The sequence below is a fragment of the Mesoplodon mirus genome (genome assembly GCF_964341445.2).
Source record: "Mesoplodon mirus genome assembly, contig: HAP1_SCAFFOLD_1425, whole genome shotgun sequence".
NCBI lineage: Eukaryota > Metazoa > Chordata > Mammalia > Artiodactyla > Ziphiidae > Mesoplodon > Mesoplodon mirus.
In genome coordinates, this window is record NW_028294705.1 from 582 (window position 1) to 72,670 (window position 72,089).

At 39.9% G+C, this 72,089-nt stretch overlaps 1 protein-coding gene across 1 annotated transcript; it reads right to left on the reverse strand.

Moving 5' to 3' along the window:
* Window positions 1–12,195: 12,195 nt before the first annotated feature.
* Window positions 12,196–29,992, reverse strand: LOC309798026 (leucine-rich repeat-containing protein 37B-like; the record flags this gene model as incomplete). Its single annotated transcript, XM_088845591.1, has 5 exons — window positions 12,196–12,318; window positions 16,135–16,200; window positions 23,271–23,325; window positions 23,871–23,942; window positions 29,912–29,992. Coding segments are annotated over 5 exons (397 nt in total), but the record flags the coding sequence as incomplete, so codon positions are not given.
* Between the last annotated feature and the right edge of the window lie 42,097 nt (window positions 29,993–72,089).

Sequence of the window (72,089 nt, forward strand, 5' to 3'; positions counted from 1 at the left end):
GTTGCTTGAACTTGCCCTCGACCTTTGGTCTCCATGCCAGTGGTAGCCTTGAAAAACAGCCCACATCCCTGGTACCAGAACGAGCAGCATGGACTGGGAGGTCCTTCAAAGCCTCATCCCCAAAGAACTGTCATTGTTGTACATGTCTGGTGGTCCCCTGGAAGACCTCACTTGAAAGGCTTGCCTTTGACCTGACTGAGGGCTGTCTAGTGAGAAAAGCCTCTGCTCAGGTGGCATTTCTGGAAAACATTTTCAAGCAAATATTTTAACATGGCGGTGGCATGAGGCAATGGATAACAGTTTGGGGCAAAAAACAACCCAACCGCAAAGCTTTAAAAGAAAAGCTGAGGAATGAGATGTCCACAGACACTTTGCAATATTCCAATGTATTCCTGGGAAACTGGAAGACCACAAGACATATTCCTGGGCATCTAGGAGAATAACTGTTAGCATTAATAAATGACTTCAGCAAGGTTGTAGGATATAAGATCAACATTATTTCTCCACACCAGCAATGAGTAATCGAAAAATGGAATTTAGAAAACAATTCCATGTGGAACAGCATCAAAACAAATATAATACTTAGGGGAAAATTTTACCAAGTAAGTGCAAGATTCACACTGAAAAGTACAAAACTGTTGAAAGAAATTGAAGAAGATCTAAATAAGTATAAAGACATGCTGGATTCATGGACTGGAAGATAATCTTATTAAAGTTTCACTACTTCCCAAATCGACCTATGGTTCCATTGCAATTCCTATCAAAATCCCAGCTGACTTCTTTCCAGAAATTGCCAAGCTGTTTCTAAAATTCCTATGGCAATTCAAGGAAACAGAATAACCAAAACAATGTCGGTAAAGAACGAAGTGGGAGGACTCACACATCCTGGTTTCAAAACTCAGTTCAAAGCTACTGCAATCACAGTGTGGTACTGGAATAAGAACAGACATGTAAATCAATGGAACAGAATTGACAATATAGAAATAAACCCTCATATTTATGGTCTATTGATTTTCAACAAGGGTGCCAAAACAATTCAATGTGGAAAGAACAGTCTTTTCAAATGATGCTGGGACAACTGTACATCCACACACAAAATAATGAAGCTTCACACCATATATGAAAATTAACTCCAAATGGATCAAATATCCAAATGTCAGCACTAAGGCTATAAAACTCTTAGAAGAAAACACAGGAGTAAATCTTTATGACCTTGCTTTAGACAACAGTTTCTTAGATATGATACCAGAAGCACAAACAACCAAAGGAAAAATAGATGAATTGGATTTTATAAAAACTAAAAAGTTTGTGCTTCAAAGGACACTTTCAAGAAAGTGAATAAACCTATGGAATGGGAGAAAATACTACAGGTGGGAAGAATAAGATGCAGTGGGGAGAAGAAAAGTATAGTAGTTGCTAGGTGTGACAATCTCAAAATTTTGAACTATTACAAATAAAACAGCCACCCTGAATCACCCCAAAGGGCAGACCCAAGTTATTTTTGCTTTTAGTGTTTATGCCTTTCTAAATCTGAGAAGCTGCCAGGATTCTAGTACATAGCAAAAAGTGAGGACAACACCCTCAAGTGTGTAAGCTTTTGTGTGTACATAGCTATGTAAAGGAAACCAATGCTAGCTGACTGGGGGAGCATTAGGGCGGCTCTGTGACCGCAGCTCAATTTGCCTTCATAGTGTGGCCACACCTCCCGCACTGATATTCTCAACAATGGGGTAAATAATTCAATAGGGATAAGGCTTTGATTTTCCTCTTATTCTCTCTTCGTGCTTATGTTCTTGGTACAATATTGATGTACCACGGACAAGCCAGCATGTGAATGTGCTCTGTCTGGTTAAGTTATATAGCCTTTCTACATTGTAGAGTCCTTCAGTTTCTAAAATCATGGAGCTTGTATTGTTAGATCCAATGAAGTGACTAAAAGAATTTTTAAAAATAAGCCATCAGTCTGGACGTGCATAGGTGAATGAAGGAGAAACACTTTACAGTCAGAGAAAAAAGCATACTTAACATTTAGGATTATCAACCACTGCCGGTTTTCCATAGTATATTTCATTCCTGATTTTATCTGAAAGAGATATGATTACTACCACCATTCAAAAAGTGGTACTTTATAATTTAATAAGCTCTTGGCTCATCTTTGAGGTAGATTTCGGATTTAAAATAGACTACCACGCTGCTAACTACTTCACCTGATATTTCTCAATAACATAGAGGCTTCATTCAAGAAACCTCTTGACTTATAATTACCTGACACCCGGTGATGAATCAAGGTTTTGTGGGGCCTGAACCTCATCTACTTTGGGAAATCCTATCTAATAAAAATATGCAAAGTTATAAATAGAAACATCGCTAGGACCCCTCTCAAGACTTTGGAAGGGACCTATGCAAGTGAGGAGCCCTGAAGCCTAAGGTTCATTGAATTCATGATAAGTCCACCTCAGCTGAGGCCCTTTTCCAAACTTATTTAATGCAGGCAACTTATAAACACCCCAGTAATATGTCATTATAGGTAGTAAAATGATTTAACTCGAGGGTGGCATCTTCCCTTGGTGGCTTGCCTTTGGTAAGAGATGCAATAAAGTTTGTATCTCACCATGGCAAATGTATCCTGAAGCAAATTAGCTTTGTCTATTAGAAAGACTTAGTCCGAAACAAAGACTTACTATACTGTGACAATCTTTTGAAAGTAACTGTGAATGAGTTTTCGGAGTACAGTACTAATTTATTTACAACACCAGATAGCTCTGATTCTTTCACTACCTTTTTCTGTCATTTAAGAGGAGCACAAATTCCAAAGGAACAAGTTGGTGCCTCTTCCATTACAAATCTTTTCTAACCTACCACCCATTTGCTACTTCATCACCCCCCTCCCTCACCTTGTTACCCTGCTGCATAGATGCTAGAATGGCTCTCATATATGTTTTCCAATCAACATCCATATTTCTCCTTCCAGTATGAAAGCTTCTTGAGGACAAAGTCCCTGCCCTATGCGTCTTTGTATCCCCAGCACTTAGTACAGTGTTCACAGACAGTGGGCAAGGCACTCAGTGAATGTTTTGGAATGAATTCATTAATTTTTAAACTGTGATTTATTTATTTATTTCCACAATGTATTGTCCTGTGTTGCCTACATAACTCTAGTGAAACTCTGATTCTTATAAGGAACTCTTGGTGTTCTAGGATGTTTAGGAAAGGTGGTGAGTTTAAGACGTTGTACTGACGCTACTAAAACCTCCTGGTGAAGGGACCTCACGAGCCTGCTCTCCGGTGTGCTAACAAAAGAAAAACCGACCCTTGGTGCTCTCTCCCCAAGGTAGGCGTCAGCAAACTAACAAGGGAAAGGAAGGAGGCCGCTAAAGATAGGCATCTGCAGGAATTGTTAATCCAGCTCCAGACACAGCCTCAACACCTTCATTAACCCAAAATGTGGGAACTGTGTGAAACTGGATTTCTGAACCATAAGACAGGTAAGAGAGTCTTTTCCAAAGCCAGGTGTAGAAGAGCTCTTTACCTTGAGTCTAAAATCGCCTTCGGGCCATTGAACGTACCCACTATCATTTCCTTGTGTCATGAGAAATCAGAGAAGTTTTGAGCTGAAGGGGTGTAAAACCCACACTTCTTATTGAAGAGTAGTCAGCAAAGAAAATATATTGAATTAGGCCGCAGCAAAGTCTTTTCTTTATATTTTTCACACTACAGCTGAACACAAACGACGTCTTTTTCCATACCTCAAAGGTTCCTATTGGCCACAGATAATTCACTTCAGCAATATATGCTTTTTTGAAAAATAATGTTCTGGGTGGCTGGGGAGAGCCCTGTGGTGGGTGTTCAGGAATTCTTTCTGCTTTACCATTTAAAAGAGCTAATGATGGTTGGGGAAGCACCCACACCCACTGAACCACACCCTGCTAAACTTAGTTCTCTGCAGCTCTGTGTTGCATACATTTTAAGCAGTTAGGAACTTTGCACATGAAAAGGAATCAAAGTGAAATTCAAAAGTGGAAGTGCCTGGACCATTCGCATATTGGAGAGGCATCCATGGAGTGGGATTCCATGACAATGCTAATCTGAGTGTTTTGGTTCGGGGCCTTTAATTGACCATGCCAAAGATCAGTACTATGGAAAGTAGAGCCTTTCATATATATGAGTTAAACAAGTCTCTTGGCCTCTTTGTACCTTAGTTTCCTCATTTGAAAAAAAAAAAATAAATGGCTCTCAAGACATACTTTCCAGAATTCATACTGGGCTTACTTACACCCAGCTAACCAATAACTGCATGATTGTTTTTACACACAGTTGTTTACATGTATTCATCTTCTATTTCACTTACAACTTGTGTAAAAACTGCATTCCATGCCAGGCCTGAAACGTTCCAAAGCTCAGTTCTGGGAGTAAATTGCAACCAAGATTTCTACAAAAAAAGACACAAGCAAAAGAATTAGAAAAACAGATATTCTTTCAGAACATTTATCCTTTGGCAATAATTCTAATTTATATATGATGAAACATAACATCACTACTCCCTCCATACACTAAAGAAATCTCACTGTGGGAGATATTATGATTTATACTTTCATGATTATATATGTGGTGCATTAGATACAAAATACTAAATGCTCATTAAATACTTGTGTTAAGTCATCTTTATTTCCCTAGCTAGGCAGCACTATTGACACTTTGGGCTGGATAATTCTTTGCTGTGGGAGGCTCTCCTGTACACTGTTGGATGTTTAGTAGCATCTCTGGTCTCTGTCCACTAGATGCCAGCAGCATATACAGTTCTGACAAGCAAAACTGTCGCCAGACACTACCAAATGTCACCTGTGTGCAAAATCACCCTGGTTGAGAACCACTGCTCTTGATACTGGGTGATGTTGGATGCTCAGCATGATCCTGCTCTGTGCTGGAACTGTCACCTCGGGATACAATGGAGACTGAGCTACAACTTCCCTAATGAGCTCTGGAGGCTGCGATGGGGTCTTCTGCTGGACTGGAGAAGGTTCAGCCTCTTTAGTGACCTGTGGATTTATGGGAAGTGCCAGAGCCAGAGATTTAACAGTGACATTGTACAAGTGTGACTGCTGAGCTTCATTTACCCCATGATGTGCTTCTAGTCGAACTACAACCTCCTTAAGTGTCTCCAAAGGCCGGGCAAGGGCCTCTTGAGGACTTGAAGTTTCTAGTTCCTCAGGGGCCTCTGAAGGCTGAGATGGAGCCTCCTGCAGAAGTGGAGGTGGTTCTACCTCTTCAGCGGGCTCTGCATGCTGAGCCTGGGCCTCTGCCTGGGGTGAAAAAGATTCAACGTCCTCAGGGGTCTGTGGATGCTGAGCAGGGGCCTCTTGATGAGGTAAAGATTCAGCCTCCTCAGTGAGCTCTGGATGACGAGTTTGGGCCTCCTGCTGGGATGCAGAAATATCTCATCCTCATCAGAAGACTCCCTGTCGTGTAGCTTTTGTTTTCCTTGCGTGTGGCGCTGAGAGGCCTATACATATCCCTAAGCCAAAGTGGCCGCCTTCTCCCGAAAAAGCCCTCCTAGAACACAGAAAGGGAAATATTAATTCTGCATCCCCCCTGCTTTCTCTGGCCACAGTACTTTATCCTCCTCACATCTACCTGACTCTCACTTTCCCCTGAGCTTCTCTTACGCAGCAGAAATCAAAAAAAAGCCCCTTGGAGGAAAACACACACAGTTAGTGTTACATGTCACTTTTCATCTCTCTCACAATGTGCTATCTCTGCTTTCATTAGGACTAAATGGGGACCTCAGTCCATAATCACAATGAGCAAAACCACCACAGACCCGGGATCATGAAAATCATTGCATGCATGCTGGCCTTCCAGAAGTTCTCTGTGTCTGTCCAAAATGGACCCCAAGTGTCTCTGGAGAGACATTTCTATGTGGCTTAGCATGGAGCATAGGCAGGATTTTCAGCCCCGTTCACCTTTCTTTGCCCTTGGCCAACTGCCCTCGTGCAGTGAAAACACTGCACAACGGCACTGGGCAGAAACTTGTTACTCCCTTAGACGCGCTTCACACCAGTCCGCTTCGGACTTAGTCGCACATGCAGCATTTGCTGGGGGTGTGGGTGTGGGGAGAAGGCGATTTTATTTTCCTGGCTGCTCTATCCTATAAGTTGAATCACACCAAGTAAACACCTGAACCCAACGAGCAAAGTCATCTATAGCTCTCTGACTTTCACTCTGCAGGCTGTCACTCAGGTGTCAGTGAATTGTGGAATCCGTTTAAAGGCCACGACCAGCAGGGAAGCACAAAATACTCTTTTCGAATACAAATAGAAGAGAAAAAAATCACAGTGCACAATAAGTTTGTTTCAGAAACTACTTATGTCCATATAGTATGTGTCTACTCGACTGTGACATAAAACGTAGCTCACAGCCCAAGCACAGTGTGTGATCAGTGGAGAAGTCCTCAGTGGAAAGGGACCATCTTCTTCTTGGTAATCACTAGCAGTATGACCATGGGGCAAGATAGTTTCCCTTTCTCTTTCTCCAGTTCCTTATTACAAAAGGAAGAGACAAACTAGTGTCTAAAGTTTCTCCCGGTTAAAATTCTATGAGGTTTGGATAAAGGGAAGAGAGAGTAGGGGCCTGAAAAACAGTAGGATGAGAAGGGAAGTTTTCTTGCCACTTTCCAGGAGGGACTCATATGTTCTACCTTTCGTCAGCTTTGAGTGAGGCCAGCCCCTAAATCCCCAACCATGTGGCCCTCCCTACCCCAGAGCCTCCTAGAAGGCCTCTGGCCTGGCCTGATGCCTGGGAGCCAGGCATCAGCCCAGCAGGAACAGGTACAACCAAAACCTCTCCCCGTCCACCCTCTTTCCTTAAAGGACTAGTGAGAGCAGATGAATGTGTGCCAGTCCTGTTCTAACTCAGCTTGGGCTGGGGAGCTAATTCTGCTGATAAATAAACTAGGGTAAACCATTAGGGTAATTAAACGTTCTTCCTGCCTTTGGTGAGGAAACTGAAATAGATGAGCTCTAAGTTCTCCTCTAGTTATAAAATTCTGCTTTCAAAGACCAATATTTACCTTCTGCATCTTTTTCTATCTTCCTCTTTTGCAATTCTATGAGAAGAAATCTGTTTTGAAAGAAAACAGGATCATGATTATCCATTACAACTATTTCCAAATCCTTATTCATTCCTTTTTACTTTAAATCTGATCTATCCAGTAAGATGTTAACTCTTTCAAGGAAAGGAATTCTACCCTGTTTAAGAATCCTTTGACTCTTCCACAGTACCTAACTTAGGGTCTTGCATGCAGCTGGCGATATATTTTATTGACTGTTTTAGATAACGTTCAACAGATAATTCCTAATAAAAACTCTTAGAAGTAGGAAAAGAAAATAAAAGTATCTGGCAGAAACCTAAGCATTGTTTTAAAGTCAAGAACAAGAGTAGGATGCCCAATCATTACTGCTACTATTGAGCATTGTGGAGGAGGTCTTAATCAGTACGATAAGAAAAACGAAGTATTGGAAAGAAGAGACAAACATATCTGCATATGAAACAAGGGACCCAAAAAGACCAAAAGAATCAACTGAAATTTTACTGGAAGTAACATGAGTAAGATGGCTCCATACAAAATCAAGAGATCAACATATTAGCCTCAATAGCTTTCCCATATAACACAACTAACTAACTAAAAAACAGAAGAAACATCCCATTTACTATATCAATAAAAATGCATAAAGCACCTAGGAATAAATTTAGCCACAAATTTGTAAGACCTATGTGATGAAAATATTAAACCTTTTTTGAAGCACATTAAGAAGTACTTACATGGCATGAGATACCATCCTCCTAGAATGTTGTAAAGAGGTCAATTCTCTTCAAATGAAACTAAAAATTCAATGCAATCCATTTTATAACCAAAATAATTTTTAAATAAACCTGGCCAGCTGACATTTGGTAGAGAATATATGTGAGAATAGTTATGAGATGTATGCCAAAGAAGGTCAAAGAGTAGGACCTTGCCCTACCAGAAATAAAATATGTTATAGAGCAACTGGAATTAAGCAGTGTGATATCAGTACTGGTACAGGACAAGATAACTGGATCACAGAACAGCATCCAGATGAAGATAGCATAGTAGACCAGGGAAGAAAGAATAAACCATTCAGTGAAAGATTTGAAAAGAATCAGATCTTCATGTAGGGGGAAAAAGTTAGATCCCCTACCTCAACCACACGAACAAACAAATACAACAAATTCTGGACAGATTATAAAAGTACTTGAAGAAAATCTTAGAGGTGATTTTTACGTCACGAGGTGACAAAGGCCTGGCTAACAAAACCCACCCCACATGAGCCATGAGGAGACGACAGGCAGATATGGTGGCAGACTGTCAACACACCTCCTACTCTTCACAGCCCTCGCCCCCTTTTCCCCTGGACTGTTTGTCTTCTTCTTGTTGACTTACAAAACTCTTGGGAGTTCCCTGGTGGTCCACTGGTTAGGGCGTGGCTCTTTCACTGCTGTGGCCCGAGGTTCAATCCCTTGTCAAGGGACTAAGATCCTGCAAGCTGCACAGCATGGCCAAACCCCACCACTTCGAAACAAACAAACAAAAACTCTTTATGGTAAAGAAATACTGGCTTTCATTGAATTTCAGTGTTTCGAATATTTCCAGTGTTTTTGTCTCTAAGGAGACAAGACAAAAGAGTGGAGGAGGGAGCACCAGCTTTGCAGTCGGGTGAAACTGCCTTCTGCTTTCGGTTTGGCCGCTGGGGCCTTACACTGATCTCCTTCATCTATGAGGGAGGGATAGTAATATCATCCTCACAGGACTGTGGGCTTTAAATCAGACAATATATGGAAAACTCTTCATCTTACGCTCGGCATGAATCAGTGCTAAGCTGGTGTCACAGACAAGATGGTGGAATATATCAAAGGCTCTGCTTGTGGCATCAGGCTCTGAAGGCTCTTTCCCACCAGAAGATTATAGAAATATTGCTTTTATTTTCTTCTAATACCTTTATGTGGTCTTTTTTCACATTTATGGATATATGTTTATTTAACATGAAACATGGGGATCTGCTATTTACCCCCCAAATAGTTAGGCAGCTATTCTATCACCATTTATTCATTTTCTTCCCCTGATTGCAATATTAAAATATGACATTTCAAAAGTCTTAAGAACACAGGGGTCTATTGCTGGACTCTATCCTACTTCAAATAAATATTCGGTTGCATTATTCCTCACTGTGGAATTGACATAACGCCTCACCTCTCTTCCGTTGAACACCATTATTGTCTACCATAGGAAGAACACTGCATGGCCCCTGTCCTCCAAAAGCTTATCGTATAAGTGGGGAGAGGAAATAAAGGTTAGGACTCCTCGCTTTCACTGCCGAGGGTACAGGTCCAATCCCTGCTTGGGGAACTAAGATCACACAGGCCCAAACAAAACAAAACAAAACAAATGCAAGAAGTTAAAAACAATAAAAAGGGGACTTTACAGAAATTCTAAAAATGCCAAAGGCCATATGCCACCTGAGATGTAGAGGGTACAGTCTGGGCAACGGCCAATGACTAGCAAGCTAGTCCCCAGCCTCCTAGGCTCAGAAATCATACTCTTCCTCACCAAGCGAGAACTCACGTCTTCCTGTTGTAGCAGTCTCACTTTATCAATATCACAGGATTGATCAAACATCAGAATGCCAAATTATTACTTGACAATGAGAAATACATCTGTTCTACACACGGGGCATCTGTGTCTACACAGTCAGAGAATTACCTTCTGTGGGGACAGGCCTCCGTGGCACACTGAAGCACAATCACAGAATCGAAGGCTACTTGGTGAGATCAGAATTAGAAAAGGAATCAGCTGAATCCAGAACTTAATGGGAAGGCCTGAGGTAACTGGATCCATCCATCTCCTCAACAGGCAGCCTGGCTAGTGGGCCTGACTCCTCAGTTATGCTGCCTAAGGTGCCATCTCTACTCTTGGGCAATGTGAGGATGGGCACTGCCCATGTTGGTCTCTCCTCACCTTTTCTATGCTTTCACTAGTGACCAACCCTCCTGCAGATAGACACATTTCTCTTTAGAAGTTAGTACATCATGTCAGGTTTGATTCAAGTGTGATAGGCCAGGAAGCCATTGGTCCTTACACATCTCTGCTCAGCTCCATGATGTGCTAACCTTGGTGGTTCTCTCTTGGGGGGCTGCCTTTCAAAAAACTGCTTACCACTTTTGTGAGTTCTGAGGGGAGGGGGGACTACTTTGCTATGGCCCCTAAGAAATGGTGACAAACCTCACAGGACTAGGATCAGGAGGGCTGGAGTATTCAGGGAAGGCTTTACAGAGAAAGATATCTGAACTTGAGTTGGCTTTTCAGAGATTCATAGGAGTTCCACAGGCAAAGCAAAATAAAGGAATTTTCGATGGACAAAGGCACAGACAAAAGTAGGAATGGCTATGGTGTAACTAGCGTATAGTGAGGAGCTGCTTTGGCTGGAATGGAGGGCTGCCATCACAGGAGAAAAGATAACTAAAGTAATGTGGAGTGGTAGGGTAGAATCAAGACTGTCAGCCTATTAAATCAATCTTTTAATGTTAGCAACTGCCTGCTGGGAAAAGTAATCAACCACTATGTAACTGAACAAAAGGTAAACAGGCTAGCTCCAGGAATAGGCTACTATAAATATTTGAGGGTAGCCTGCTGCAAGAGTTTACTTGCAGTGTTTTAATGGAACCTATCTACACAATTCCTAATACACCGGAGAAGAAAGCTGCTAAGTAAACCTGAGGAATTGACGAGATCACACTTTTGTCTTTTAGGCATGCCCTTTTAGCCCTCCCAGGGTGACTGATAGCTCCTTGAGTATGGAGATCCTATATCTCTCATCACTTCAGCCAAGAAGGAAAGAAATCAACAGTAGAATGAGAGTGACTGGTGAGTACATCAAATCAGCATACTTTGTTGGGTTGAAGAAAATTTACTATCATGTCAACTCTGGCCTTCTTATAAACTTCACGTGTCAAAACAGTCCAATAGCTTGTTATCAGGGATCCAATTCCATAGGGATCTCCTGGGAGTGAAGTTCCTTTTAAAAACCCTGTGGGGACTTCCCTGGTGGTGCAATGGTTAAGGATCCGCCTGCCAGCACAGGGCACACAGGTTCGATCCCTGGTCTGGGGAGGTCCCACATGCTGCGGAGCAACTAAGTCATTGTGCCACAACTCCTGAGCCCGTGCATCTACAGCCCGTACTCCACAACGAGAGACGCCACCTCAGTAAGAAGCCCACGCACCGCAATGAAGACCCAACGCAGCCAAAAAAAAAAAAAAAAAAAAAAAAACCACAAAAAAAAACATCCTGGGAATATACTTTTCATTAAAAGAACAAAGTGTATGTCAGTCCTCATGGCTAAAGGGAAGAATCAAGTAGTAGCAGGAGGAAAGGTGGATTTGATTCTCAGTTTCTGGGTTCTGAATCTGAATTAATTATTGTCCTTACCTCAATGAGACAGAGAATTCTAACACAAATCGTCACTACTACAGGTACAGATACTGCCAAGATGAGTTTGTTGTTATAGTCATAACCTGGAACTTGTTTTGTGAGCTAAAAAAATATATAACAATTTTTAAAAACAAGGAGATAGAAGGGATGAAAACTTACGATTCTTAATCCTATTCTAAACGATAGCTAACTCTTCTTAAACTACTATGAAACCCAATCCTTCCAGGCGAGTAGCTTCTATAAGAACAAGTCAAATTGAATGTTATTAGTCTTATCATTAGCATTTTCTTCTACAATTTATCTACAATTTATTTATCTTGTGTTATGTCCTTTTCGCGTCTACCCTAGGAATAGTGACACACTCTCTCAATGAGCAAAGTTGGAGATCACTGTCTTAGCCCGTTTCATGGCTGAAGATAAGATACTGACTAGGAGCCCGTGGTATTCCCGCTTGGGCACGTTAATGGCATGTCCTAAACTGAGTAAAAGTCCAAGTCCCATGTGTCAGGGGTTATCCTCACCTCACTTGACTCCTGCTCTTTCTGCTCACTCTGGGCTTCTGTGCTCTCACTGATATAGTTGTCAGCTTTCCACTGGTCCATATCCCATTCCGCTTTGGACACATTTACTTCTTGCTGCTTGCTGAGGAGCTTCATCAGGAGGCCTGTTCTAGAGATGGGGTTGGCACAGGCCAGCTGCATGTGGGTGTCCGAGCAGTCTATTTTCAAAGTCTGGATAACATGAGAAATGAGCCTTTGCACGTCAGTGTTGGGGATGAGGGACCAGAGCTGCTGGTTTAGCTGAGTTTCAACTTGATCACCCGGGGATGCGAGCCCTGGGAAAGTGAAGCCTGTGGGCTTAGAGGATAATTCAGTGACCATGTTGTGGTGCTCCCATTGTGTTTTGTTGCTGTGTTGAACAGCTGGCATACTGTTGTCTGCAGCAACAGTAGAATGTGCAGTGGAGACGTTCCTATGGCTAGTGTTTCCAGGGCCGGTTCCTCCTGGCAGAGTAGCGTTTCCTGTAGAAATAATTGCTTCAGAAACATTTTGTGCAGTATTGTTTTCTGAAGTAGTGTTTTCTGCAGAAGGGTCTGAAAGAGAAAATAATTCTGGAAAAGGATTTTCCTGAGAAGTCACTTCTCCTGAAGACGAAACAGCCTCTCGTGGAGGGGAATTTATGAGACTCCTCACGACAGAGAACGGAGGGCTTGCAAGCATCATTCTATCAAGTGAACTTTTCTTTCTGAACTTTCGACTACCTTTTTTTTTTTTTTTTTTTTTTTTTTTTTTTGCGGTACACAGGCCTCTCACCGTTGTGGCCTCTCCCGTTGCGGAGCACAGGCTCCAGACGCGCAGGCTCAGCGGCCATGGCTCATGGGCCCAGCCGCTCCACGGCATGTGGGATCTTCCCGGACCAGGACACGAACCCGTGTCTCCTGCATCGGCAGGCAGACTCCCAACCACTGTGCCACCAGGGAAGCCCCTCGACTCCTTTTAACTTTGGGTTTTCTGTGGACCCGATGAGACCTAATTTTATGGAAGATGTATTTTTTTTCCAGAATGTGAGATTAATTCGAAGTCCTTAATATTTCTAACTCTTGCCTTTGCATCTTCGAAAACATGAATAGCGTTGGATAAGTCTTTTGATTGGCTTTTAACCTCAGATGGGGATTTTGGCGGGATGGAGGCACAAGGCCTGCCCTTGAAGTACGGTTTCAGGGAAGAGGAGCCTGCGGCCTTGTGTTCCTTTAGGAATGAAGACTCTGCATTGGAGGACTTTCCCACCAGCTTCCTGGGCCTCTGCACCACGAGAAGCTGTTTCAGCTTTCTTGGGGATGGCCTCCTGAGCTTTCATTCTTTGGCAGTGCTCGCCACAGATGGCTGGGCATTCTGTTCCCTCCTGACGCTCTCATCTCCCACTGCTTTGAGGTGCATTTTCTGTATGCCCCTTGAGGACCTTGTTCACTCTCAGCAGCTTTTCCTCTGTACTCTCAATCTTTGCTAGGCTGTCTTTCTGTGGTTGGGCAGTTTCTAATTTCTTTTGAAAGATGTAGCGTGTAAACATGGCACTTAAAAGGTTGGAACGCGTATGCGTGGCAGGTTTTTCTTCCTTTTTAACCTCATCAATTTTTTCTTGAGTTTCTGCATCTAACAAATTTTCCACAAAATGGAGTTCCCTCAATTTGTTTTTATTAGTTGAATTGTTGGGTACAGGTTTAACAGAAAGGCTCCTTGTATTGTTTTTCAAAAGGCCCAGCGGCATATGTCCATCTTGTTTATTTGAAAAAAGAAGTTGAATGAATGGTAATAATGTTGATTCCACATCTCCTAGATTTCCCTCTGAGATATAAGGCAGTATGTAATTTAGTGTACTGATAATATCACTTTTATTATGAAAGTCCAGCTGCTCATTCATGAAGCCTGACAAGCTGACAGCACTGTTATGTGAGGACATCCTCTCTGACTCAATAGTCAGCTCGGTGCTGTTGTTCTTCTGCTGGGCTAGTAACAACTTCATCAACGATCCTCCTGCATTCTCTATAGATGTTTCTTCATCTGTCAAAAGAGAAGGGACTGTTTTTCATCACTGAAGACTGATGGGACAGCCTTTTGTCAGTCCACAGCCAAAGAAATGAGGAATCAGTCAAAGTTTGAGTGCTACTTAGGAGAAAAAGAAACCCACACTTAAGCCTATGACTGGCAACAACAAAATGTGAAAAAGGTCTCTCTTGAAAAAGGGGCTATCTACTCAGAAAATTCTGTAGCGTGAAACATAGGAACTATATTCAGGATTACTCCACTGGTGCCCAGGGGCCAGTACTCAAGAAAAGCCAAGGCTGGAAGACAAATATTCCCCTAATCAGCTGGACTCTCTGCAGACCTACTGTGACTCCTCACATTCATATACCCCATCCTGTCCTGCCTCAAAGGCACAGGAGTGTGAGGCTTCCTCTCTCCACCTCTTCAGTGTGCTTGTGTTCTTGCTGCTATCACAGATCTCCACGACAACAACCGCCGCTAACAGGTCGTCATCTGGACATGTCCTACTCCAACTACCCACTGAGTCCTTTGTTTAGTCCCTGCTTCTATATATCCCAGTCCCCATAACAGAAGGCTCTATACAGAAAAAAACACTATGTCCGCCCTGGCTCTTTGCTAAAATTTGGGCAGGGATCTCGGGTATAAGTTAAGAGATTTGCCAGATTGTATGCCCATGTGGAATGTTCAACAAATCAATGGAATAATACTTGAGGCCCTAAAATGTAGACGGGAAAAAGCAACTTCTGTCAGATGGCTACTTTGCTTTCAATTCATTTTACTTCTAATATTTCCAGCTCTACTTGGGGAACCATCCAAATCTTCTGACTGTGTGAAGGTAATGTGTACCATTGTGTAGCTGGGCTTGTCTTCCAAAAGGATTGAAAGTATTTTTGGTGAGGGTCAAAGGAGGAGGGAAGGGTCATGAGAAAGGAGGAGCAGAGGCTAGCTGAGAGCCCCAAACTGGGGACAGGAGATCGGGGCACTAGGTTCATAGCACTTAACACCTCTGATCTTGTTTTTCCTCACCGGTAAAAGGAGAGTAAAAATGCCTTTTCTGCCCACTTCTGGGGGAGAAGGGAGTAATATAATTAGTAAAAAAAAATGTTTGGGGGAGTTCCCAGGTGGTCTAGTGGTTAGGACCCGGCACTTTCCCTGCTGTGGCCCGGGTTCAATCCCTCGTGGGAGAACTACGATCCCACCAGCTTTGTGGCCAAAGGAAAAAAAAAAAAAAAAACTGTGTTGAAAAATCAGCCATTTTGTCTTTATATAAGTGGCAAAGTGTTATTATTTATGATGTGCTCTAGATCACTGAAAGAGACCTGTATTCAAGCTACCTGGGCATGAAAGCACATTTTGGAAGTCATCAAGTTAGTGCCCATAAATCTAATATATAGAAAAATAGTTGAAAGCCCCTGAGTGTTTTGTGGATAGAAAAACTTGCGATTCAGAGCAAGTTCAGAGCTGGACAGTCAAAGAAATAACTAGCTCTCCCATGCATTAGAAGGGCTTGGTAGCAGCTTCTGCTTATGGAACCAGAAACTCTCAGGCTCCAGATAGGACCTAAAACAGCATCACTTGTACTCTTCATAAAATTGCAGAAACAAACAAAATAAACAAAACTATATTTACACCTGTCTTATAAGACAAAGGGTACTTGAGACCTAATGTATATAAAATCAGTTTACAAACTGTGATGTACTATGTGAATAAGTTCTCATTTGCACAGAGGGCAGCATAGGATATGTGGCCATTAATGTGAATTCCCTTCCCCCTTCCATTCCTTTCTCTGGTTCCTTTACATATGCAGATCAGTTACATTATGAAGCTAATAATGTAACTGAGCTATTCTTAGCTTAATAATGTAACCAAGAATCTGATTTTTAGCAAGGGGGTAATTCTTAGAAATTTAGGGAGCTGGAACTCTGAATGAATGTATTAAAATAATGTAATTACATCATTAGTTTTAAAATGTATCATCCTTGATTAAAAATAAAAAATTAAGTTAAAAATTAAAAATGTATTATCCCGCAATTGAGACTCACCACAACGTGTGACGTCCCTCAGGCGTTCACTGTCACAACGCAGCTTGACTGTCTCACAGACAACCTCAATAGTATTTTTAAATTGGCAGAGGCAGCAGGCCCTCCGGCTGGGTAAGATCCTATAAATGGAAACACAGGTCATTAAATTCGTGGTAAAAGAGTTACCTGAGTAGGTAGAAGAGGTAGGCCAAGGCCACCACAGACCAGTGCAAAAAGGAGTTCTTGGGGCATATGGACTATAGAACTGGATAGGGGCCGGTTGGCCAATTGCTGCCCTTGACTGTTGGAAATAAATATCGAGGAGGAGAGAGGTGCCCAACAGAAGGATTAGGATGGCAGTAGGTATGATATGCCTAGAAAAAAGGGAATAGGGATTAGAATTGGGTGACATTGAACTGCAGTTTAATTCAGAAGTATCTCCTTCCAACCCGAAAGCCTCACTTTGGGTTGAGAGTACACCCGAAGAAGGCAGACTTCTAAGAAGAGTATGAATAAGACCGCACATTCTGGAGTCACTTTCTCAGTTCCTATTTGTGAGGAGTAATATATTAGAAATTATTCTAGTAATAAAAAAGCATCATGTGGCTAAACAATAACAGAGATCGCATTGACCAAATCTGGACAAAAGGAACATTCCAAAGAATAACATTATCATTATAATAAGGTATAACACAGTTAATTGAAAAAAAAGCACATGAGTTCATAATGATACTCCAAATGAAAAGTGGGGGAGCTCTTCTTTATAGAATAATGTCAGCTAATAAATGCAAAAGGAAGGATAGAATTAGGAAAGTGTTATTTTGCAACTATCAATGTAATAACCGATTCAGACAAGGATTATCATTGATGCACAGTTGGGTGAAGAGTTGTTTGAAAGTAGGATCTTCACTGATCCCAAGGATCACCCCACATATTATTTATCAATTACCAAGGGGAAAAATAACTTTACAATGGAGAGATATGGAATAGACCACCTTAATCAAGTGATCAAACTTAGCACTGGGCCACCTCAAGGGATGAAGTATGAAGAATACATCACCTATATAGTATTCTTCCCCAAAATGTTTACTTTGAATCTAATGAGGAAACAGACAAATACAGATTGTGGGGCAATTTACAAGACAACTGGCTTAGACTCTTCAAAAAAGCCAATGTCATAAAAGACCAAAAAAAGATAGTAGGGAAAAATTCTAGGTTAACCGAAACACAGACATGACATGCAATGCCTCATCTTTAATTGGATCCTGTATCAAAACAAAACAGACTTAAAGAATGTTATTGGCTTCTGGCCAAGATGAAGTACAAGGGCCAACTTAACCTCCCAGCTGAAACAAGGAAAAAATCAGATGGAACCTATGAAACAACAGTCTTCAAGAAACGGAACCTCAGGCAATACATTTCAGTGATTCCCGAGGAGATGGGAAATAAATGAAGTGATCCCTATAATTGCCCTTACTTCTCTGAGAGAGTATCCACGTCATGGTACAGGGAAGAGAAGTCCAGACAGAGACTAGTGGGCTCCCTGACAGACGAAATGGAGAGAAGAGTCTGGGAAAACCAAGGTAACTAGAGTTCACAAAGCAGAGTATCAGAGAGAAAAGAAGTGCACAGACAAAGAACTCTGGAGATATGCAGAGGGAGCTCTTGAGAATTCAACAAAGTATGGGTCAGTACATTTGTGTGAGGAATAACTTGATGCCAGGAAAAGAACCACATGAAAGGATTAATAAGAAGAACAACTGGATATCACACAGGGTTGTAGGAATAGTACCTGTTCCTACAAGTCAGACTGGAAAACCTCATGATACGCAGAAAGGACTTGTCTCAGTAGTTGCAAATGATGAGCTCCAGACTAAAGGCTACTTGGACTCCTACCCAACGAACCTTAAAAGCTAGACCTAAAAGAATAAAAGTGTTTTGAGTAACCTAATTTCACCCAAAACAAAGCCCAGGCATTTTACAGGAATAAAAATATACATAACACACAATAAACTAAAACTCACAATATCTGGGATCATATGAAAAATTGCATGCAAGCATGCAAAGAAGTAGGAAAATATGACCCATACTGAGGAGAAAAGGCAATCAATCAACAATAACCCATAATCGATACAGATGTTAGAATGGGCAGGAAAGAACTTTTAAAAAGTTATTATACATGAAGAAAAGTTATTATAACTGTATTTCATATGTTAAAACACCCAGACTAAACCCTGAAAATGTTAAGTACAGGCATGCAAAATGTAAAACAGACCTAAATTGAGCTTCTAGAGATTAAAAACAATGTCTAAATGAAAAAGATATTGCAGGAGGTTAAAGGCTAATTAGACACGGCAGAAGGTCAGTGAACATTAAGGCATAGCAACAGAAACTATCCAAAATGAAACAAAAGGAGTAACAAAACAACAACAAAATGAATAGAGCCTCAGTGACTTGTGCAACAACTTCAAGTGGCCTAATACATGTGTACTTAGAGTCCATGAAGGAGAGGAGAAATATAAAAATTTGAAGAAATCATAGCCAAAATTTTTCCAACTTGGTAAACACTATAAACCCACAAAGTCAAGAAGATCAATGAACTTTAAGCAGAAGAAACATGGACAGAACTACACCAAGGCACAGAAAATAATCGAATTGCTCTAAACCAGCAATAAAGAGAAGAATTTAAAAGGAGCCAGAGGAAAAAATTATACACTACGTACAGAGGAACAAAGATAACAATGACAGCAGAATTCTTGCTTGAAAAATCATAAACGAGAACTCAGTGGAATAACATCTTTAAAGTAGTGAATTGAATTCTATCAAGCTAGAATTTTATACCCACATCTGTCAAAACAAAAGCAAAATAAAGACTATCTCAGACATACAGAAGCTGAAAGAATTCATTGCTAGTAGACTTTCACAATAAGAAATGTTAAAAGAAGTATTTTTAAGCAGAAGGAAAATGACACCAGATTGGAATATGGATCTACATAAAAGATTAAGAATACTGGATACATACAACAATGAAAACCCAATTCAACCAAAAATAAATAAACAAATTAAGAAAAGAAGGGAAAAATCATATAATCACTGCAATGGATGCAGGAAAAGAATGAAAACATCTAACATACATTCCTGATTAAAGAAAAAAAAAACAGCCCTCAGTAGACTAGGAATGGAAGGAGACTTCCTCAACTTGATAAATGACTTCTACAAAAAACCTAACATCATACTTAATGGTGAAGGACAAAGTACTTTCTCACCAGGATCAGGAACAAGGCAAGGATATCTGCTCTCATTGCTTCTATTTGACCTTGCACTGAAGGTTCTAGCCAGTGCAATAGGGCAACAAAAAGAAAAGAGATATTCAGAATGCAAAGGAAGAAGTAAAACTATCTTTATTTGCAGATAACATGATTATGTAGAAAACCTGATAGAAGCTACGAAAATGCTACTGGAACTAATAAATGAGTTTATCAAGTTTGCAGGGTACAAGATCCACATACAAAAAGATGAATTTGTCTCAACAAACAATCAGAGATCAAAGTTTTAAAATGCTACTTATAAAAGAATCAAACATATAAAATACTTAGAATAAGTCTGACAAAAGACTTGCACCCTGAAAACTGTAAAATATTGCCGGGGGAAATTAAGAAAGACCTAACTAAATGGAGAGATATAAAGTATCCATGGATCAGAAGATTCAATATTGTTGAGACATCAATTCTCCCCAAATCGATTTATACATCAAAACCCCAGTAGGCTTTTCTATAGACATTGACAAGCTAATTCTAAAATTCATATGGAAATAAAATTTAGAATCACTAAAACAACTTTGAGAAAGAACAAAGTTGAAGAACTAACAGTAACTGATTTCAAGGATTATGAAGCTACACCTTCAAGACATTGTGATAGTAGTGTAAAGAGAGACAAAAAGACCAAAGGAACAGAATACAAAGTTCTGAAGTAGAGAGAGGTGGAGAACTGACTGTCAGGTTCAAAGGCATTTCAGTGGAGAAATGATAGTCTTTTCAACAAATGATGCTGGAACAACTGAATATCCAGGTGCAAAAAGGAAAAAAAAAGGAACTTCCATCTAAACCATATACAGAAATGAACTCAAATTGGTTCAAAGATCTAAATGTAAAACATAAAACTATAAAACATCTAGAACAAAACAGGTGAAAAATTTTATGACCTTGAGTTCGGCAAGATTTCTTAGATACAACACCAAAAGCATAATGCATAAAAGAAAAAAAACAGATAAATTAGACACCATCGAAATTAAGAATTTCTGCCCTGCAAAAGACACTCCTGAGAGAACGAAAAGATGAGTCACAGAATGGGAGAAAATACCTAGCAACTTACCTATTGGATAAAGGACTAATTTCCAGAATATATAAAGAACTCTCAGAACTCCAGAAAAATATAAATAAAAGATTCAAAGATATACAGATGGAAAATAAGCATATGAAAAGATGTTTGACATGATTAATCATTAGGGATGCTACAGTGAGATACAACTACACACCTATTAAACTATCTAAAATTAAAAATACTGAGCATAGCAAATGTTGGCCACAACGTGAAGAAAATGCAGCTCGCATACACTGCTGGTAGAGATGTAAAATGATCAAACCACTATGGAAAATAGGTATTTTTAAAAAACTTAAACATACACTTACCAATGATGCAGCCATTCTACAGGCAGGCATTTACCCAGGAGAAATGGAAGTAAACATCCATACAAGACTTGTACACAAATAGTCATAGCAACTTTATCTGTAATAGACAAAGACTCAAACAACTCAAATGTCCATCAATGGTCAATACATAAATGGTGGTACATCCATATAAAGGAATGCTATTCAGCAATAAACAGAAATGAATTACTGATATATACAACAATATGGATGAAGATTAAAATAATTATGCTGAGTTAGAAGCCAGTTAGAAAAAAGTATACACTGTATGATTCCATTTATATAAAATTCTAGAAAATGCAAACAGAAAGCAGATCAATGGTTGCATGGCGATTGGGAAGTGCAAGGAACGATGGGAAGGATTACAAAGAGACATTAAGAAACTTTCTGAGGTGATGGACATTTTGATTTTCGTGATGTCTTCATGGTGTGTATGTATGTGAGTGTGTGAACACAGATTACTGCATGTCAATTGTACCTCAAAAAGCTGTTAAAAGAAATGATATTATATAAGAGAGACAATGGGGGAAATTTGAATAGCAACACTTTATTAGGTAATATTATTGTGTAAGAATTTAATGTCTTCAATATTGTGTATTAACAGTATTGTCGTTAAACAGGGAAATAATTTTTAATATCCAGAGAGGAGGGCATGTAGCTGACAAGAGAGGGATCGCAATTGTGGCTGATGCTGTGGGACGCTGAGGAAGATGAGGCTAGAGCAGTGACCAATGCGTGACGGCACGGTGAAGACAGTCATTTGTCAGGTGACCTGACAAAGACGGTTGGAACAGACTGCTAAATGCAGGGCCGTTTCCGCATACTAATCTCACGCAATCCCCTCAACTAGCCTTGTGGTAACAGAATGTTTCTATTAGCTTGCCATATGGGAGGGGGGATGGCACAGTTTAAGGTGCAGTACGTTGTGTAATAAACTGTCACAATAGGGTCCTACAGAAATAGTTTTTTAAACTGCAAAAAAATAAAACTTGACCCTTCCCTCACAACGTATATGAAAATTAACTCAAAATGAATCATAGACCTAAATGGAGCTATACAACGTCTGGAAGAATACGTAGGAGAAAATCTTTGTGATTTGGGGTTAGACAGTGGGGTCTCAGAGAAAGATTTCTTAGATTAAGACACAAAAAAGCAAAAACCATCTAAGAAAAATTGCTAAGGGACTTCCGTGGTGGTTAAGACTCCAAGTTCCCAATGCTGGGGGCCCGGGTTCGATCCCTGGTCAGGGAACTAGGTCCCACATGCATGCCTCAACTATGAGTTCGCATGCCAGATCTAAGAAGCCCATGAGCCGCAACTAAGGGGCCCATCTGCCGCAACTAAGACCCAGCACAACCAAATAAATAAATTAAATAAATATGAAAAATTAAGAAAAATTGCTAAATTAGAGTTCATCAAAAATTTAACACTTCTAGTTTTCAGAGACACTTTAATATAATGAAGATAAGTCACAATCTGGGAGAAGATATTTACTAAACACATACCTGAGAGCAAGGACTATTTCCATTGCTTTTTATATAAAGCACTGTTAAATCTCAATGCAAATATCCAATTAAAAAATGGATTTGAACAGACACTTCATTTAAAAGGATATTTGCACATGAATAGACACTCAACATCATCAGCTATTACAGAAATGCAAAATGTGGCAAAAACCACGAGATTCAACTACACACCTACTAGAAAGGCTAAATTTTTTTAAAAACAAATATAAGGATCAGGTGAAGAGGTAGAGCATCTGCAACTCTCATAGACTGCTTGTGGGAAAGCAACATGGCACAGGCACTTTAGAAAACAGTTCAGCAGTTTCTTAAAAAGTTCAATAGGCACTTAGCATATGATGAAGCAATCCCACCCTGAGGTATTTTACCCCAAAGAAATGAAAACATATGCTCACACAAGACATATGTTCACACACACATGTGAGTGTTTTCAGAGGCTTTGTTCATAATAGCCAAAAAACAAGAAGAAACTCAAATGTGCATCAAACGATGACTGCGTATCCACACAACTAGAATACTGCTCAGCGCTCAAAAGGAATGAGCTACTGACAGGTGCAACAAAACAGATGAATCTCCAAAGAGACTGGCTAAGTGAAAGAAGCCAAAAACAAAAAGCTACATACCACATGATTTCATTTATCAAATATTCTGGAAAAGGCAACATTATACGGACAAAAATCAGATTGGTGGTTGCCAGGGGCTGGTAGTGACAGGAGGATGGATTGACTACAGAGGGACATGGGGGGTCTCTTGGGAGTGCAGAAGTTTTCTTGACCTCAAATGTGGTGGTGGCTACAGAACTATACGTTTGTCAAAACACATCACACTGTATATTTAAAAAGAGTGAAGTTTGTTAAATGAAAATTATACATAAATAAACCTGACTTAAGAAGATAATCAAACAAACCTAAAAATACAATTGAGTGAAAATCAATGTAAGAAAAATCAACTTACAGTGTTTCCAATTCAAGGGTCATCATGAGGATGCTTTCAATTGCTGTAAGTGACACTTGTGCTGTTCCCATGTCTCTGAAGGAGAAGCCCAAACATGCATGATATAAAACCCAAAGACAAAATTTCTAAACTGAAAAAGATACGTAACATGGGATTACTTCCACTTTGGCTTCTTACTTGCCATAGATGATAATTCCAAAGAGCTCTTTTGGAAGAAATTTAAATTTGCATCATCAAATTAATGACCTTGGTGCTGAACAGTACAATCATTTTCTATTAGCCTCACTTCTCATTTTCAATTGCGTCTACCTCTTTTGATCACTCTTTTTTAAAAAAATAATGTACCCCTTATTCCTTTTTGCTTTCTTGGATAAATACTATTCCTATATGCATCTTCATGTTCCATACCTATATGTGTTCTTCAACACTGTTCTCATCCTCTGCTGGCTCTCTTACCCATATATATTCTTTCTTAATCCTTTTCTTTGCCAATAACTCTTATTTTCAATAACCCAGTTAAAATCTAAATTATGACTGTTTAGCCAAAGTACTCAATTTTTGACGAAAGTCAAAAGGAGCAGAAATTATCTCATGAGCCATGAAACTGTTACAATACTTACAAAGAGTTTAATGCTGGCACTTTAAAAAGACAAGAATCTTCCACTGTTGGCAAAGGATTACGATTGAGAATTCTGAAAAATGGAATGGAATTAAAATTATCTGCATTTTCAATTACTTCCATGAAAGTTTATAGTCATTTTTTTTGCGTATGGAACTTGAAGGTTAAAAAAAATCATTTTCTGTCTTTACCTATAAATCTCCCTTAGAATCTGTAAAACACTCTTTCACTGGGAACTACCCAGGTCTCTAGATGATAAAGTGGAGAAGAGAAACAAACAAACAAACAATAAAATAGAAAAAAAGTGGCTAGCAAAGAAAAAATATGCCAAAGTACTTTTCACGTTAAAAACCCTCGAAGTGACTATGCTGGTAGGAAGCCCTTGCTCTGTAAAAAAGTACTGTTTCTAGTGTCCTCCATAATTCAAGGTGTTTTTCTTTCATCTCTACAAAGTTTGAAAAATTTCATGATTTAAACTACCCAGCTAAAGACAAAAATAAGGCTAATTCCTTGGTTCTGGAGCCAAAGAAGAGAGAAATCCAAGAGGAACTGGTGAAAGCCATACTCCCATCACATAGTCCCGTGTGTATCCTGGTGCCATAGCCTTTGTTACTGTGTATGTAATCAACTGTTTACTTGTCACTCTCCTAGATTGTCAGCAACTTGAGAGCAGGGACCACACTTTATTGTCATTATTATTCCTGTGCCTGACATAGTGCCTAATAGTTACTAGGCATTTAATAAATGTTTGCTGAATAAATAAATAACATTTTGTTTATATATCAATAAAATAAACAAATTAATTTTGGGGAACAAAATTTTATTCCAAAATGTTGGAATAGATTTTCTTCATAGTTCTTTCTTTCTTTCTTTTTTTCCCCCTTAGTTCTTTAAAACAAATAAGGGGGAAAAAAAAACAGAAAAGAAGCAGGAAGAAAGAAGAGAATATCTGACTTTAGGTTAACTCTACTCAAGAATTATTAGTGTACTTTTACAGAATATTATAAAGATAATTATCAAAACTAATATCTTTTGGGTTGCCATGCATATGTGATCAGCATTTAACATTTCATCCTCACAGTAACCTTATGTGATATATATATTACACAATTGTACAAATGAGGAAACTGAGGCACAGAGAAGTTACATAACTTGTCTTAAGTCATCAAGCTCGTAAGAAGCAGAGCTGGAGTTGGTACTCAGTTCTGACTCTAAAGCCTGTGTTTAACCTGAATGAAAAAAAAGGGTTTTTTTCTTTTTGAAACATCTGTTACTTTAACCTTAATTTTGACAGCACTAAATATAGAAATACCTTTTCAAACTTCATCTACCCATCTGGGAAAGCCTCTATGAGAACTATATTTTCTCTTTTTATTTATTTATTTATTTCTCTTTTTATTTATTTTTTCCTTAATCATCTCTCGTGATAAATATTTAATTAGCCTATGGCCATTGAGACTTTATAGATTTTTTTTTAAAAAATTGCAGGAAAATCAGTAAAAATGATGGAGGAAGGACATCTGAAAATTCATCCCCGCATGGAAGCAACAATAACAACAACAACAAAACTGGCAAAAATGGTCAGAATCAACGTCTTCTGAACTCTGGGAATTTAACCAACACGCTGGCAGCAAATGGGGGAGCAAGTTATTCAAGGAAAACAAATTAATTTCTGTAAGAACAACGAGATCTGTGTTGCTTGAACTTGCCCTCGACCTTTGGTCTCCATGCCAGTGGTAGCCTTGAAAAACAGCCCACATCCCTGGTACCAGAACGAGCAGCATGGACTGGGAGGTCCTTCAAAGCCTCATCCCCAAAGAACTGTCATTGTTGTACATGTCTGGTGGTCCCCTGGAAGACCTCACTTGAAAGGCTTGCCTTTGACCTGACTGAGGGCTGTCTAGTGAGAAAAGCCTCTGCTCAGGTGGCATTTCTGGAAAACATTTTCAAGCAAATATTTTAACATGGCGGTGGCATGAGGCAATGGATAACAGTTTGGGGCAAAAAACAACCCAACCGCAAAGCTTTAAAAGAAAAGCTGAGGAATGAGATGTCCACAGACACTTTGCAATATTCCAATGTATTCCTGGGAAACTGGAAGACCACAAGACATATTCCTGGGCATCTAGGAGAATAACTGTTAGCATTAATAAATGACTTCAGCAAGGTTGTAGGATATAAGATCAACATTATTTCTCCACACCAGCAATGAGTAATCGAAAAATGGAATTTAGAAAACAATTCCATGTGGAACAGCATCAAAACAAATATAATACTTAGGGGAAAATTTTACCAAGTAAGTGCAAGATTCACACTGAAAAGTACAAAACTGTTGAAAGAAATTGAAGAAGATCTAAATAAGTATAAAGACATGCTGGATTCATGGACTGGAAGATAATCTTATTAAAGTTTCACTACTTCCCAAATCGACCTATGGTTCCATTGCAATTCCTATCAAAATCCCAGCTGACTTCTTTCCAGAAATTGCCAAGCTGTTTCTAAAATTCCTATGGCAATTCAAGGAAACAGAATAACCAAAACAATGTCGGTAAAGAACGAAGTGGGAGGACTCACACATCCTGGTTTCAAAACTCAGTTCAAAGCTACTGCAATCACAGTGTGGTACTGGAATAAGAACAGACATGTAAATCAATGGAACAGAATTGACAATATAGAAATAAACCCTCATATTTATGGTCTATTGATTTTCAACAAGGGTGCCAAAACAATTCAATGTGGAAAGAACAGTCTTTTCAAATGATGCTGGGACAACTGTACATCCACACACAAAATAATGAAGCTTCACACCATATATGAAAATTAACTCCAAATGGATCAAATATCCAAATGTCAGCACTAAGGCTATAAAACTCTTAGAAGAAAACACAGGAGTAAATCTTTATGACCTTGCTTTAGACAACAGTTTCTTAGATATGATACCAGAAGCACAAACAACCAAAGGAAAAATAGATGAATTGGATTTTATAAAAACTAAAAAGTTTGTGCTTCAAAGGACACTTTCAAGAAAGTGAATAAACCTATGGAATGGGAGAAAATACTACAGGTGGGAAGAATAAGATGCAGTGGGGAGAAGAAAAGTATAGTAGTTGCTAGGTGTGACAATCTCAAAATTTTGAACTATTACAAATAAAACAGCCACCCTGAATCACCCCAAAGGGCAGACCCAAGTTATTTTTGCTTTTAGTGTTTATGCCTTTCTAAATCTGAGAAGCTGCCAGGATTCTAGTACATAGCAAAAAGTGAGGACAACACCCTCAAGTGTGTAAGCTTTTGTGTGTACATAGCTATGTAAAGGAAACCAATGCTAGCTGACTGGGGGAGCATTAGGGCGGCTCTGTGACCGCAGCTCAATTTGCCTTCATAGTGTGGCCACACCTCCCGCACTGATATTCTCAACAATGGGGTAAATAATTCAATAGGGATAAGGCTTTGATTTTCCTCTTATTCTCTCTTCGTGCTTATGTTCTTGGTACAATATTGATGTACCACGGACAAGCCAGCATGTGAATGTGCTCTGTCTGGTTAAGTTATATAGCCTTTCTACATTGTAGAGTCCTTCAGTTTCTAAAATCATGGAGCTTGTATTGTTAGATCCAATGAAGTGACTAAAAGAATTTTTAAAAATAAGCCATCAGTCTGGACGTGCATAGGTGAATGAAGGAGAAACACTTTACAGTCAGAGAAAAAAGCATACTTAACATTTAGGATTATCAACCACTGCCGGTTTTCCATAGTATATTTCATTCCTGATTTTATCTGAAAGAGATATGATTACTACCACCATTCAAAAAGTGGTACTTTATAATTTAATAAGCTCTTGGCTCATCTTTGAGGTAGATTTCGGATTTAAAATAGACTACCACGCTGCTAACTACTTCACCTGATATTTCTCAATAACATAGAGGCTTCATTCAAGAAACCTCTTGACTTATAATTACCTGACACCCGGTGATGAATCAAGGTTTTGTGGGGCCTGAACCTCATCTACTTTGGGAAATCCTATCTAATAAAAATATGCAAAGTTATAAATAGAAACATCGCTAGGACCCCTCTCAAGACTTTGGAAGGGACCTATGCAAGTGAGGAGCCCTGAAGCCTAAGGTTCATTGAATTCATGATAAGTCCACCTCAGCTGAGGCCCTTTTCCAAACTTATTTAATGCAGGCAACTTATAAACACCCCAGTAATATGTCATTATAGGTAGTAAAATGATTTAACTCGAGGGTGGCATCTTCCCTTGGTGGCTTGCCTTTGGTAAGAGATGCAATAAAGTTTGTATCTCACCATGGCAAATGTATCCTGAAGCAAATTAGCTTTGTCTATTAGAAAGACTTAGTCCGAAACAAAGACTTACTATACTGTGACAATCTTTTGAAAGTAACTGTGAATGAGTTTTCGGAGTACAGTACTAATTTATTTACAACACCAGATAGCTCTGATTCTTTCACTACCTTTTTCTGTCATTTAAGAGGAGCACAAATTCCAAAGGAACAAGTTGGTGCCTCTTCCATTACAAATCTTTTCTAACCTACCACCCATTTGCTACTTCATCACCCCCCTCCCTCACCTTGTTACCCTGCTGCATAGATGCTAGAATGGCTCTCATATATGTTTTCCAATCAACATCCATATTTCTCCTTCCAGTATGAAAGCTTCTTGAGGACAAAGTCCCTGCCCTATGCGTCTTTGTATCCCCAGCACTTAGTACAGTGTTCACAGACAGTGGGCAAGGCACTCAGTGAATGTTTTGGAATGAATTCATTAATTTTTAAACTGTGATTTATTTATTTATTTCCACAATGTATTGTCCTGTGTTGCCTACATAACTCTAGTGAAACTCTGATTCTTATAAGGAACTCTTGGTGTTCTAGGATGTTTAGGAAAGGTGGTGAGTTTAAGACGTTGTACTGACGCTACTAAAACCTCCTGGTGAAGGGACCTCACGAGCCTGCTCTCCGGTGTGCTAACAAAAGAAAAACCGACCCTTGGTGCTCTCTCCCCAAGGTAGGCGTCAGCAAACTAACAAGGGAAAGGAAGGAGGCCGCTAAAGATAGGCATCTGCAGGAATTGTTAATCCAGCTCCAGACACAGCCTCAACACCTTCATTAACCCAAAATGTGGGAACTGTGTGAAACTGGATTTCTGAACCATAAGACAGGTAAGAGAGTCTTTTCCAAAGCCAGGTGTAGAAGAGCTCTTTACCTTGAGTCTAAAATCGCCTTCGGGCCATTGAACGTACCCACTATCATTTCCTTGTGTCATGAGAAATCAGAGAAGTTTTGAGCTGAAGGGGTGTAAAACCCACACTTCTTATTGAAGAGTAGTCAGCAAAGAAAATATATTGAATTAGGCCGCAGCAAAGTCTTTTCTTTATATTTTTCACACTACAGCTGAACACAAACGACGTCTTTTTCCATACCTCAAAGGTTCCTATTGGCCACAGATAATTCACTTCAGCAATATATGCTTTTTTGAAAAATAATGTTCTGGGTGGCTGGGGAGAGCCCTGTGGTGGGTGTTCAGGAATTCTTTCTGCTTTACCATTTAAAAGAGCTAATGATGGTTGGGGAAGCACCCACACCCACTGAACCACACCCTGCTAAACTTAGTTCTCTGCAGCTCTGTGTTGCATACATTTTAAGCAGTTAGGAACTTTGCACATGAAAAGGAATCAAAGTGAAATTCAAAAGTGGAAGTGCCTGGACCATTCGCATATTGGAGAGGCATCCATGGAGTGGGATTCCATGACAATGCTAATCTGAGTGTTTTGGTTCGGGGCCTTTAATTGACCATGCCAAAGATCAGTACTATGGAAAGTAGAGCCTTTCATATATATGAGTTAAACAAGTCTCTTGGCCTCTTTGTACCTTAGTTTCCTCATTTGAAAAAAAAAAAATAAATGGCTCTCAAGACATACTTTCCAGAATTCATACTGGGCTTACTTACACCCAGCTAACCAATAACTGCATGATTGTTTTTACACACAGTTGTTTACATGTATTCATCTTCTATTTCACTTACAACTTGTGTAAAAACTGCATTCCATGCCAGGCCTGAAACGTTCCAAAGCTCAGTTCTGGGAGTAAATTGCAACCAAGATTTCTACAAAAAAAGACACAAGCAAAAGAATTAGAAAAACAGATATTCTTTCAGAACATTTATCCTTTGGCAATAATTCTAATTTATATATGATGAAACATAACATCACTACTCCTTCCATACACTAAAGAAATCTCACTGTGGGAGATATTATGATTTATACTTTCATGATTATATATGTGGTGCATTAGATACAAAATACTAAATGCTCATTAAATACTTGTGTTAAGTCATCTTTATTTCCCTAGCTAGGCAGCACTATTGACACTTTGGGCTGGATAATTCTTTGCTGTGGGAGGCTCTCCTGTACACTGTTGGATGTTTAGTAGCATCTCTGGTCTCTGTCCACTAGATGCCAGCAGCATATACAGTTCTGACAAGCAAAACTGTCGCCAGACACTACCAAATGTCACCTGTGTGCAAAATCACCCTGGTTGAGAACCACTGCTCTTGATACTGGGTGATGTTGGATGCTCAGCATGATCCTGCTCTGTGCTGGAACTGTCACCTCGGGATACAATGGAGACTGAGCTACAACTTCCCTAATGAGCTCTGGAGGCTGCGATGGGGTCTTCTGCTGGACTGGAGAAGGTTCAGCCTCTTTAGTGACCTGTGGATTTATGGGAAGTGCCAGAGCCAGAGATTTAACAGTGACATTGTACAAGTGTGACTGCTGAGCTTCATTTACCCCATGATGTGCTTCTAGTCGAACTACAACCTCCTTAAGTGTCTCCAAAGGCCGGGCAAGGGCCTCTTGAGGACTTGAAGTTTCTAGTTCCTCAGGGGCCTCTGAAGGCTGAGATGGAGCCTCCTGCAGAAGTGGAGGTGGTTCTACCTCTTCAGCGGGCTCTGCATGCTGAGCCTGGGCCTCTGCCTGGGGTGAAAAAGATTCAACGTCCTCAGGGGTCTGTGGATGCTGAGCAGGGGCCTCTTGATGAGGTAAAGATTCAGCCTCCTCAGTGAGCTCTGGATGACGAGTTTGGGCCTCCTGCTGGGATGCAGAAATATCTCATCCTCATCAGAAGACTCCCTGTCGTGTAGCTTTTGTTTTCCTTGCGTGTGGCGCTGAGAGGCCTATACATATCCCTAAGCCAAAGTGGCCGCCTTCTCCCGAAAAAGCCCTCCTAGAACACAGAAAGGGAAATATTAATTCTGCATCTCCCCTGCTTTCTCTGGCCACAGTACTTTATCCTCCTCACATCTACCTGACTCTCACTTTCCCCTGAGCTTCTCTTACGCAGCAGAAATCAAAAAAAAGCCCCTTGGAGGAAAACACACACAGTTAGTGTTACATGTCACTTTTCATCTCTCTCACAATGTGCTATCTCTGCTTTCATTAGGACTAAATGGGGACCTCAGTCCATAATCACAATGAGCAAAACCACCACAGACCCGGGATCATGAAAATCATTGCATGCATGCTGGCCTTCCAGAAGTTCTCTGTGTCTGTCCAAAATGGACCCCAAGTGTCTCTGGAGAGACATTTCTATGTGGCTTAGCATGGAGCATAGGCAGGATTTTCAGCCCCGTTCACCTTTCTTTGCCCTTGGCCAACTGCCCTCGTGCAGTGAAAACACTGCACAACGGCACTGGGCAGAAACTTGTTACTCCCTTAGACGCGCTTCACACCAGTCCGCTTCGGACTTAGTCGCACATGCAGCATTTGCTGGGGGTGTGGGTGTGGGGAGAAGGCGATTTTATTTTCCTGGCTGCTCTATCCTATAAGTTGAATCACACCAAGTAAACACCTGAACCCAACGAGCAAAGTCATCTATAGCTCTCTGACTTTCACTCTGCAGGCTGTCACTCAGGTGTCAGTGAATTGTGGAATCCGTTTAAAGGCCACGACCAGCAGGGAAGCACAAAATACTCTTTTCGAATACAAATAGAAGAGAAAAAAATCACAGTGCACAATAAGTTTGTTTCAGAAACTACTTATGTCCATATAGTATGTGTCTACTCGACTGTGACATAAAACGTAGCTCACAGCCCAAGCACAGTGTGTGATCAGTGGAGAAGTCCTCAGTGGAAAGGGACCATCTTCTTCTTGGTAATCACTAGCAGTATGACCATGGGGCAAGATAGTTTCCCTTTCTCTTTCTCCAGTTCCTTATTACAAAAGGAAGAGACAAACTAGTGTCTAAAGTTTCTCCCGGTTAAAATTCTATGAGGTTTGGATAAAGGGAAGAGAGAGTAGGGGCCTGAAAAACAGTAGGATGAGAAGGGAAGTTTTCTTGCCACTTTCCAGGAGGGACTCATATGTTCTACCTTTCGTCAGCTTTGAGTGAGGCCAGCCCCTAAATCCCCAACCATGTGGCCCTCCCTACCCCAGAGCCTCCTAGAAGGCCTCTGGCCTGGCCTGATGCCTGGGAGCCAGGCATCAGCCCAGCAGGAACAGGTACAACCAAAACCTCTCCCCGTCCACCCTCTTTCCTTAAAGGACTAGTGAGAGCAGATGAATGTGTGCCAGTCCTGTTCTAACTCAGCTTGGGCTGGGGAGCTAATTCTGCTGATAAATAAACTAGGGTAAACCATTAGGGTAATTAAACGTTCTTCCTGCCTTTGGTGAGGAAACTGAAATAGATGAGCTCTAAGTTCTCCTCTAGTTATAAAATTCTGCTTTCAAAGACCAATATTTACCTTCTGCATCTTTTTCTATCTTCCTCTTTTGCAATTCTATGAGAAGAAATCTGTTTTGAAAGAAAACAGGATCATGATTATCCATTACAACTATTTCCAAATCCTTATTCATTCCTTTTTACTTTAAATCTGATCTATCCAGTAAGATGTTAACTCTTTCAAGGAAAGGAATTCTACCCTGTTTAAGAATCCTTTGACTCTTCCACAGTACCTAACTTAGGGTCTTGCATGCAGCTGGCGATATATTTTATTGACTGTTTTAGATAACGTTCAACAGATAATTCCTAATAAAAACTCTTAGAAGTAGGAAAAGAAAATAAAAGTATCTGGCAGAAACCTAAGCATTGTTTTAAAGTCAAGAACAAGAGTAGGATGCCCAATCATTACTGCTACTATTGAGCATTGTGGAGGAGGTCTTAATCAGTACGATAAGAAAAACGAAGTATTGGAAAGAAGAGACAAACATATCTGCATATGAAACAAGGGACCCAAAAAGACCAAAAGAATCAACTGAAATTTTACTGGAAGTAACATGAGTAAGATGGCTCCATACAAAATCAAGAGATCAACATATTAGCCTCAATAGCTTTCCCATATAACACAACTAACTAACTAAAAAACAGAAGAAACATCCCATTTACTATATCAATAAAAATGCATAAAGCACCTAGGAATAAATTTAGCCACAAATTTGTAAGACCTATGTGATGAAAATATTAAACCTTTTTTGAAGCACATTAAGAAGTACTTACATGGCATGAGATACCATCCTCCTAGAATGTTGTAAAGAGGTCAATTCTCTTCAAATGAAACTAAAAATTCAATGCAATCCATTTTATAACCAAAATAATTTTTAAATAAACCTGGCCAGCTGACATTTGGTAGAGAATATATGTGAGAATAGTTATGAGATGTATGCCAAAGAAGGTCAAAGAGTAGGACCTTGCCCTACCAGAAATAAAATATGTTATAGAGCAACTGGAATTAAGCAGTGTGATATCAGTACTGGTACAGGACAAGATAACTGGATCACAGAACAGCATCCAGATGAAGATAGCATAGTAGACCAGGGAAGAAAGAATAAACCATTCAGTGAAAGATTTGAAAAGAATCAGATCTTCATGTAGGGGGAAAAAGTTAGATCCCCTACCTCAACCACACGAACAAACAAATACAACAAATTCTGGACAGATTATAAAAGTACTTGAAGAAAATCTTAGAGGTGATTTTTACGTCACGAGGTGACAAAGGCCTGGCTAACAAAACCCACCCCACATGAGCCATGAGGAGACGACAGGCAGATATGGTGGCAGACTGTCAACACACCTCCTACTCTTCACAGCCCTCGCCCCCTTTTCCCCTGGACTGTTTGTCTTCTTCTTGTTGACTTACAAAACTCTTGGGAGTTCCCTGGTGGTCCACTGGTTAGGGCGTGGCTCTTTCACTGCTGTGGCCCGAGGTTCAATCCCTTGTCAAGGGACTAAGATCCTGCAAGCTGCACAGCATGGCCAAACCCCACCACTTCGAAACAAACAAACAAAAACTCTTTATGGTAAAGAAATACTGGCTTTCATTGAATTTCAGTGTTTCGAATATTTCCAGTGTTTTTGTCTCTAAGGAGACAAGACAAAAGAGTGGAGGAGGGAGCACCAGCTTTGCAGTCGGGTGAAACTGCCTTCTGCTTTCGGTTTGGCCGCTGGGGCCTTACACTGATCTCCTTCATCTATGAGGGAGGGATAGTAATATCATCCTCACAGGACTGTGGGCTTTAAATCAGACAATATATGGAAAACTCTTCATCTTACGCTCGGCATGAATCAGTGCTAAGCTGGTGTCACAGACAAGATGGTGGAATATATCAAAGGCTCTGCTTGTGGCATCAGGCTCTGAAGGCTCTTTCCCACCAGAAGATTATAGAAATATTGCTTTTATTTTCTTCTAATACCTTTATGTGGTCTTTTTTCACATTTATGGATATATGTTTATTTAACATGAAACATGGGGATCTGCTATTTACCCCCCAAATAGTTAGGCAGCTATTCTATCACCATTTATTCATTTTCTTCCCCTGATTGCAATATTAAAATATGACATTTCAAAAGTCTTAAGAACACAGGGGTCTATTGCTGGACTCTATCCTACTTCAAATAAATATTCGGTTGCATTATTCCTCACTGTGGAATTGACATAACGCCTCACCTCTCTTCCGTTGAACACCATTATTGTCTACCATAGGAAGAACACTGCATGGCCCCTGTCCTCCAAAAGCTTATCGTATAAGTGGGGAGAGGAAATAAAGGTTAGGACTCCTCGCTTTCACTGCCGAGGGTACAGGTCCAATCCCTGCTTGGGGAACTAAGATCACACAGGCCCAAACAAAACAAAACAAAACAAATGCAAGAAGTTAAAAACAATAAAAAGGGGACTTTACAGAAATTCTAAAAATGCCAAAGGCCATATGCCACCTGAGATGTAGAGGGTACAGTCTGGGCAACGGCCAATGACTAGCAAGCTAGTCCCCAGCCTCCTAGGCTCAGAAATCATACTCTTCCTCACCAAGCGAGAACTCACGTCTTCCTGTTGTAGCAGTCTCACTTTATCAATATCACAGGATTGATCAAACATCAGAATGCCAAATTATTACTTGACAATGAGAAATACATCTGTTCTACACACGGGGCATCTGTGTCTACACAGTCAGAGAATTACCTTCTGTGGGGACAGGCCTCCGTGGCACACTGAAGCACAATCACAGAATCGAAGGCTACTTGGTGAGATCAGAATTAGAAAAGGAATCAGCTGAATCCAGAACTTAATGGGAAGGCCTGAGGTAACTGGATCCATCCATCTCCTCAACAGGCAGCCTGGCTAGTGGGCCTGACTCCTCAGTTATGCTGCCTAAGGTGCCATCTCTACTCTTGGGCAATGTGAGGATGGGCACTGCCCATGTTGGTCTCTCCTCACCTTTTCTATGCTTTCACTAGTGACCAACCCTCCTGCAGATAGACACATTTCTCTTTAGAAGTTAGTACATCATGTCAGGTTTGATTCAAGTGTGATAGGCCAGGAAGCCATTGGTCCTTACACATCTCTGCTCAGCTCCATGATGTGCTAACCTTGGTGGTTCTCTCTTGGGGGGCTGCCTTTCAAAAAACTGCTTACCACTTTTGTGAGTTCTGAGGGGAGGGGGGACTACTTTGCTATGGCCCCTAAGAAATGGTGACAAACCTCACAGGACTAGGATCAGGAGGGCTGGAGTATTCAGGGAAGGCTTTACAGAGAAAGATATCTGAACTTGAGTTGGCTTTTCAGAGATTCATAGGAGTTCCACAGGCAAAGCAAAATAAAGGAATTTTCGATGGACAAAGGCACAGACAAAAGTAGGAATGGCTATGGTGTAACTAGCGTATAGTGAGGAGCTGCTTTGGCTGGAATGGAGGGCTGCCATCACAGGAGAAAAGATAACTAAAGTAATGTGGAGTGGTAGGGTAGAATCAAGACTGTCAGCCTATTAAATCAATCTTTTAATGTTAGCAACTGCCTGCTGGGAAAAGTAATCAACCACTATGTAACTGAACAAAAGGTAAACAGGCTAGCTCCAGGAATAGGCTACTATAAATATTTGAGGGTAGCCTGCTGCAAGAGTTTACTTGCAGTGTTTTAATGGAACCTATCTACACAATTCCTAATACACCGGAGAAGAAAGCTGCTAAGTAAACCTGAGGAATTGACGAGATCACACTTTTGTCTTTTAGGCATGCCCTTTTAGCCCTCCCAGGGTGACTGATAGCTCCTTGAGTATGGAGATCCTATATCTCTCATCACTTCAGCCAAGAAGGAAAGAAATCAACAGTAGAATGAGAGTGACTGGTGAGTACATCAAATCAGCATACTTTGTTGGGTTGAAGAAAATTTACTATCATGTCAACTCTGGCCTTCTTATAAACTTCACGTGTCAAAACAGTCCAATAGCTTGTTATCAGGGATCCAATTCCATAGGGATCTCCTGGGAGTGAAGTTCCTTTTAAAAACCCTGTGGGGACTTCCCTGGTGGTGCAATGGTTAAGGATCCGCCTGCCAGCACAGGGCACACAGGTTCGATCCCTGGTCTGGGGAGGTCCCACATGCTGCGGAGCAACTAAGTCATTGTGCCACAACTCCTGAGCCCGTGCATCTACAGCCCGTACTCCACAACGAGAGACGCCACCTCAGTAAGAAGCCCACGCACCGCAATGAAGACCCAACGCAGCCAAAAAAAAAAAAAAAAAAAAAAAAACCACAAAAAAAAACATCCTGGGAATATACTTTTCATTAAAAGAACAAAGTGTATGTCAGTCCTCATGGCTAAAGGGAAGAATCAAGTAGTAGCAGGAGGAAAGGTGGATTTGATTCTCAGTTTCTGGGTTCTGAATCTGAATTAATTATTGTCCTTACCTCAATGAGACAGAGAATTCTAACACAAATCGTCACTACTACAGGTACAGATACTGCCAAGATGAGTTTGTTGTTATAGTCATAACCTGGAACTTGTTTTGTGAGCTAAAAAAATATATAACAATTTTTAAAAACAAGGAGATAGAAGGGATGAAAACTTACGATTCTTAATCCTATTCTAAACGATAGCTAACTCTTCTTAAACTACTATGAAACCCAATCCTTCCAGGCGAGTAGCTTCTATAAGAACAAGTCAAATTGAATGTTATTAGTCTTATCATTAGCATTTTCTTCTACAATTTATCTACAATTTATTTATCTTGTGTTATGTCCTTTTCGCGTCTACCCTAGGAATAGTGACACACTCTCTCAATGAGCAAAGTTGGAGATCACTGTCTTAGCCCGTTTCATGGCTGAAGATAAGATACTGACTAGGAGCCCGTGGTATTCCCGCTTGGGCACGTTAATGGCATGTCCTAAACTGAGTAAAAGTCCAAGTCCCATGTGTCAGGGGTTATCCTCACCTCACTTGACTCCTGCTCTTTCTGCTCACTCTGGGCTTCTGTGCTCTCACTGATATAGTTGTCAGCTTTCCACTGGTCCATATCCCATTCCGCTTTGGACACATTTACTTCTTGCTGCTTGCTGAGGAGCTTCATCAGGAGGCCTGTTCTAGAGATGGGGTTGGCACAGGCCAGCTGCACGTGGGTGTCCGAGCAGTCTATTTTCAAAGTCTGGATAACATGAGAAATGAGCCTTTGCACGTCAGTGTTGGGGATGAGGGACCAGAGCTGCTGGTTTAGCTGAGTTTCAACTTGATCACCCGGGGATGCGAGCCCTGGGAAAGTGAAGCCTGTGGGCTTAGAGGATAATTCAGTGACCATGTTGTGGTGCTCCCATTGTGTTTTGTTGCTGTGTTGAACAGCTGGCATACTGTTGTCTGCAGCAACAGTAGAATGTGCAGTGGAGACGTTCCTATGGCTAGTGTTTCCAGGGCCGGTTCCTCCTGGCAGAGTAGCGTTTCCTGTAGAAATAATTGCTTCAGAAACATTTTGTGCAGTATTGTTTTCTGAAGTAGTGTTTTCTGCAGAAGGGTCTGAAAGAGAAAATAATTCTGGAAAAGGATTTTCCTGAGAAGTCACTTCTCCTGAAGACGAAACAGCCTCTCGTGGAGGGGAATTTATGAGACTCCTCACGACAGAGAACGGAGGGCTTGCAAGCATCATTCTATCAAGTGAACTTTTCTTTCTGAACTTTCGACTACTTTTTTTTTTTTTTTTTTTTTTTTTTTTTTTGCGGTACACAGGCCTCTCACCGTTGTGGCCTCTCCCGTTGCGGAGCACAGGCTCCAGACGCGCAGGCTCAGCGGCCATGGCTCATGGGCCCAGCCGCTCCACGGCATGTGGGATCTTCCCGGACCAGGACACGAACCCGTGTCTCCTGCATCGGCAGGCAGACTCCCAACCACTGTGCCACCAGGGAAGCCCCTCGACTCCTTTTAACTTTGGGTTTTCTGTGGACCCGATGAGACCTAATTTTATGGAAGATGTATTTTTTTTCCAGAATGTGAGATTAATTCGAAGTCCTTAATATTTCTAACTCTTGCCTTTGCATCTTCGAAAACATGAATAGCGTTGGATAAGTCTTTTGATTGGCTTTTAACCTCAGATGGGGATTTTGGCGGGATGGAGGCACAAGGCCTGCCCTTGAAGTACGGTTTCAGGGAAGAGGAGCCTGCGGCCTTGTGTTCCTTTAGGAATGAAGACTCTGCATTGGAGGACTTTCCCACCAGCTTCCTGGGCCTCTGCACCACGAGAAGCTGTTTCAGCTTTCTTGGGGATGGCCTCCTGAGCTTTCATTCTTTGGCAGTGCTCGCCACAGATGGCTGGGCATTCTGTTCCCTCCTGACGCTCTCATCTCCCACTGCTTTGAGGTGCATTTTCTGTATGCCCCTTGAGGACCTTGTTCACTCTCAGCAGCTTTTCCTCTGTACTCTCAATCTTTGCTAGGCTGTCTTTCTGTGGTTGGGCAGTTTCTAATTTCTTTTGAAAGATGTAGCGTGTAAACATGGCACTTAAAAGGTTGGAACGCGTATGCGTGGCAGGTTTTTCTTCCTTTTTAACCTCATCAATTTTTTCTTGAGTTTCTGCATCTAACAAATTTTCCACAAAATGGAGTTCCCTCAATTTGTTTTTATTAGTTGAATTGTTGGGTACAGGTTTAACAGAAAGGCTCCTTGTATTGTTTTTCAAAAGGCCCAGCGGCATATGTCCATCTTGTTTATTTGAAAAAAGAAGTTGAATGAATGGTAATAATGTTGATTCCACATCTCCTAGATTTCCCTCTGAGATATAAGGCAGTATGTAATTTAGTGTACTGATAATATCACTTTTATTATGAAAGTTCAGCTGCTCATTCATGAAGCCTGACAAGCTGACAGCACTGTTATGTGAGGACATCCTCTCTGACTCAATAGTCAGCTCGGTGCTGTTGTTCTTCTGCTGGGCTTGTAACAACTTCATCAACGATCCTCCTGCATTCTCTATAGATGTTTCTTCATCTGTCAAAAGAGAAGGGACTGTTTTTCATCACTGAAGACTGATGGGACAGCCTTTTGTCAGTCCACAGCCAAAGAAATGAGGAATCAGTCAAAGTTTGAGTGCTACTTAGGAGAAAAAGAAACCCACACTTAAGCCTATGACTGGCAACAACAAAATGTGAAAAAGGTCTCTCTTGAAAAAGGGGCTATCTACTCAGAAAATTCTGTAGCGTGAAACATAGGAACTATATTCAGGATTACTCCACTGGTGCCCAGGGGCCAGTACTCAAGAAAAGCCAAGGCTGGAAGACAAATATTCCCCTAATCAGCTGGACTCTCTGCAGACCTACTGTGACTCCTCACATTCATATACCCCATCCTGTCCTGCCTCAAAGGCACAGGAGTGTGAGGCTTCCTCTCTCCACCTCTTCAGTGTGCTTGTGTTCTTGCTGCTATCACAGATCTCCACGACAACAACCGCCGCTAACAGGTCGTCATCTGGACATGTCCTACTCCAACTACCCACTGAGTCCTTTGTTTAGTCCCTGCTTCTATATATCCCAGTCCCCATAACAGAAGGCTCTATACAGAAAAAAACACTATGTCCGCCCTGGCTCTTTGCTAAAATTTGGGCAGGGATCTCGGGTATAAGTTAAGAGATTTGCCAGATTGTATGCCCATGTGGAATGTTCAACAAATCAATGGAATAATACTTGAGGCCCTAAAATGTAGACGGGAAAAAGCAACTTCTGTCAGATGGCTACTTTGCTTTCAATTCATTTTACTTCTAATATTTCCAGCTCTACTTGGGGAACCATCCAAATCTTCTGACTGTGTGAAGGTAATGTGTACCATTGTGTAGCTGGGCTTGTCTTCCAAAAGGATTGAAAGTATTTTTGGTGAGGGTCAAAGGAGGAGGGAAGGGTCATGAGAAAGGAGGAGCAGAGGCTAGCTGAGAGCCCCAAACTGGGGACAGGAGATCGGGGCACTAGGTTCATAGCACTTAACACCTCTGATCTTGTTTTTCCTCACCGGTAAAAGGAGAGTAAAAATGCCTTTTCTGCCCACTTCTGGGGGAGAAGGGAGTAATATAATTAGTAAAAAAAAATGTTTGGGGGAGTTCCCAGGTGGTCTAGTGGTTAGGACCCGGCACTTTCCCTGCTGTGGCCCGGGTTCAATCCCTCGTGGGAGAACTACGATCCCACCAGCTTTGTGGCCAAAGGAAAAAAAAAAAAAAAAACTGTGTTGAAAAATCAGCCATTTTGTCTTTATATAAGTGGCAAAGTGTTATTATTTATGATGTGCTCTAGATCACTGAAAGAGACCTGTATTCAAGCTACCTGGGCATGAAAGCACATTTTGGAAGTCATCAAGTTAGTGCCCATAAATCTAATATATAGAAAAATAGTTGAAAGCCCCTGAGTGTTTTGTGGATAGAAAAACTTGCGATTCAGAGCAAGTTCAGAGCTGGACAGTCAAAGAAATAACTAGCTCTCCCATGCATTAGAAGGGCTTGGTAGCAGCTTCTGCTTATGGAACCAGAAACTCTCAGGCTCCAGATAGGACCTAAAACAGCATCACTTGTACTCTTCATAAAATTGCAGAAACAAACAAAATAAACAAAACTATATTTACACCTGTCTTATAAGACAAAGGGTACTTGAGACCTAATGTATATAAAATCAGTTTACAAACTGTGATGTACTATGTGAATAAGTTCTCATTTGCACAGAGGGCAGCATAGGATATGTGGCCATTAATGTGAATTCCCTTCCCCCTTCCATTCCTTTCTCTGGTTCCTTTACATATGCAGATCAGTTACATTATGAAGCTAATAATGTAACTGAGCTATTCTTAGCTTAATAATGTAACCAAGAATCTGATTTTTAGCAAGGGGGTAATTCTTAGAAATTTAGGGAGCTGGAACTCTGAATGAATGTATTAAAATAATGTAATTACATCATTAGTTTTAAAATGTATCATCCTTGATTAAAAATAAAAAATTAAGTTAAAAATTAAAAATGTATTATCCCGCAATTGAGACTCACCACAACGTGTGACGTCCCTCAGGCGTTCACTGTCACAACGCAGCTTGACTGTCTCACAGACAACCTCAATAGTATTTTTAAATTGGCAGAGGCAGCAGGCCCTCCGGCTGGGTAAGATCCTATAAATGGAAACACAGGTCATTAAATTCGTGGTAAAAGAGTTACCTGAGTAGGTAGAAGAGGTAGGCCAAGGCCACCACAGACCAGTGCAAAAAGGAGTTCTTGGGGCATATGGACTATAGAACTGGATAGGGGCCGGTTGGCCAATTGCTGCCCTTGACTGTTGGAAATAAATATCGAGGAGGAGAGAGGTGCCCAACAGAAGGATTAGGATGGCAGTAGGTATGATATGCCTAGAAAAAAGGGAATAGGGATTAGAATTGGGTGACATTGAACTGCAGTTTAATTCAGAAGTATCTCCTTCCAACCCGAAAGCCTCACTTTGGGTTGAGAGTACACCCGAAGAAGGCAGACTTCTAAGAAGAGTATGAATAAGACCGCACATTCTGGAGTCACTTTCTCAGTTCCTATTTGTGAGGAGTAATATATTAGAAATTATTCTAGTAATAAAAAAGCATCATGTGGCTAAACAATAACAGAGATCGCATTGACCAAATCTGGACAAAAGGAACATTCCAAAGAATAACATTATCATTATAATAAGGTATAACACAGTTAATTGAAAAAAAAGCACATGAGTTCATAATGATACTCCAAATGAAAAGTGGGGGAGCTCTTCTTTATAGAATAATGTCAGCTAATAAATGCAAAAGGAAGGATAGAATTAGGAAAGTGTTATTTTGCAACTATCAATGTAATAACCGATTCAGACAAGGATTATCATTGATGCACAGTTGGGTGAAGAGTTGTTTGAAAGTAGGATCTTCACTGATCCCAAGGATCACCCCACATATTATTTATCAATTACCAAGGGGAAAAATAACTTTACAATGGAGAGATATGGAATAGACCACCTTAATCAAGTGATCAAACTTAGCACTGGGCCACCTCAAGGGATGAAGTATGAAGAATACATCACCTATATAGTATTCTTCCCCAAAATGTTTACTTTGAATCTAATGAGGAAACAGACAAATACAGATTGTGGGGCAATTTACAAGACAACTGGCTTAGACTCTTCAAAAAAGCCAATGTCATAAAAGACCAAAAAAAGATAGTAGGGAAAAATTCTAGGTTAACCGAAACACAGACATGACATGCAATGCCTCATCTTTAATTGGATCCTGTATCAAAACAAAACAGACTTAAAGAATGTTATTGGCTTCTGGCCAAGATGAAGTACAAGGGCCAACTTAACCTCCCAGCTGAAACAAGGAAAAAATCAGATGGAACCTATGAAACAACAGTCTTCAAGAAACGGAACCTCAGGCAATACATTTCAGTGATTCCCGAGGAGATGGGAAATAAATGAAGTGATCCCTATAATTGCCCTTACTTCTCTGAGAGAGTATCCACGTCATGGTACAGGGAAGAGAAGTCCAGACAGAGACTAGTGGGCTCCCTGACAGACGAAATGGAGAGAAGAGTCTGGGAAAACCAAGGTAACTAGAGTTCACAAAGCAGAGTATCAGAGAGAAAAGAAGTGCACAGACAAAGAACTCTGGAGATATGCAGAGGGAGCTCTTGAGAATTCAACAAAGTATGGGTCAGTACATTTGTGTGAGGAATAACTTGATGCCAGGAAAAGAACCACATGAAAGGATTAATAAGAAGAACAACTGGATATCACACAGGGTTGTAGGAATAGTACCTGTTCCTACAAGTCAGACTGGAAAACCTCATGATACGCAGAAAGGACTTGTCTCAGTAGTTGCAAATGATGAGCTCCAGACTAAAGGCTACTTGGACTCCTACCCAACGAACCTTAAAAGCTAGACCTAAAAGAATAAAAGTGTTTTGAGTAACCTAATTTCACCCAAAACAAAGCCCAGGCATTTTACAGGAATAAAAATATACATAACACACAATAAACTAAAACTCACAATATCTGGGATCATATGAAAAATTGCATGCAAGCATGCAAAGAAGTAGGAAAATATGACCCATACTGAGGAGAAAAGGCAATCAATCAACAATAACCCATAATCGATACAGATGTTAGAATGGGCAGGAAAGAACTTTTAAAAAGTTATTATACATGAAGAAAAGTTATTATAACTGTATTTCATATGTTAAAACACCCAGACTAAACCCTGAAAATGTTAAGTACAGGCATGCAAAATGTAAAACAGACCTAAATTGAGCTTCTAGAGATTAAAAACAATGTCTAAATGAAAAAGATATTGCAGGAGGTTAAAGGCTAATTAGACACGGCAGAAGGTCAGTGAACATTAAGGCATAGCAACAGAAACTATCCAAAATGAAACAAAAGGAGTAACAAAACAACAACAAAATGAATAGAGCCTCAGTGACTTGTGCAACAACTTCAAGTGGCCTAATACATGTGTACTTAGAGTCCATGAAGGAGAGGAGAAATATAAAAATTTGAAGAAATCATAGCCAAAATTTTTCCAACTTGGTAAACACTATAAACCCACAAAGTCAAGAAGATCAATGAACTTTAAGCAGAAGAAACATGGACAGAACTACACCAAGGCACAGAAAATAATCGAATTGCTCTAAACCAGCAATAAAGAGAAGAATTTAAAAGGAGCCAGAGGAAAAAATTATACACTACGTACAGAGGAACAAAGATAACAATGACAGCAGAATTCTTGCTTGAAAAATCATAAACGAGAACTCAGTGGAATAACATCTTTAAAGTAGTGAATTGAATTCTATCAAGCTAGAATTTTATACCCACATCTGTCAAAACAAAAGCAAAATAAAGACTATCTCAGACATACAGAAGCTGAAAGAATTCATTGCTAGTAGACTTTCACAATAAGAAATGTTAAAAGAAGTATTTTTAAGCAGAAGGAAAATGACACCAGATTGGAATATGGATCTACATAAAAGATTAAGAATACTGGATACATACAACAATGAAAACCCAATTCAACCAAAAATAAATAAACAAATTAAGAAAAGAAGGGAAAAATCATATAATCACTGCAATGGATGCAGGAAAAGAATGAAAACATCTAACATACATTCCTGATTAAAGAAAAAAAAAACAGCCCTCAGTAGACTAGGAATGGAAGGAGACTTCCTCAACTTGATAAATGACTTCTACAAAAAACCTAACATCATACTTAATGGTGAAGGACAAAGTACTTTCTCACCAGGATCAGGAACAAGGCAAGGATATCTGCTCTCATTGCTTCTATTTGACCTTGCACTGAAGGTTCTAGCCAGTGCAATAGGGCAACAAAAAGAAAAGAGATATTCAGAATGCAAAGGAAGAAGTAAAACTATCTTTATTTGCAGATAACATGATTATGTAGAAAACCTGATAGAAGCTACGAAAATGCTACTGGAACTAATAAATGAGTTTATCAAGTTTGCAGGGTACAAGATCCACATACAAAAAGATGAATTTGTCTCAACAAACAATCAGAGATCAAAGTTTTAAAATGCTACTTATAAAAGAATCAAACATATAAAATACTTAGAATAAGTCTGACAAAAGACTTGCACCCTGAAAACTGTAAAATATTGCCGGGGGAAATTAAGAAAGACCTAACTAAATGGAGAGATATAAAGTATCCATGGATCAGAAGATTCAATATTGTTGAGACATCAATTCTCCCCAAATCGATTTATACATCAAAACCCCAGTAGGCTTTTCTATAGACATTGACAAGCTAATTCTAAAATTCATATGGAAATAAAATTTAGAATCACTAAAACAACTTTGAGAAAGAACAAAGTTGAAGAACTAACAGTAACTGATTTCAAGGATTATGAAGCTACACCTTCAAGACATTGTGATAGTAGTGTAAAGAGAGACAAAAAGACCAAAGGAACAGAATACAAAGTTCTGAAGTAGAGAGAGGGGGAGAACTGACTGTCAGGTTCAAAGGCATTTCAGTGGAGAAATGATAGTCTTTTCAACAAATGATGCTGGAACAACTGAATATCCAGGTGCAAAAAGGAAAAAAAAAGGAACTTCCATCTAAACCATATACAGAAATGAACTCAAATTGGTTCAAAGATCTAAATGTAAAACATAAAACTATAAAACATCTAGAACAAAACAGGTGAAAAATTTTATGACCTTGAGTTCGGCAAGATTTCTTAGATACAACACCAAAAGCATAATGCATAAAAGAAAAAAAACAGATAAATTAGACACCATCGAAATTAAGAATTTCTGCCCTGCAAAAGACACTCCTGAGAGAACGAAAAGATGAGTCACAGAATGGGAGAAAATACCTAGCAACTTACCTATTGGATAAAGGACTAATTTCCAGAATATATAAAGAACTCTCAGAACTCCAGAAAAATATAAATAAAAGATTCAAAGATATACAGATGGAAAATAAGCATATGAAAAGATGTTTGACATGATTAATCATTAGGGATGCTACAGTGAGATACAACTACACACCTATTAAACTATCTAAAATTAAAAATACTGAGCATAGCAAATGTTGGCCACAACGTGAAGAAAATGCAGCTCGCATACACTGCTGGTAGAGATGTAAAATGATCAAACCACTATGGAAAATAGGTATTTTTAAAAAACTTAAACATACACTTACCAATGATGCAGCCATTCTACAGGCAGGCATTTACCCAGGAGAAATGGAAGTAAACATCCATACAAGACTTGTACACAAATAGTCATAGCAACTTTATCTGTAATAGACAAAGACTCAAACAACTCAAATGTCCATCAATGGTCAATACATAAATGGTGGTACATCCATATAAAGGAATGCTATTCAGCAATAAACAGAAATGAATTACTGATATATACAACAATATGGATGAAGATTAAAATAATTATGCTGAGTTAGAAGCCAGTTAGAAAAAAGTATACACTGTATGATTCCATTTATATAAAATTCTAGAAAATGCAAACAGAAAGCAGATCAATGGTTGCATGGCGATTGGGAAGTGCAAGGAACGATGGGAAGGATTACAAAGAGACATTAAGAAACTTTCTGAGGTGATGGACATTTTGATTTTCGTGATGTCTTCATGGTGTGTATGTATGTGAGTGTGTGAACACAGATTACTGCATGTCAATTGTACCTCAAAAAGCTGTTAAAAGAAATGATATTATATAAGAGAGACAATGGGGGAAATTTGAATAGCAACACTTTATTAGGTAATATTATTGTGTAAGAATTTAATGTCTTCAATATTGTGTATTAACAGTATTGTCGTTAAACAGGGAAATAATTTTTAATATCCAGAGAGGAGGGCATGTAGCTGACAAGAGAGGGATCGCAATTGTGGCTGATGCTGTGGGACGCTGAGGAAGATGAGGCTAGAGCAGTGACCAATGCGTGACGGCACGGTGAAGACAGTCATTTGTCAGGTGACCTGACAAAGACGGTTGGAACAGACTGCTAAATGCAGGGCCGTTTCCGCATACTAATCTCACGCAATCCCCTCAACTAGCCTTGTGGTAACAGAATGTTTCTATTAGCTTGCCATATGGGAGGGGGGATGGCACAGTTTAAGGTGCAGTACGTTGTGTAATAAACTGTCACAATAGGGTCCTACAGAAATAGTTTTTTAAACTGCAAAAAAATAAAACTTGACCCTTCCCTCACAACGTATATGAAAATTAACTCAAAATGAATCATAGACCTAAATGGAGCTATACAACGTCTGGAAGAATACGTAGGAGAAAATCTTTGTGATTTGGGGTTAGACAGTGGGGTCTCAGAGAAAGATTTCTTAGATTAAGACACAAAAAAGCAAAAACCATCTAAGAAAAATTGCTAAGGGACTTCCGTGGTGGTTAAGACTCCAAGTTCCCAATGCTGGGGGCCCGGGTTCGATCCCTGGTCAGGGAACTAGGTCCCACATGCATGCCTCAACTATGAGTTCGCATGCCAGATCTAAGAAGCCCATGAGCCGCAACTAAGGGGCCCATCTGCCGCAACTAAGACCCAGCACAACCAAATAAATAAATTAAATAAATATGAAAAATTAAGAAAAATTGCTAAATTAGAGTTCATCAAAAATTTAACACTTCTAGTTTTCAGAGACACTTTAATATAATGAAGATAAGTCACAATCTGGGAGAAGATATTTACTAAACACATACCTGAGAGCAAGGACTATTTCCATTGCTTTTTATATAAAGCACTGTTAAATCTCAATGCAAATATCCAATTAAAAAATGGATTTGAACAGACACTTCATTTAAAAGGATATTTGCACATGAATAGACACTCAACATCATCAGCTATTACAGAAATGCAAAATGTGGCAAAAACCACGAGATTCAACTACACACCTACTAGAAAGGCTAAATTTTTTTAAAAACAAATATAAGGATCAGGTGAAGAGGTAGAGCATCTGCAACTCTCATAGACTGCTTGTGGGAAAGCAACATGGCACAGGCACTTTAGAAAACAGTTCAGCAGTTTCTTAAAAAGTTCAATAGGCACTTAGCATATGATGAAGCAATCCCACCCTGAGGTATTTTACCCCAAAGAAATGAAAACATATGCTCACACAAGACATATGTTCACACACACATGTGAGTGTTTTCAGAGGCTTTGTTCATAATAGCCAAAAAACAAGAAGAAACTCAAATGTGCATCAAACGATGACTGCGTATCCACACAACTAGAATACTGCTCAGCGCTCAAAAGGAATGAGCTACTGACAGGTGCAACAAAACAGATGAATCTCCAAAGAGACTGGCTAAGTGAAAGAAGCCAAAAACAAAAAGCTACATACCACATGATTTCATTTATCAAATATTCTGGAAAAGGCAACATTATACGGACAAAAATCAGATTGGTGGTTGCCAGGGGCTGGTAGTGACAGGAGGATGGATTGACTACAGAGGGACATGGGGGGTCTCTTGGGAGTGCAGAAGTTTTCTTGACCTCAAATGTGGTGGTGGCTACAGAACTATACGTTTGTCAAAACACATCACACTGTATATTTAAAAAGAGTGAAGTTTGTTAAATGAAAATTATACATAAATAAACCTGACTTAAGAAGATAATCAAACAAACCTAAAAATACAATTGAGTGAAAATCAATGTAAGAAAAATCAACTTACAGTGTTTCCAATTCAAGGGTCATCATGAGGATGCTTTCAATTGCTGTAAGTGACACTTGTGCTGTTCCCATGTCTCTGAAGGAGAAGCCCAAACATGCATGATATAAAACCCAAAGACAAAATTTCTAAACTGAAAAAGATACGTAACATGGGATTACTTCCACTTTGGCTTCTTACTTGCCATAGATGATAATTCCAAAGAGCTCTTTTGGAAGAAATTTAAATTTGCATCATCAAATTAATGACCTTGGTGCTGAACAGTACAATCATTTTCTATTAGCCTCACTTCTCATTTTCAATTGCGTCTACCTCTTTTGATCACTCTTTTTTAAAAAAATAATGTACCCCTTATTCCTTTTTGCTTTCTTGGATAAATACTATTCCTATATGCATCTTCATGTTCCATACCTATATGTGTTCTTCAACACTGTTCTCATCCTCTGCTGGCTCTCTTACCCATATATATTCTTTCTTAATCCTTTTCTTTGCCAATAACTCTTATTTTCAATAACCCAGTTAAAATCTAAATTATGACTGTTTAGCCAAAGTACTCAATTTTTGACGAAAGTCAAAAGGAGCAGAAATTATCTCATGAGCCATGAAACTGTTACAATACTTACAAAGAGTTTAATGCTGGCACTTTAAAAAGACAAGAATCTTCCACTGTTGGCAAAGGATTACGATTGAGAATTCTGAAAAATGGAATGGAATTAAAATTATCTGCATTTTCAATTACTTCCATGAAAGTTTATAGTCATTTTTTTTGCGTATGGAACTTGAAGGTTAAAAAAAATCATTTTCTGTCTTTACCTATAAATCTCCCTTAGAATCTGTAAAACACTCTTTCACTGGGAACTACCCAGGTCTCTAGATGATAAAGTGGAGAAGAGAAACAAACAAACAAACAATAAAATAGAAAAAAAGTGGCTAGCAAAGAAAAAATATGCCAAAGTACTTTTCACGTTAAAAACCCTCGAAGTGACTATGCTGGTAGGAAGCCCTTGCTCTGTAAAAAAGTACTGTTTCTAGTGTCCTCCATAATTCAAGGTGTTTTTCTTTCATCTCTACAAAGTTTGAAAAATTTCATGATTTAAACTACCCAGCTAAAGACAAAAATAAGGCTAATTCCTTGGTTCTGGAGCCAAAGAAGAGAGAAATCCAAGAGGAACTGGTGAAAGCCATACTCCCATCACATAGTCCCGTGTGTATCCTGGTGCCATAGCCTTTGTTACTGTGTATGTAATCAACTGTTTACTTGTCACTCTCCTAGATTGTCAGCAACTTGAGAGCAGGGACCACACTTTATTGTCATTATTATTCCTGTGCCTGACATAGTGCCTAATAGTTACTAGGCATTTAATAAATGTTTGCTGAATAAATAAATAACATTTTGTTTATATATCAATAAAATAAACAAATTAATTTTGGGGAACAAAATTTTATTCCAAAATGTTGGAATAGATTTTCTTCATAGTTCTTTCTTTCTTTCTTTTTTTCCCCCTTAGTTCTTTAAAACAAATAAGGGGGAAAAAAAAACAGAAAAGAAGCAGGAAGAAAGAAGAGAATATCTGACTTTAGGTTAACTCTACTCAAGAATTATTAGTGTACTTTTACAGAATATTATAAAGATAATTATCAAAACTAATATCTTTTGGGTTGCCATGCATATGTGATCAGCATTTAACATTTCATCCTCACAGTAACCTTATGTGATATATATATTACACAATTGTACAAATGAGGAAACTGAGGCACAGAGAAGTTACATAACTTGTCTTAAGTCATCAAGCTCGTAAGAAGCAGAGCTGGAGTTGGTACTCAGTTCTGACTCTAAAGCCTGTGTTTAACCTGAATGAAAAAAAAGGGTTTTTTTCTTTTTGAAACATCTGTTACTTTAACCTTAATTTTGACAGCACTAAATATAGAAATACCTTTTCAAACTTCATCTACCCATCTGGGAAAGCCTCTATGAGAACTATATTTTCTCTTTTTATTTATTTATTTATTTCTCTTTTTATTTATTTTTTCCTTAATCATCTCTCGTGATAAATATTTAATTAGCCTATGGCCATTGAGACTTTATAGATTTTTTTTTTAAAAATTGCAGGAAAATCAGTAAAAATGATGGAGGAAGGACATCTGAAAATTCATCCCCGCATGGAAGCAACAATAACAACAACAACAAAACTGGCAAAAATGGTCAGAATCAACGTCTTCTGAACTCTGGGAATTTAACCAACACGCTGGCAGCAAATGGGGGAGCAAGTTATTCAAGGAAAACAAATTAATTTCTGTAAGAACAACGAGATCTGTGTTGCTTGAACTTGCCCTCGACCTTTGGTCTCCATGCCAGTGGTAGCCTTGAAAAACAGCCCACATCCCTGGTACCAGAACGAGCAGCATGGACTGGGAGGTCCTTCAAAGCCTCATCCCCAAAGAACTGTCATTGTTGTACATGTCTGGTGGTCCCCTGGAAGACCTCACTTGAAAGGCTTGCCTTTGACCTGACTGAGGGCTGTCTAGTGAGAAAAGCCTCTGCTCAGGTGGCATTTCTGGAAAACATTTTCAAGCAAATATTTTAACATGGCGGTGGCATGAGGCAATGGATAACAGTTTGGGGCAAAAAACAACCCAACCGCAAAGCTTTAAAAGAAAAGCTGAGGAATGAGATGTCCACAGACACTTTGCAATATTCCAATGTATTCCTGGGAAACTGGAAGACCACAAGACATATTCCTGGGCATCTAGGAGAATAACTGTTAGCATTAATAAATGACTTCAGCAAGGTTGTAGGATATAAGATCAACATTATTTCTCCACACCAGCAATGAGTAATCGAAAAATGGAATTTAGAAAACAATTCCATGTGGAACAGCATCAAAACAAATATAATACTTAGGGGAAAATTTTACCAAGTAAGTGCAAGATTCACACTGAAAAGTACAAAACTGTTGAAAGAAATTGAAGAAGATCTAAATAAGTATAAAGACATGCTGGATTCATGGACTGGAAGATAATCTTATTAAAGTTTCACTACTTCCCAAATCGACCTATGGTTCCATTGCAATTCCTATCAAAATCCCAGCTGACTTCTTTCCAGAAATTGCCAAGCTGTTTCTAAAATTCCTATGGCAATTCAAGGAAACAGAATAACCAAAACAATGTCGGTAAAGAACGAAGTGGGAGGACTCACACATCCTGGTTTCAAAACTCAGTTCAAAGCTACTGCAATCACAGTGTGGTACTGGAATAAGAACAGACATGTAAATCAATGGAACAGAATTGACAATATAGAAATAAACCCTCATATTTATGGTCTATTGATTTTCAACAAGGGTGCCAAAACAATTCAATGTGGAAAGAACAGTCTTTTCAAATGATGCTGGGACAACTGTACATCCACACACAAAATAATGAAGCTTCACACCATATATGAAAATTAACTCCAAATGGATCAAATATCCAAATGTCAGCACTAAGGCTATAAAACTCTTAGAAGAAAACACAGGAGTAAATCTTTATGACCTTGCTTTAGACAACAGTTTCTTAGATATGATACCAGAAGCACAAACAACCAAAGGAAAAATAGATGAATTGGATTTTATAAAAACTAAAAAGTTTGTGCTTCAAAGGACACTTTCAAGAAAGTGAATAAACCTATGGAATGGGAGAAAATACTACAGGTGGGAAGAATAAGATGCAGTGGGGAGAAGAAAAGTATAGTAGTTGCTAGGTGTGACAATCTCAAAATTTTGAACTATTACAAATAAAACAGCCACCCTGAATCACCCCAAAGGGCAGACCCAAGTTATTTTTGCTTTTAGTGTTTATGCCTTTCTAAATCTGAGAAGCTGCCAGGATTCTAGTACATAGCAAAAAGTGAGGACAACACCCTCAAGTGTGTAAGCTTTTGTGTGTACATAGCTATGTAAAGGAAACCAATGCTAGCTGACTGGGGGAGCATTAGGGCGGCTCTGTGACCGCAGCTCAATTTGCCTTCATAGTGTGGCCACACCTCCCGCACTGATATTCTCAACAATGGGGTAAATAATTCAATAGGGATAAGGCTTTGATTTTCCTCTTATTCTCTCTTCGTGCTTATGTTCTTGGTACAATATTGATGTACCACGGACAAGCCAGCATGTGAATGTGCTCTGTCTGGTTAAGTTATATAGCCTTTCTACATTGTAGAGTCCTTCAGTTTCTAAAATCATGGAGCTTGTATTGTTAGATCCAATGAAGTGACTAAAAGAATTTTTAAAAATAAGCCATCAGTCTGGACGTGCATAGGTGAATGAAGGAGAAACACTTTACAGTCAGAGAAAAAAGCATACTTAACATTTAGGATTATCAACCACTGCCGGTTTTCCATAGTATATTTCATTCCTGATTTTATCTGAAAGAGATATGATTACTACCACCATTCAAAAAGTGGTACTTTATAATTTAATAAGCTCTTGGCTCATCTTTGAGGTAGATTTCGGATTTAAAATAGACTACCACGCTGCTAACTACTTCACCTGATATTTCTCAATAACATAGAGGCTTCATTCAAGAAACCTCTTGACTTATAATTACCTGACACCCGGTGATGAATCAAGGTTTTGTGGGGCCTGAACCTCATCTACTTTGGGAAATCCTATCTAATAAAAATATGCAAAGTTATAAATAGAAACATCGCTAGGACCCCTCTCAAGACTTTGGAAGGGACCTATGCAAGTGAGGAGCCCTGAAGCCTAAGGTTCATTGAATTCATGATAAGTCCACCTCAGCTGAGGCCCTTTTCCAAACTTATTTAATGCAGGCAACTTATAAACACCCCAGTAATATGTCATTATAGGTAGTAAAATGATTTAACTCGAGGGTGGCATCTTCCCTTGGTGGCTTGCCTTTGGTAAGAGATGCAATAAAGTTTGTATCTCACCATGGCAAATGTATCCTGAAGCAAATTAGCTTTGTCTATTAGAAAGACTTAGTCCGAAACAAAGACTTACTATACTGTGACAATCTTTTGAAAGTAACTGTGAATGAGTTTTCGGAGTACAGTACTAATTTATTTACAACACCAGATAGCTCTGATTCTTTCACTACCTTTTTCTGTCATTTAAGAGGAGCACAAATTCCAAAGGAACAAGTTGGTGCCTCTTCCATTACAAATCTTTTCTAACCTACCACCCATTTGCTACTTCATCACCCCCCTCCCTCACCTTGTTACCCTGCTGCATAGATGCTAGAATGGCTCTCATATATGTTTTCCAATCAACATCCATATTTCTCCTTCCAGTATGAAAGCTTCTTGAGGACAAAGTCCCTGCCCTATGCGTCTTTGTATCCCCAGCACTTAGTACAGTGTTCACAGACAGTGGGCAAGGCACTCAGTGAATGTTTTGGAATGAATTCATTAATTTTTAAACTGTGATTTATTTATTTATTTCCACAATGTATTGTCCTGTGTTGCCTACATAACTCTAGTGAAACTCTGATTCTTATAAGGAACTCTTGGTGTTCTAGGATGTTTAGGAAAGGTGGTGAGTTTAAGACGTTGTACTGACGCTACTAAAACCTCCTGGTGAAGGGACCTCACGAGCCTGCTCTCCGGTGTGCTAACAAAAGAAAAACCGACCCTTGGTGCTCTCTCCCCAAGGTAGGCGTCAGCAAACTAACAAGGGAAAGGAAGGAGGCCGCTAAAGATAGGCATCTGCAGGAATTGTTAATCCAGCTCCAGACACAGCCTCAACACCTTCATTAACCCAAAATGTGGGAACTGTGTGAAACTGGATTTCTGAACCATAAGACAGGTAAGAGAGTCTTTTCCAAAGCCAGGTGTAGAAGAGCTCTTTACCTTGAGTCTAAAATCGCCTTCGGGCCATTGAACGTACCCACTATCATTTCCTTGTGTCATGAGAAATCAGAGAAGTTTTGAGCTGAAGGGGTGTAAAACCCACACTTCTTATTGAAGAGTAGTCAGCAAAGAAAATATATTGAATTAGGCCGCAGCAAAGTCTTTTCTTTATATTTTTCACACTACAGCTGAACACAAACGACGTCTTTTTCCATACCTCAAAGGTTCCTATTGGCCACAGATAATTCACTTCAGCAATATATGCTTTTTTGAAAAATAATGTTCTGGGTGGCTGGGGAGAGCCCTGTGGTGGGTGTTCAGGAATTCTTTCTGCTTTACCATTTAAAAGAGCTAATGATGGTTGGGGAAGCACCCACACCCACTGAACCACACCCTGCTAAACTTAGTTCTCTGCAGCTCTGTGTTGCATACATTTTAAGCAGTTAGGAACTTTGCACATGAAAAGGAATCAAAGTGAAATTCAAAAGTGGAAGTGCCTGGACCATTCGCATATTGGAGAGGCATCCATGGAGTGGGATTCCATGACAATGCTAATCTGAGTGTTTTGGTTCGGGGCCTTTAATTGACCATGCCAAAGATCAGTACTATGGAAAGTAGAGCCTTTCATATATATGAGTTAAACAAGTCTCTTGGCCTCTTTGTACCTTAGTTTCCTCATTTGAAAAAAAAAAAATAAATGGCTCTCAAGACATACTTTCCAGAATTCATACTGGGCTTACTTACACCCAGCTAACCAATAACTGCATGATTGTTTTTACACACAGTTGTTTACATGTATTCATCTTCTATTTCACTTACAACTTGTGTAAAAACTGCATTCCATGCCAGGCCTGAAACGTTCCAAAGCTCAGTTCTGGGAGTAAATTGCAACCAAGATTTCTACAAAAAAAGACACAAGCAAAAGAATTAGAAAAACAGATATTCTTTCAGAACATTTATCCTTTGGCAATAATTCTAATTTATATATGATGAAACATAACATCACTACTCCCTCCATACACTAAAGAAATCTCACTGTGGGAGATATTATGATTTATACTTTCATGATTATATATGTGGTGCATTAGATACAAAATACTAAATGCTCATTAAATACTTGTGTTAAGTCATCTTTATTTCCCTAGCTAGGCAGCACTATTGACACTTTGGGCTGGATAATTCTTTGCTGTGGGAGGCTCTCCTGTACACTGTTGGATGTTTAGTAGCATCTCTGGTCTCTGTCCACTAGATGCCAGCAGCATATACAGTTCTGACAAGCAAAACTGTCGCCAGACACTACCAAATGTCACCTGTGTGCAAAATCACCCTGGTTGAGAACCACTGCTCTTGATACTGGGTGATGTTGGATGCTCAGCATGATCCTGCTCTGTGCTGGAACTGTCACCTCGGGATACAATGGAGACTGAGCTACAACTTCCCTAATGAGCTCTGGAGGCTGCGATGGGGTCTTCTGCTGGACTGGAGAAGGTTCAGCCTCTTTAGTGACCTGTGGATTTATGGGAAGTGCCCGAGCCAGAGATTTAACAGTGACATTGTACAAGTGTGACTGCTGAGCTTCATTTACCCCATGATGTGCTTCTAGTCGAACTACAACCTCCTTAAGTGTCTCCAAAGGCCGGGCAAGGGCCTCTTGAGGACTTGAAGTTTCTAGTTCCTCAGGGGCCTCTGAAGGCTGAGATGGAGCCTCCTGCAGAAGTGGAGGTGGTTCTACCTCTTCAGCGGGCTCTGCATGCTGAGCCTGGGCCTCTGCCTGGGGTGAAAAAGATTCAACGTCCTCAGGGGTCTGTGGATGCTGAGCAGGGGCCTCTTGATGAGGTAAAGATTCAGCCTCCTCAGTGAGCTCTGGATGACGAGTTTGGGCCTCCTGCTGGGATGCAGAAATATCTCATCCTCATCAGAAGACTCCCTGTCGTGTAGCTTTTGTTTTCCTTGCGTGTGGCGCTGAGAGGCCTATACATATCCCTAAGCCAAAGTGGCCGCCTTCTCCCGAAAAAGCCCTCCTAGAACACAGAAAGGGAAATATTAATTCTGCATCCCCCCTGCTTTCTCTGGCCACAGTACTTTATCCTCCTCACATCTACCTGACTCTCACTTTCCCCTGAGCTTCTCTTACGCAGCAGAAATCAAAAAAAAGCCCCTTGGAGGAAAACACACACAGTTAGTGTTACATGTCACTTTTCATCTCTCTCACAATGTGCTATCTCTGCTTTCATTAGGACTAAATGGGGACCTCAGTCCATAATCACAATGAGCAAAACCACCACAGACCCGGGATCATGAAAATCATTGCATGCATGCTGGCCTTCCAGAAGTTCTCTGTGTCTGTCCAAAATGGACCCCAAGTGTCTCTGGAGAGACATTTCTATGTGGCTTAGCATGGAGCATAGGCAGGATTTTCAGCCCCGTTCACCTTTCTTTGCCCTTGGCCAACTGCCCTCGTGCAGTGAAAACACTGCACAACGGCACTGGGCAGAAACTTGTTACTCCCTTAGACGCGCTTCACACCAGTCCGCTTCGGACTTAGTCGCACATGCAGCATTTGCTGGGGGTGTGGGTGTGGGGAGAAGGCGATTTTATTTTCCTGGCTGCTCTATCCTATAAGTTGAATCACACCAAGTAAACACCTGAACCCAACGAGCAAAGTCATCTATAGCTCTCTGACTTTCACTCTGCAGGCTGTCACTCAGGTGTCAGTGAATTGTGGAATCCGTTTAAAGGCCACGACCAGCAGGGAAGCACAAAATACTCTTTTCGAATACAAATAGAAGAGAAAAAAATCACAGTGCACAATAAGTTTGTTTCAGAAACTACTTATGTCCATATAGTATGTGTCTACTCGACTGTGACATAAAACGTAGCTCACAGCCCAAGCACAGTGTGTGATCAGTGGAGAAGTCCTCAGTGGAAAGGGACCATCTTCTTCTTGGTAATCACTAGCAGTATGACCATGGGGCAAGATAGTTTCCCTTTCTCTTTCTCCAGTTCCTTATTACAAAAGGAAGAGACAAACTAGTGTCTAAAGTTTCTCCCGGTTAAAATTCTATGAGGTTTGGATAAAGGGAAGAGAGAGTAGGGGCCTGAAAAACAGTAGGATGAGAAGGGAAGTTTTCTTGCCACTTTCCAGGAGGGACTCATATGTTCTACCTTTCGTCAGCTTTGAGTGAGGCCAGCCCCTAAATCCCCAACCATGTGGCCCTCCCTACCCCAGAGCCTCCTAGAAGGCCTCTGGCCTGGCCTGATGCCTGGGAGCCAGGCATCAGCCCAGCAGGAACAGGTACAACCAAAACCTCTCCCCGTCCACCCTCTTTCCTTAAAGGACTAGTGAGAGCAGATGAATGTGTGCCAGTCCTGTTCTAACTCAGCTTGGGCTGGGGAGCTAATTCTGCTGATAAATAAACTAGGGTAAACCATTAGGGTAATTAAACGTTCTTCCTGCCTTTGGTGAGGAAACTGAAATAGATGAGCTCTAAGTTCTCCTCTAGTTATAAAATTCTGCTTTCAAAGACCAATATTTACCTTCTGCATCTTTTTCTATCTTCCTCTTTTGCAATTCTATGAGAAGAAATCTGTTTTGAAAGAAAACAGGATCATGATTATCCATTACAACTATTTCCAAATCCTTATTCATTCCTTTTTACTTTAAATCTGATCTATCCAGTAAGATGTTAACTCTTTCAAGGAAAGGAATTCTACCCTGTTTAAGAATCCTTTGACTCTTCCACAGTACCTAACTTAGGGTCTTGCATGCAGCTGGCGATATATTTTATTGACTGTTTTAGATAACGTTCAACAGATAATTCCTAATAAAAACTCTTAGAAGTAGGAAAAGAAAATAAAAGTATCTGGCAGAAACCTAAGCATTGTTTTAAAGTCAAGAACAAGAGTAGGATGCCCAATCATTACTGCTACTATTGAGCATTGTGGAGGAGGTCTTAATCAGTACGATAAGAAAAACGAAGTATTGGAAAGAAGAGACAAACATATCTGCATATGAAACAAGGGACCCAAAAAGACCAAAAGAATCAACTGAAATTTTACTGGAAGTAACATGAGTAAGATGGCTCCATACAAAATCAAGAGATCAACATATTAGCCTCAATAGCTTTCCCATATAACACAACTAACTAACTAAAAAACAGAAGAAACATCCCATTTACTATATCAATAAAAATGCATAAAGCACCTAGGAATAAATTTAGCCACAAATTTGTAAGACCTATGTGATGAAAATATTAAACCTTTTTTGAAGCACATTAAGAAGTACTTACATGGCATGAGATACCATCCTCCTAGAATGTTGTAAAGAGGTCAATTCTCTTCAAATGAAACTAAAAATTCAATGCAATCCATTTTATAACCAAAATAATTTTTAAATAAACCTGGCCAGCTGACATTTGGTAGAGAATATATGTGAGAATAGTTATGAGATGTATGCCAAAGAAGGTCAAAGAGTAGGACCTTGCCCTACCAGAAATAAAATATGTTATAGAGCAACTGGAATTAAGCAGTGTGATATCAGTACTGGTACAGGACAAGATAACTGGATCACAGAACAGCATCCAGATGAAGATAGCATAGTAGACCAGGGAAGAAAGAATAAACCATTCAGTGAAAGATTTGAAAAGAATCAGATCTTCATGTAGGGGGAAAAAGTTAGATCCCCTACCTCAACCACACGAACAAACAAATACAACAAATTCTGGACAGATTATAAAAGTACTTGAAGAAAATCTTAGAGGTGATTTTTACGTCACGAGGTGACAAAGGCCTGGCTAACAAAACCCACCCCACATGAGCCATGAGGAGACGACAGGCAGATATGGTGGCAGACTGTCAACACACCTCCTACTCTTCACAGCCCTCGCCCCCTTTTCCCCTGGACTGTTTGTCTTCTTCTTGTTGACTTACAAAACTCTTGGGAGTTCCCTGGTGGTCCACTGGTTAGGGCGTGGCTCTTTCACTGCTGTGGCCCGAGGTTCAATCCCTTGTCAAGGGACTAAGATCCTGCAAGCTGCACAGCATGGCCAAACCCCACCACTTCGAAACAAACAAACAAAAACTCTTTATGGTAAAGAAATACTGGCTTTCATTGAATTTCAGTGTTTCGAATATTTCCAGTGTTTTTGTCTCTAAGGAGACAAGACAAAAGAGTGGAGGAGGGAGCACCAGCTTTGCAGTCGGGTGAAACTGCCTTCTGCTTTCGGTTTGGCCGCTGGGGCCTTACACTGATCTCCTTCATCTATGAGGGAGGGATAGTAATATCATCCTCACAGGACTGTGGGCTTTAAATCAGACAATATATGGAAAACTCTTCATCTTACGCTCGGCATGAATCAGTGCTAAGCTGGTGTCACAGACAAGATGGTGGAATATATCAAAGGCTCTGCTTGTGGCATCAGGCTCTGAAGGCTCTTTCCCACCAGAAGATTATAGAAATATTGCTTTTATTTTCTTCTAATACCTTTATGTGGTCTTTTTTCACATTTATGGATATATGTTTATTTAACATGAAACATGGGGATCTGCTATTTACCCCCCAAATAGTTAGGCAGCTATTCTATCACCATTTATTCATTTTCTTCCCCTGATTGCAATATTAAAATATGACATTTCAAAAGTCTTAAGAACACAGGGGTCTATTGCTGGACTCTATCCTACTTCAAATAAATATTCGGTTGCATTATTCCTCACTGTGGAATTGACATAACGCCTCACCTCTCTTCCGTTGAACACCATTATTGTCTACCATAGGAAGAACACTGCATGGCCCCTGTCCTCCAAAAGCTTATCGTATAAGTGGGGAGAGGAAATAAAGGTTAGGACTCCTCGCTTTCACTGCCGAGGGTACAGGTCCAATCCCTGCTTGGGGAACTAAGATCACACAGGCCCAAACAAAACAAAACAAAACAAATGCAAGAAGTTAAAAACAATAAAAAGGGGACTTTACAGAAATTCTAAAAATGCCAAAGGCCATATGCCACCTGAGATGTAGAGGGTACAGTCTGGGCAACGGCCAATGACTAGCAAGCTAGTCCCCAGCCTCCTAGGCTCAGAAATCATACTCTTCCTCACCAAGCGAGAACTCACGTCTTCCTGTTGTAGCAGTCTCACTTTATCAATATCACAGGATTGATCAAACATCAGAATGCCAAATTATTACTTGACAATGAGAAATACATCTGTTCTACACACGGGGCATCTGTGTCTACACAGTCAGAGAATTACCTTCTGTGGGGACAGGCCTCCGTGGCACACTGAAGCACAATCACAGAATCGAAGGCTACTTGGTGAGATCAGAATTAGAAAAGGAATCAGCTGAATCCAGAACTTAATGGGAAGGCCTGAGGTAACTGGATCCATCCATCTCCTCAACAGGCAGCCTGGCTAGTGGGCCTGACTCCTCAGTTATGCTGCCTAAGGTGCCATCTCTACTCTTGGGCAATGTGAGGATGGGCACTGCCCATGTTGGTCTCTCCTCACCTTTTCTATGCTTTCACTAGTGACCAACCCTCCTGCAGATAGACACATTTCTCTTTAGAAGTTAGTACATCATGTCAGGTTTGATTCAAGTGTGATAGGCCAGGAAGCCATTGGTCCTTACACATCTCTGCTCAGCTCCATGATGTGCTAACCTTGGTGGTTCTCTCTTGGGGGGCTGCCTTTCAAAAAACTGCTTACCACTTTTGTGAGTTCTGAGGGGAGGGGGGACTACTTTGCTATGGCCCCTAAGAAATGGTGACAAACCTCACAGGACTAGGATCAGGAGGGCTGGAGTATTCAGGGAAGGCTTTACAGAGAAAGATATCTGAACTTGAGTTGGCTTTTCAGAGATTCATAGGAGTTCCACAGGCAAAGCAAAATAAAGGAATTTTCGATGGACAAAGGCACAGACAAAAGTAGGAATGGCTATGGTGTAACTAGCGTATAGTGAGGAGCTGCTTTGGCTGGAATGGAGGGCTGCCATCACAGGAGAAAAGATAACTAAAGTAATGTGGAGTGGTAGGGTAGAATCAAGACTGTCAGCCTATTAAATCAATCTTTTAATGTTAGCAACTGCCTGCTGGGAAAAGTAATCAACCACTATGTAACTGAACAAAAGGTAAACAGGCTAGCTCCAGGAATAGGCTACTATAAATATTTGAGGGTAGCCTGCTGCAAGAGTTTACTTGCAGTGTTTTAATGGAACCTATCTACACAATTCCTAATACACCGGAGAAGAAAGCTGCTAAGTAAACCTGAGGAATTGACGAGATCACACTTTTGTCTTTTAGGCATGCCCTTTTAGCCCTCCCAGGGTGACTGATAGCTCCTTGAGTATGGAGATCCTATATCTCTCATCACTTCAGCCAAGAAGGAAAGAAATCAACAGTAGAATGAGAGTGACTGGTGAGTACATCAAATCAGCATACTTTGTTGGGTTGAAGAAAATTTACTATCATGTCAACTCTGGCCTTCTTATAAACTTCACGTGTCAAAACAGTCCAATAGCTTGTTATCAGGGATCCAATTCCATAGGGATCTCCTGGGAGTGAAGTTCCTTTTAAAAACCCTGTGGGGACTTCCCTGGTGGTGCAATGGTTAAGGATCCGCCTGCCAGCACAGGGCACACAGGTTCGATCCCTGGTCTGGGGAGGTCCCACATGCTGCGGAGCAACTAAGTCATTGTGCCACAACTCCTGAGCCCGTGCATCTACAGCCCGTACTCCACAACGAGAGACGCCACCTCAGTAAGAAGCCCACGCACTGCAATGAAGACCCAACGCAGCCAAAAAAAAAAAAAAAAAAAAAAAAAACACAAAAAAAAACATCCTGGGAATATACTTTTCATTAAAAGAACAAAGTGTATGTCAGTCCTCATGGCTAAAGGGAAGAATCAAGTAGTAGCAGGAGGAAAGGTGGATTTGATTCTCAGTTTCTGGGTTCTGAATCTGAATTAATTATTGTCCTTACCTCAATGAGACAGAGAATTCTAACACAAATCGTCACTACTACAGGTACAGATACTGCCAAGATGAGTTTGTTGTTATAGTCATAACCTGGAACTTGTTTTGTGAGCTAAAAAAATATATAACAATTTTTAAAAACAAGGAGATAGAAGGGATGAAAACTTACGATTCTTAATCCTATTCTAAACGATAGCTAACTCTTCTTAAACTACTATGAAACCCAATCCTTCCAGGCGAGTAGCTTCTATAAGAACAAGTCAAATTGAATGTTATTAGTCTTATCATTAGCATTTTCTTCTACAATTTATCTACAATTTATTTATCTTGTGTTATGTCCTTTTCGCGTCTACCCTAGGAATAGTGACACACTCTCTCAATGAGCAAAGTTGGAGATCACTGTCTTAGCCCGTTTCATGGCTGAAGATAAGATACTGACTAGGAGCCCGTGGTATTCCCGCTTGGGCACGTTAATGGCATGTCCTAAACTGAGTAAAAGTCCAAGTCCCATGTGTCAGGGGTTATCCTCACCTCACTTGACTCCTGCTCTTTCTGCTCACTCTGGGCTTCTGTGCTCTCACTGATATAGTTGTCAGCTTTCCACTGGTCCATATCCCATTCCGCTTTGGACACATTTACTTCTTGCTGCTTGCTGAGGAGCTTCATCAGGAGGCCTGTTCTAGAGATGGGGTTGGCACAGGCCAGCTGCACGTGGGTGTCCGAGCAGTCTATTTTCAAAGTCTGGATAACATGAGAAATGAGCCTTTGCACGTCAGTGTTGGGGATGAGGGACCAGAGCTGCTGGTTTAGCTGAGTTTCAACTTGATCACCCGGGGATGCGAGCCCTGGGAAAGTGAAGCCTGTGGGCTTAGAGGATAATTCAGTGACCATGTTGTGGTGCTCCCATTGTGTTTTGTTGCTGTGTTGAACAGCTGGCATACTGTTGTCTGCAGCAACAGTAGAATGTGCAGTGGAGACGTTCCTATGGCTAGTGTTTCCAGGGCCGGTTCCTCCTGGCAGAGTAGCGTTTCCTGTAGAAATAATTGCTTCAGAAACATTTTGTGCAGTATTGTTTTCTGAAGTAGTGTTTTCTGCAGAAGGGTCTGAAAGAGAAAATAATTCTGGAAAAGGATTTTCCTGAGAAGTCACTTCTCCTGAAGACGAAACAGCCTCTCGTGGAGGGGAATTTATGAGACTCCTCACGACAGAGAACGGAGGGCTTGCAAGCATCATTCTATCAAGTGAACTTTTCTTTCTGAACTTTCGACTACCTTTTTTTTTTTTTTTTTTTTTTTTTTTTTTGCGGTACACAGGCCTCTCACCGTTGTGGCCTCTCCCGTTGCGGAGCACAGGCTCCAGACGCGCAGGCTCAGCGGCCATGGCTCATGGGCCCAGCCGCTCCACGGCATGTGGGATCTTCCCGGACCAGGACACGAACCCGTGTCTCCTGCATCGGCAGGCAGACTCCCAACCACTGTGCCACCAGGGAAGCCCCTCGACTCCTTTTAACTTTGGGTTTTCTGTGGACCCGATGAGACCTAATTTTATGGAAGATGTATTTTTTTTCCAGAATGTGAGATTAATTCGAAGTCCTTAATATTTCTAACTCTTGCCTTTGCATCTTCGAAAACATGAATAGCGTTGGATAAGTCTTTTGATTGGCTTTTAACCTCAGATGGGGATTTTGGCGGGATGGAGGCACAAGGCCTGCCCTTGAAGTACGGTTTCAGGGAAGAGGAGCCTGCGGCCTTGTGTTCCTTTAGGAATGAAGACTCTGCATTGGAGGACTTTCCCACCAGCTTCCTGGGCCTCTGCACCACGAGAAGCTGTTTCAGCTTTCTTGGGGATGGCCTCCTGAGCTTTCATTCTTTGGCAGTGCTCGCCACAGATGGCTGGGCATTCTGTTCCCTCCTGACGCTCTCATCTCCCACTGCTTTGAGGTGCATTTTCTGTATGCCCCTTGAGGACCTTGTTCACTCTCAGCAGCTTTTCCTCTGTACTCTCAATCTTTGCTAGGCTGTCTTTCTGTGGTTGGGCAGTTTCTAATTTCTTTTGAAAGATGTAGCGTGTAAACATGGCACTTAAAAGGTTGGAACGCGTATGCGTGGCAGGTTTTTCTTCCTTTTTAACCTCATCAATTTTTTCTTGAGTTTCTGCATCTAACAAATTTTCCACAAAATGGAGTTCCCTCAATTTGTTTTTATTAGTTGAATTGTTGGGTACAGGTTTAACAGAAAGGCTCCTTGTATTGTTTTTCAAAAGGCCCAGCGGCATATGTCCATCTTGTTTATTTGAAAAAAGAAGTTGAATGAATGGTAATAATGTTGATTCCACATCTCCTAGATTTCCCTCTGAGATATAAGGCAGTATGTAATTTAGTGTACTGATAATATCACTTTTATTATGAAAGTCCAGCTGCTCATTCATGAAGCCTGACAAGCTGACAGCACTGTTATGTGAGGACATCCTCTCTGACTCAATAGTCAGCTCGGTGCTGTTGTTCTTCTGCTGGGCTTGTAACAACTTCATCAACGATCCTCCTGCATTCTCTATAGATGTTTCTTCATCTGTCAAAAGAGAAGGGACTGTTTTTCATCACTGAAGACTGATGGGACAGCCTTTTGTCAGTCCACAGCCAAAGAAATGAGGAATCAGTCAAAGTTTGAGTGCTACTTAGGAGAAAAAGAAACCCACACTTAAGCCTATGACTGGCAACAACAAAATGTGAAAAAGGTCTCTCTTGAAAAAGGGGCTATCTACTCAGAAAATTCTGTAGCGTGAAACATAGGAACTATATTCAGGATTACTCCACTGGTGCCCAGGGGCCAGTACTCAAGAAAAGCCAAGGCTGGAAGACAAATATTCCCCTAATCAGCTGGACTCTCTGCAGACCTACTGTGACTCCTCACATTCATATACCCCATCCTGTCCTGCCTCAAAGGCACAGGAGTGTGAGGCTTCCTCTCTCCACCTCTTCAGTGTGCTTGTGTTCTTGCTGCTATCACAGATCTCCACGACAACAACCGCCGCTAACAGGTCGTCATCTGGACATGTCCTACTCCAACTACCCACTGAGTCCTTTGTTTAGTCCCTGCTTCTATATATCCCAGTCCCCATAACAGAAGGCTCTATACAGAAAAAAACACTATGTCCGCCCTGGCTCTTTGCTAAAATTTGGGCAGGGATCTCGGGTATAAGTTAAGAGATTTGCCAGATTGTATGCCCATGTGGAATGTTCAACAAATCAATGGAATAATACTTGAGGCCCTAAAATGTAGACGGGAAAAAGCAACTTCTGTCAGATGGCTACTTTGCTTTCAATTCATTTTACTTCTAATATTTCCAGCTCTACTTGGGGAACCATCCAAATCTTCTGACTGTGTGAAGGTAATGTGTACCATTGTGTAGCTGGGCTTGTCTTCCAAAAGGATTGAAAGTATTTTTGGTGAGGGTCAAAGGAGGAGGGAAGGGTCATGAGAAAGGAGGAGCAGAGGCTAGCTGAGAGCCCCAAACTGGGGACAGGAGATCGGGGCACTAGGTTCATAGCACTTAACACCTCTGATCTTGTTTTTCCTCACCGGTAAAAGGAGAGTAAAAATGCCTTTTCTGCCCACTTCTGGGGGAGAAGGGAGTAATATAATTAGTAAAAAAAAATGTTTGGGGGAGTTCCCAGGTGGTCTAGTGGTTAGGACCCGGCACTTTCCCTGCTGTGGCCCGGGTTCAATCCCTCGTGGGAGAACTACGATCCCACCAGCTTTGTGGCCAAAGGAAAAAAAAAAAAAAAAACTGTGTTGAAAAATCAGCCATTTTGTCTTTATATAAGTGGCAAAGTGTTATTATTTATGATGTGCTCTAGATCACTGAAAGAGACCTGTATTCAAGCTACCTGGGCATGAAAGCACATTTTGGAAGTCATCAAGTTAGTGCCCATAAATCTAATATATAGAAAAATAGTTGAAAGCCCCTGAGTGTTTTGTGGATAGAAAAACTTGCGATTCAGAGCAAGTTCAGAGCTGGACAGTCAAAGAAATAACTAGCTCTCCCATGCATTAGAAGGGCTTGGTAGCAGCTTCTGCTTATGGAACCAGAAACTCTCAGGCTCCAGATAGGACCTAAAACAGCATCACTTGTACTCTTCATAAAATTGCAGAAACAAACAAAATAAACAAAACTATATTTACACCTGTCTTATAAGACAAAGGGTACTTGAGACCTAATGTATATAAAATCAGTTTACAAACTGTGATGTACTATGTGAATAAGTTCTCATTTGCACAGAGGGCAGCATAGGATATGTGGCCATTAATGTGAATTCCCTTCCCCCTTCCATTCCTTTCTCTGGTTCCTTTACATATGCAGATCAGTTACATTATGAAGCTAATAATGTAACTGAGCTATTCTTAGCTTAATAATGTAACCAAGAATCTGATTTTTAGCAAGGGGGTAATTCTTAGAAATTTAGGGAGCTGGAACTCTGAATGAATGTATTAAAATAATGTAATTACATCATTAGTTTTAAAATGTATCATCCTTGATTAAAAATAAAAAATTAAGTTAAAAATTAAAAATGTATTATCCCGCAATTGAGACTCACCACAACGTGTGACGTCCCTCAGGCGTTCACTGTCACAACGCAGCTTGACTGTCTCACAGACAACCTCAATAGTATTTTTAAATTGGCAGAGGCAGCAGGCCCTCCGGCTGGGTAAGATCCTATAAATGGAAACACAGGTCATTAAATTCGTGGTAAAAGAGTTACCTGAGTAGGTAGAAGAGGTAGGCCAAGGCCACCACAGACCAGTGCAAAAAGGAGTTCTTGGGGCATATGGACTATAGAACTGGATAGGGGCCGGTTGGCCAATTGCTGCCCTTGACTGTTGGAAATAAATATCGAGGAGGAGAGAGGTGCCCAACAGAAGGATTAGGATGGCAGTAGGTATGATATGCCTAGAAAAAAGGGAATAGGGATTAGAATTGGGTGACATTGAACTGCAGTTTAATTCAGAAGTATCTCCTTCCAACCCGAAAGCCTCACTTTGGGTTGAGAGTACACCCGAAGAAGGCAGACTTCTAAGAAGAGTATGAATAAGACCGCACATTCTGGAGTCACTTTCTCAGTTCCTATTTGTGAGGAGTAATATATTAGAAATTATTCTAGTAATAAAAAAGCATCATGTGGCTAAACAATAACAGAGATCGCATTGACCAAATCTGGACAAAAGGAACATTCCAAAGAATAACATTATCATTATAATAAGGTATAACACAGTTAATTGAAAAAAAAGCACATGAGTTCATAATGATACTCCAAATGAAAAGTGGGGGAGCTCTTCTTTATAGAATAATGTCAGCTAATAAATGCAAAAGGAAGGATAGAATTAGGAAAGTGTTATTTTGCAACTATCAATGTAATAACCGATTCAGACAAGGATTATCATTGATGCACAGTTGGGTGAAGAGTTGTTTGAAAGTAGGATCTTCACTGATCCCAAGGATCACCCCACATATTATTTATCAATTACCAAGGGGAAAAATAACTTTACAATGGAGAGATATGGAATAGACCACCTTAATCAAGTGATCAAACTTAGCACTGGGCCACCTCAAGGGATGAAGTATGAAGAATACATCACCTATATAGTATTCTTCCCCAAAATGTTTACTTTGAATCTAATGAGGAAACAGACAAATACAGATTGTGGGGCAATTTACAAGACAACTGGCTTAGACTCTTCAAAAAAGCCAATGTCATAAAAGACCAAAAAAAGATAGTAGGGAAAAATTCTAGGTTAACCGAAACACAGACATGACATGCAATGCCTCATCTTTAATTGGATCCTGTATCAAAACAAAACAGACTTAAAGAATGTTATTGGCTTCTGGCCAAGATGAAGTACAAGGGCCAACTTAACCTCCCAGCTGAAACAAGGAAAAAATCAGATGGAACCTATGAAACAACAGTCTTCAAGAAACGGAACCTCAGGCAATACATTTCAGTGATTCCCGAGGAGATGGGAAATAAATGAAGTGATCCCTATAATTGCCCTTACTTCTCTGAGAGAGTATCCACGTCATGGTACAGGGAAGAGAAGTCCAGACAGAGACTAGTGGGCTCCCTGACAGACGAAATGGAGAGAAGAGTCTGGGAAAACCAAGGTAACTAGAGTTCACAAAGCAGAGTATCAGAGAGAAAAGAAGTGCACAGACAAAGAACTCTGGAGATATGCAGAGGGAGCTCTTGAGAATTCAACAAAGTATGGGTCAGTACATTTGTGTGAGGAATAACTTGATGCCAGGAAAAGAACCACATGAAAGGATTAATAAGAAGAACAACTGGATATCACACAGGGTTGTAGGAATAGTACCTGTTCCTACAAGTCAGACTGGAAAACCTCATGATACGCAGAAAGGACTTGTCTCAGTAGTTGCAAATGATGAGCTCCAGACTAAAGGCTACTTGGACTCCTACCCAACGAACCTTAAAAGCTAGACCTAAAAGAATAAAAGTGTTTTGAGTAACCTAATTTCACCCAAAACAAAGCCCAGGCATTTTACAGGAATAAAAATATACATAACACACAATAAACTAAAACTCACAATATCTGGGATCATATGAAAAATTGCATGCAAGCATGCAAAGAAGTAGGAAAATATGACCCATACTGAGGAGAAAAGGCAATCAATCAACAATAACCCATAATCGATACAGATGTTAGAATGGGCAGGAAAGAACTTTTAAAAAGTTATTATACATGAAGAAAAGTTATTATAACTGTATTTCATATGTTAAAACACCCAGACTAAACCCTGAAAATGTTAAGTACAGGCATGCAAAATGTAAAACAGACCTAAATTGAGCTTCTAGAGATTAAAAACAATGTCTAAATGAAAAAGATATTGCAGGAGGTTAAAGGCTAATTAGACACGGCAGAAGGTCAGTGAACATTAAGGCATAGCAACAGAAACTATCCAAAATGAAACAAAAGGAGTAACAAAACAACAACAAAATGAATAGAGCCTCAGTGACTTGTGCAACAACTTCAAGTGGCCTAATACATGTGTACTTAGAGTCCATGAAGGAGAGGAGAAATATAAAAATTTGAAGAAATCATAGCCAAAATTTTTCCAACTTGGTAAACACTATAAACCCACAAAGTCAAGAAGATCAATGAACTTTAAGCAGAAGAAACATGGACAGAACTACACCAAGGCACAGAAAATAATCGAATTGCTCTAAACCAGCAATAAAGAGAAGAATTTAAAAGGAGCCAGAGGAAAAAATTATACACTACGTACAGAGGAACAAAGATAACAATGACAGCAGAATTCTTGCTTGAAAAATCATAAACGAGAACTCAGTGGAATAACATCTTTAAAGTAGTGAATTGAATTCTATCAAGCTAGAATTTTATACCCACATCTGTCAAAACAAAAGCAAAATAAAGACTATCTCAGACATACAGAAGCTGAAAGAATTCATTGCTAGTAGACTTTCACAATAAGAAATGTTAAAAGAAGTATTTTTAAGCAGAAGGAAAATGACACCAGATTGGAATATGGATCTACATAAAAGATTAAGAATACTGGATACATACAACAATGAAAACCCAATTCAACCAAAAATAAATAAACAAATTAAGAAAAGAAGGGAAAAATCATATAATCACTGCAATGGATGCAGGAAAAGAATGAAAACATCTAACATACATTCCTGATTAAAGAAAAAAAAAACAGCCCTCAGTAGACTAGGAATGGAAGGAGACTTCCTCAACTTGATAAATGACTTCTACAAAAAACCTAACATCATACTTAATGGTGAAGGACAAAGTACTTTCTCACCAGGATCAGGAACAAGGCAAGGATATCTGCTCTCATTGCTTCTATTTGACCTTGCACTGAAGGTTCTAGCCAGTGCAATAGGGCAACAAAAAGAAAAGAGATATTCAGAATGCAAAGGAAGAAGTAAAACTATCTTTATTTGCAGATAACATGATTATGTAGAAAACCTGATAGAAGCTACGAAAATGCTACTGGAACTAATAAATGAGTTTATCAAGTTTGCAGGGTACAAGATCCACATACAAAAAGATGAATTTGTCTCAACAAACAATCAGAGATCAAAGTTTTAAAATGCTACTTATAAAAGAATCAAACATATAAAATACTTAGAATAAGTCTGACAAAAGACTTGCACCCTGAAAACTGTAAAATATTGCCGGGGGAAATTAAGAAAGACCTAACTAAATGGAGAGATATAAAGTATCCATGGATCAGAAGATTCAATATTGTTGAGACATCAATTCTCCCCAAATCGATTTATACATCAAAACCCCAGTAGGCTTTTCTATAGACATTGACAAGCTAATTCTAAAATTCATATGGAAATAAAATTTAGAATCACTAAAACAACTTTGAGAAAGAACAAAGTTGAAGAACTAACAGTAACTGATTTCAAGGATTATGAAGCTACACCTTCAAGACATTGTGATAGTAGTGTAAAGAGAGACAAAAAGACCAAAGGAACAGAATACAAAGTTCTGAAGTAGAGAGAGGGGGAGAACTGACTGTCAGGTTCAAAGGCATTTCAGTGGAGAAATGATAGTCTTTTCAACAAATGATGCTGGAACAACTGAATATCCAGGTGCAAAAAGGAAAAAAAAAGGAACTTCCATCTAAACCATATACAGAAATGAACTCAAATTGGTTCAAAGATCTAAATGTAAAACATAAAACTATAAAACATCTAGAACAAAACAGGTGAAAAATTTTATGACCTTGAGTTCGGCAAGATTTCTTAGATACAACACCAAAAGCATAATGCATAAAAGAAAAAAAACAGATAAATTAGACACCATCGAAATTAAGAATTTCTGCCCTGCAAAAGACACTCCTGAGAGAACGAAAAGATGAGTCACAGAATGGGAGAAAATACCTAGCAACTTACCTATTGGATAAAGGACTAATTTCCAGAATATATAAAGAACTCTCAGAACTCCAGAAAAATATAAATAAAAGATTCAAAGATATACAGATGGAAAATAAGCATATGAAAAGATGTTTGACATGATTAATCATTAGGGATGCTACAGTGAGATACAACTACACACCTATTAAACTATCTAAAATTAAAAATACTGAGCATAGCAAATGTTGGCCACAACGTGAAGAAAATGCAGCTCGCATACACTGCTGGTAGAGATGTAAAATGATCAAACCACTATGGAAAATAGGTATTTTTAAAAAACTTAAACATACACTTACCAATGATGCAGCCATTCTACAGGCAGGCATTTACCCAGGAGAAATGGAAGTAAACATCCATACAAGACTTGTACACAAATAGTCATAGCAACTTTATCTGTAATAGACAAAGACTCAAACAACTCAAATGTCCATCAATGGTCAATACATAAATGGTGGTACATCCATATAAAGGAATGCTATTCAGCAATAAACAGAAATGAATTACTG